The sequence below is a fragment of the Nicotiana tabacum genome, chromosome 1 (assembly GCF_000715075.1).
Source record: "Nicotiana tabacum cultivar K326 chromosome 1, ASM71507v2, whole genome shotgun sequence".
Classification (NCBI taxonomy): Eukaryota; Viridiplantae; Streptophyta; class Magnoliopsida; order Solanales; family Solanaceae; genus Nicotiana; species Nicotiana tabacum.
Genome location: NC_134080.1, coordinates 65,930,005 through 66,002,093, shown reverse-complemented (window position 1 = coordinate 66,002,093; position 72,089 = coordinate 65,930,005). Strand labels below are relative to the sequence as shown.

Genomic DNA, 72,089 nt, shown 5'->3' with positions numbered 1-72,089 from the left:
AAAGATTCGCATGAAGCTTTTTATGAGAAGTTTGAAAGGAGATGCTCTATCTTGGTACATTAGAAAAGACCCAAAGAAGTGGTCGAATTGGTTAAGTATAGCATCTGATTTCATGGACAGGTTCAGGTTCAACACAGAGAATGCGCCAGATATGTTCTACATCTAGAACCTAAAGAAGAAACCCACAGAAACTTTCTGCGAGTATGCCACTCATTGGAGATCAGAGGCTGCTAAGGTCAGACCATCTTTAGAAGAAGAACAAATGAACAGGTTTTTCGTCCGAGCTCAAGACCCACAATACTACGAAAGGTTGATGCTGATTGAAAGCCAGAAATTTTCCGACATCATCAAGCTGGAGGAGAGGATCGAGGAAGGTATCAAAAGTGGCATGGTCACAAACCTTGAAGCTTTGCAAGCTACCAACAAGGCACTACAATCTGGTGGAACATCCAAGAAAAGGGACGTAAGTGTCGTGATGGTTGCACAGAGAACAAAATCCCCAATCAAATACCGAACCTACCCAATACATCCACTCACATATCAACCTACCCCAAATTACCAAGCACCCTCGCTCTCTTACCTAGCTCCACCACCTACTTACCAATCGCCTCCACCACCCACATCAACCTACTTCACCCAGATACTCCCAACCCGCACACGTCTACCAAGCCTATAACACCCAACAGGCCCACTATCAATCACCTCCCCCTAGCCAAAACTTTCCTAGACCCCGACCAAATTTCGACCGTAGACCTCCCAAACAATATACCGCCATTGCCGAACCAATTGACCAGTTGTATGAAAGGCTCAAAATTAGTTATGTCACCCCTATCCCTGCCATAACCCCCGAAAACCCCTCCCAATGGGTCAACCCAAACAAAACTTGTGCATACCATTCCGGCATGAAAGGGCATACCATTGATGAGTGCCGCTCTCTGAAGGATAAGATCCAAGCTTTGATTGACAACAAGATCATCGTGGCAAAAGAGCCTGCCCCAAACATCCACAGCAACCCTCTACCAGACCACAAGGGTGGAGGCGTTCACATGATTGAGACAGAGAATGATTGGGACCCCAAAGGATCGATCGGATTAATCGTAGAGGGTGACAAGCCAAAGAAATCAACAATCACCCTTAACTCGATTGTGGTCCAGATTCAGCCTTCTGGGGATGCCGAGGTGAATATGTCTGTACCACTTGAGTTTGAAGCACCACCCCCTACAAAGACGCCAACACCAATTGAGGTCGAGTTTGGGTCCCCAAAGGCACCTGTACCATTTGAGGTTGTTGTATTACCTTCCAAAGCAAGGGTGCCCATTCCGGTAGTAATGACAGCCATAACACTGTTCCACACAAAAGCCATACCATGGGATTACACAGCTGAGGCAAGAAGGAAAGGGAAAACCAAGTTTGGAGAAGCAGTTGCGACACAGGGTATGACAAGGACTGACAGGGTTTATACTACAGAACACTTGGCTGAGTCGAGTAAGCAGGCATCTAGACGGCCAACCATCACTGAAGCTGGGACCGACAGCCTCTGGAGAAAGATACAGGCCAAAGAGTATTCAGTCATTGATCAGTTGAACAAAATGCTAGCCTAGATCTCTATCTTAGCTCTGCTACAAAGCTCTGACGCACATAAGAATGCCTTATTGAAGGTGCTGAGTAAGAGCATATGTACCAAGCAACATCACCGGAGGAGAAATGGCAAATATGGTAGGACAGGTATTGGAGAGTCACAAAATCACTTTTCATGAAGATGAGTTGCCACCAGAAGGGCTGAGCCACAACAAGGCGTTACATTCACGTGCAATGCGAGGATTATTTTATCACCATGGTCCTGATCGATGGAGGGTCCAGCCTCAACATTTGTCCGCTAGTAACACTCAGAACATTAGGGAAAGGGCTGCATGAGATCAAAGACAAGGCCATTAATGTCAAAGCCTTCGACGGTTCCCAAACGTCCACTATTGGGGAAATCAGCCTATGTTTACAGATGGGGCCTACTTGGTTTGATGTCGACTTTCAAGTAATAGACGTGCTGGCATCTTACAACTTGCTCTTGGGACGACCATGGATTTATGCCACTGGAGCTGTAGCATCAACCCTACATCAGGCAGTGAAATTTGAGTGGAATCACCAAGAGGTGATCATCCACGGTGACGGTAGCAATCCCATATACAGTCGCCAGACCATCCCAGAGATCGGAGGAAGAAGGAAGATAGGAAGAGAAACCTATCACCACATCGAGCGAGTAAACGCCGTTGACAAGGATAAATGGTAGGACAACAAAATCGAAAGCATATTGAACTAGTGCGGATATGAGCCAGGCAAGGGACTTGGGAAGAACCTACAATGGATCACTAAGCTTGTCAAGCTGAAGAAATATGGTACCACCTTCTGTCTGGGATACGAGTACACCTGGAAAGAGTTCAATGAATGGTCGCCGCCATGGTGCGGGCCTTATTATCCACTAGAGCACCTGATACCTCGCTTGGAGCAGATTTTCCAGCCAACTGATATTATATATGGGTCAAAAGAAGAGGAAGCACTGGCAGCGATGAGGGATTTATTTTTGGAAGAGGATGACATGGATTGCTATGTCATTTTCGAGGAGGAGGAAGGCCCTTCCATACAAGTCGTGAGCCCAGGAGCGCGCCCCAACAATTGGTCCATCAGAACCACCAGAGACCGAAAAGCCTCGGGGTAGCAAGGCTGAACAAGCATCATGCACTATTTTTTCATTTTGATTTTCCTTTTGACTTTTAATTTCGCAATAAGATGTTCAATATTCAAAATAGTTATGGAATTTTTAAAAGCATTTCAATTTTTCTTATGAATCTTACTCTTATTACTTTCTCTTATTTACTTTATTTACAGTATTACTATTACTTATCTTGATGAACCAACGGCTGTAACATGTAACGAGACAACGCGACAAATAGACTCAGAGGAAAATGATATGCCAGAAGAGGTTATTAAAGAGGTTGAGGATTTTGAGAACAGACCTAAGTCCAACCTGGACGAGACCAAGATTGTTAACCTGGGAGATGTAGAAAATGTCAAAGAAACTCGGATCAGCGTTCATTTGTCACCGACAGAAAAGGAAGAATACACAGAATTTTTGAAGGAATATGATGACATATTCGCCTGGTTGTATGACGACATGACTGGTTTGAGTACATCTATTGTGGCGCACAAGCTTCCAACTGATCCGACATGCCTACAAGTAAAGCAGAAGCTCAGGAAGTTCAAGCCTGACATGAGTTTGAAAATCAAGGAAGAAGTCACCAAGCAAGTCAAAGCTAAGGTTCTCAGAGTAGTAGAGTATCCAACATGGTTAGCCAACATCGTGCCAGTACCAAAGAAGGATGGGAAGGTCAGAGTCTGTGTCGACTACTGGGACCTCAACCGGGCCAATCCCAAAGACGACTTCCCCTTGCCAAACTTACACATTCTAATTGACAATTGTGCCAAGCACGAGCTGCAGTCGTTTGTTGATTGTTTTGCTAGGTATCATCAGATCTGGATGGATGAAGAATATGCTGAGAAAACGGCCTTCATTACGCCGTGGGGAATGTATTGTTACAAGATGATGTCGTTTGGATTAAAGAATGCTGGGGCCACCTACATGAGGGCCATGACTACTATTTTCCATGATATGATACACAAGGAGATCGAGGTATATGTAGATGATGTCATCATCAAGTCCAAGAAAGCCACTGATCACATGGAAGATTTCAGGAAGTTCTTCAATAGACTAAGAAGGTACAATTTGAAGCTGAATCCCGCAAAATGTGCATTCAGGGTTCCTGCCGGAAAACTACTTGGGTTTATTGTGAGTCGCCGAGGAATAGAACTGGATCCTTCAAAGGTCAAAGCCATTCAAGAGTTGCCATCACCAAAGAACAAGAAGGACATAATGAGTTTCTTGGGAAGATTCAACTTCATCAGCCGGTTCATAGCTCAATCTATTGTCATCTGTAAGCCAATCTTTAAGATGTTGAAGAAGGATGCCGCCGCCAAATGGACTGATGACTGTCAAAAAGCCTTCGACAGAATCAAAGAGTACCTATCCACACCGCCAGTCTTGGTCCTGCCCGAGCCAGGCAGATCTCTATTGCTCTACCTTGCAGTATTGGATGGAGCATTCGGTTGTGTTCTGGGACAACATGATGAAACGGGAAGGAAGGAGCAGGCCATCTATTATCTCAGTAAGAAGTTCACCCCATACGAGGCCTGGTATTCTCTGTTGGAACGCACCTGTTGTTCTCTGACTTGGGTAGCTTAGAAGTTAAGGCACTATTTTTGTGCCTATACTATGTATCTCATATCAAGGATGGATCCGTTGAAGTACATCTTTCAGAAGCCCATGCCCACTGGTAAGCAGCCAAGTGGCAAATCCTACTGAGTGAATTCAACATTGTCTACGTGACTTAGAAAGCGATCAAGGGATAGGCTTTTGTAGATCATCTTGCCGAGAATCCCTTGGACGGAGAATACGAATCCTTAAAGACGTATTTTCCTGACGAGGAGGTATTCTTCATAGGAGAAAAAATTGCAAAATCCAATGATGGTTGGAGAATGTTTTTCGACGGAGCAGCAAATTTCAAAGGAGTTGGCATATGAGCAGTTCTAGTATTAGAAACCGGTCAGCATTATTCGGCGTCCGCCAAACTTAGGTTCCCGTGCACCAACAACATGGCCAAGTACAAAGCCTGCATCTTGGGACTCAAGATGGCCATTGACATGAACATCCAAGAGTTGCTAGTAATCGGGGATTCAGACTTGCTTATACATCAGGTCCAAGAAGAATAGGCAACCAAGAACTCCAAGATACTTCCTTATCTATATCATGTACAAGAGTTGAGAAAGAGATTCACAAAGACAGAATTCCAGCATGTTCCCAGAGTCCAGAATGAGTTTGCTGATGCATTGGCTACCCTGTCCTCTATGATACAACATCCAGATAAGAACTTCATTGATCTTATTCCGGTGAAGATTCATGATCAGCCAGCCTACTGTGCTCATGTCGAGGAAGAAGCGGACGGAAAACCTTGGTTTCATGATATCAAGGAATACCTGGCAAAAGGAGAATACCCAAAGCTTGCCAACACCACTCAGAAGCGCACACTTTGGAGGTTATCTAACAATTTCTTCCACAGCGGAGGAATCTTATATAGGAGGACTCCTGATTTGGGTTTATTAAGGTGTGTCGACGCAAGGAAGCATCTAGGCTACTAGAGGAAATCCATGTTGGGACCTGCGGTCCACATATGAACGGTTTTGTCTTAACCAAGAAGATACTCTGGGCTGGTTATTTTAGGATGACTATGGAAATGGATTGCGTCTAGTATGTCCGAAAGTGCCATCGTTGTCAGATACATGCAGACATGATAAAGGTGCCCCCAAATGAGCTTAATGCAACAAGCTCGTTGTGGTCGTTCGCCGCTTGGGGAATGGATGTCATCGGACCTATCGAGCCCACCACATCAAACGGGCACAGGTTCATTCTAGTGGCAATTGATTATTTCACCAAATGGGTTGAAGCAGCATCATACAAAGTAGTGACAAAGAAAGTTGTGGCAAACTTTGTCTATGACCGCATCATTTGTCGATTCGGGATCCCAGAATCAATCATTACTGATAATGGTTCCAATCTCAATAGTGACTTGATGAAGGCCATGTGTGAAACCTTCAAGATCAAACACAAGAATTATACAACTTACAAACCTCAGATGAACGGAGCCGTAGAAGCTGCCAACAAGAATATCAAGAAGATACTAAGGAAAATGATAGAGAAGCATAAGTACTGGCACAAGAAGCTCTCATTTTCTTTATTGGGATACCGCACCACAGTCCGCACATCAACTGGAGCAACTCCCTACATGTTGGTATATGGTACAGAAGCAGTCATACCCGCTGAGGTAGAAATTCCTTCCTTTAGGATCATACAGGAAGCAGAGCTCGACGACGCAGAATGGGCGAAGAGTCGTTACGAGCAACTAGCTCTTATAGACGAAAAGAAAATGAATGTAGTTTTCCACGGTCAGCTCTATTAGAAGAGAATGTCCAGAGCCTTCAAAAAAAGAGTCAAGCCGAGACAATTCGCACCGGGGCAGCTGGTGTTAAAGAAAATTTTTCTGCATCAAGAGGAAGCTAAAGGGAAATTCTCTCCCAACTGCCAGGGTCCGTACATGGTTCGTCGGGTTCTGATAGGAGGAGCCCTCATACTTGCAGAAATGGACGTAGAAGTTTGGCCAAAGCTGATCAATTCAAACGTAGTCAAGCAATACTATGTGTAACCTTTATGCTTTCTTTTATGATGTAATTTGAACTACGCCTAACCTGATTCTCATCTAAGAGGGGATACGTAGGCAGCCCTATGGGTTCGGTCACAATTCAATAAAATTTCCATTTTCTCCGCTATTGGAAACTGGGGCCGAATTTTGAGGAGGACCCTCAAAATTCCGAAGTCGATTCCAGCCATTTGTCATTAACAGCCGTCAGGAGCAGCAACCCGGTAAATTGGGGCAGAATTTTGAGGAGGACCCTCAAAATTCCGGAGCAAGCAAAGTTGCAATGTTTTGAACCACGTCGCAGTTATCGGTTCATCTAAAGAAAATTATTCTTAATTATGCACTTATAATTGAACAACTGTAGCATGCATATCTGTTACCAAAATTGCTTTGTTTAGCAGTGCTACCCCAATGATACGCATAGTATCACCGAAACAGAGCCGAGCAGGTCAAGCAAAGTCAGCGGGGATACGAACTAACCTTTCCCCTTTACAAAACTCACAATTTTTCTTTGGATGCAGGCACCTGAGTTGGAAAATCATCGAATATACTATACACTCATACTGATCAGGAATACAACTCTCAGAATCGTCACCTACTCACAATTGCTATACACACACAATATCCCCAGCAGCCACAATATCAAAATCAGATATCAGCTAAGAAAACTCTACTACCATCTGCATTCTTTGCATTGCATAAGGCTACCATTCTACCTTCCGAGACAAAGCACTGTCTCCATCTGCATTATTTGCATTGCATAAGGCTACCATTCTACCTTCCGAGACTAAGCTCTGTCTCCATCTGCATTCTTTGCATTGCATAAGGCTACCATTCTGCCTTCCGAGACTAAGCACTGTCTCCATCTGCATTCTTTGCATTTCACAAGGCTACCATTCTGCCTTCCGAGACTAAGCTCTGTCTCTATTTGCATTATTTGCATTGCATAAGGCTATCATTCTACCTTCCGAGGTTAATCTCTACCTCCATCTACATTTCGTCTGCATTACATGAGGCTACCATTCTGCCTTCTGAAGTTAAGCTCTACCTCCATCTGCATTTCACCGCATTGCATAAGGCTACCATTCTGCCTTCCGATACTAAGCTCTGTCTCCATCTGCATTCTCCGCATTGCATAGGGCTACCATTCTGCCTTCCGAGGTTAAGATCTACCTCCATCTACATTTCGCTGCATCGCATAAGGCTACCATTCTGCCTTTCAAGACTAAGCCCTGTCTCCAACTGCATGGCTGAAATATCGCCACTTTATTTATGTCTCGCATGGCTAAATGATCGCCACTTTCATATACATCTTGCACGGCTGAAATATCGCCACTTTTATTTTTCTTGCATGGCTGAAATATCGCCACTTTCTATCTTGCATCGGCTGAAATACTGCCACTTCGTTTACATTTTTTGCATGGTTGAAATATCGCCACTTTCTATTTACATCTTGCATCGACTAAAATACCGCCACCGCATTTATATTTTTTGCATTGGCTGAAATATCGCCTCCTTCTGCATCTCATGGGCTGAAAGATCGCCAAATTGTTCGAAGGCATCAGTGTTCGGAGGAACCATTTTCATAGCCCGAGAACGCCCCGCCATGGCCTGAGGACCCCATTTTATCTTTTGCATATCATTATTCAAAGGCATCATAGCTCGGAGGCATCATATTCATAGCCCGAGAGCATCATTTCATGGCCTGCGAATCCTTTATTATACGCTTCATGGCCCAGGACGTCATGGTCTAAGGACATCATCTTAACCATCCAAAGACAACATTCATGGTCCAACGGAACTTGCATCACGTTTAAAATTATGCACAATATATGTTCGTATTGCTCATTTGCAGGTAAACCAGCTAGCAACGGCCGTCTCAGCAGGAGCGATCCCGCTCTAGTTCCCGCAGCCCGGATTAGACCTTAACTATCATTCCTGACCTGAATACCGCGTCCGTTTATAACCTCCGTCAGCATATTCCGCTGATGGATCTTGAGCTACATATGGCCTAATTCATATAAGAACAGGGATATGTAGGTAGCTCAGGAACCAGAGCACGTCTCGTTCAGTCAAAATTGGCCATCATATCTTTACCCGATAGCTCTTTCATACTTCCCGGGTAGAGAGGGGCAGTTGTTGATACCCAATTATTTCTTGTATATTTTTTATATATACAAAATACTTTCAAAATAACATATGTATACATATATAAGCATGCCCAAGTGTTTTAGTAGTTTTTCCCAATTTTAAAGATTTTTAAAATCAATTTATTGCTCATTTCAGCAGTATAAAAAACAATAATTATTCCCAAAATTATTATTTTGGTGGATAATTTATTTTATTTCCCATATTTATACCAAAATGTAGTTAAGGTAATTTTTATATATTTTTAAAAATTTATTTGGTATATTTAAAGCTAAATTGCATATAATTGCAATTCTAGCCTACTTTAAGATTTAATAGAATTTTTATAATTATAAAATTGGTTCCAACATTTTTAAATCAATATTTATATATTATTAACTGATCTATTACTCTTAATTTACTTTTAAAATCATTTTACTATTTTTTATAAAATAAAAAGGGAAAAACTGGCTATTCAAAATCTGGCCCATTTTTATTTCAATCATAGCCAAATTGACCCTCCTAATTGAGCCAATTTTGAAACCCAATAGGACCGGCACAATTCTAATCTAACCCGACCCCGGACCCAACCAATTAACCTGCCTGGCCCTTTCTTTCAATCTAGGTCGTTGATCATTTAGATCAACGGCCACAATTACCCCTTACCTTTTTTAATTCACTAACCCTACCCTAATCCCCTCATTTCCATCTCTCAGCCACCTTTGAATACTCTCCCTCTCTCAAACTCTCTCAAAGGTTCCTGAAACCCTAGCATCTCTCTCACCCCCCTTCAACCGCAATCTCATCTGAACTCATGGCTTCTCAGGCCATGGATGGCCTGTACTTACCTCCTCCACCATTAAACCCTGGATGTTCGAAGTTTTGAGGTCCGACATCGATGGTGTCCTTTCAGATCTCTATAGATCCAAGGTTCTATGGCCTTTCTGGCCTGGCTCCGGCTTATTCAAGCATCAGAAGCCTATTTCTGACCTCTCCGACTCAAGATCGGACCTTCTTCCAAGCCTTTCTCATTTCTAGGATTTCTCTGAAACCCTAAGCTATTCGAGGTTTTTCTCTGGTTGTTTTCTTATATCTATGCTATGTCTTTGCTCTACTTGAGTTCTTAAACGTTTTCCCTAATTTTCTTTCAAAAATTACTTCTCTTCGATTTAGGGTCTCTGAAAAGGTTTTAAAATGTTTTTTGACTCCTCTTCTTCTTCTCTTTGTATGAATCTGTCTATGCTATGTTTTTGTGTTCTCTTTCTACCTCGCATGTCCTTCTCATGTGTTCTTATTTTTTCCTTATTTTGCATGTCCTTCTATTGTGCTCCGTTCTTTCTTCTACCGGTTTCTATATCATGTTTTCACATGTTTATCTTATTTGTTCATTTACCCCTATGTTCCTTTACTGTATTTTCTACAAAGCTTTTAGGTTTTTAGTTGCCTTCTTCTGGATTTTCTTTGAGTTCTTTGTTAAACATGTTTCCTCTACTGTTCTCTTAAGTGCTATACTATCTCGTTTATCTTCTGAAACTTGTTTGAGTTCCAAGCTTTCTTAAAACGTGCTCTTTATGCTTCAAATCAGTTCTTCATTCTATTTGCCTTGAACCTTCTATTTTATCTGTTTGTTTTCATATGAATCCCTGAAAGAGACCTCTGAGCCTGTTTCAGTTATTTGTCTTCTTTTCTCTGTATCTGACTCGAGTTGAAAACCCTGGGATTTGGGTGTTTTTTGGCGAGTTTGATCTTGTGTTTTGGACTAGGGTTCTATTTGGGACCCTGGACACTCTCAAACTCATTCTGAGTCTATGTACTGGATTTGAGCCTCTTTGTTATGACCCGGAACTCTTCTATACTAGGATTTTTCGCATGATAGTTCTTTCTTGTTCGATATGTCTGTATGCTTTATATATGAGGAATTTTGCCTTTAAAAGGTTTTGAGAACTTGTGATTGATTCGGAATTCCTCTTAATAAGGTTTGATTGATTGTTACTGATTTTCCTTAAGTAAGACCCTTTCCTCATTTTTCCTGACTTGGTTCATTCGAACAAAGCCTGCAATTTTGATTTCACTGGTTGTTGAGTGATTGCCTTTCCTTATTTGCACAAACCATGTACCACTGTACTTTTGCCTTAAATAACTTCTGTGTATTTACCCTTCTTGTGCTACTTTGGAAAAGATTTTGATCAAACTCTTTCCTTAATTATCTTGCCCGTTTGAAATCAGAATCCCTTAATTGAAGGGAGACCTTATGTGATTGATTTCGAAACTATTTTCTTACCTTTTCTTACTTGCTTTCTGCATTATAAAGGGCACGACCCTTCTGCACTTTTACACACTTCCAATTTAATACTCTTTAAGACCTTGAGTTCAATACTCTGACAACACCTATTGAACACTTTCAATTTCAATACTCCTACATTCTCAATTCAACACTCTACTCTCTTCTGAAATCTTCTGGCTGTGTCTTTGCAATTTGGCTTTACTACTGCTCTTCTCTTCTTATTTCCCTGAAATCGGTATGTTCTAATTTAACTTTCAGCTTCATCCCTATGTGTTTGCTTTATAGTTTCAACAATCTTGTCTACTTTGCTGTTTATGTTCTGTATTGAATATGTTATCTTTTTGCATCTGTTGCTATGTGAATTCCCCATACCATTATTTCTTTCTATGTGTTTGAGTTAAAGTTCAAAGCATGGCAACATCCAAATTGTTGCTCATGTCTGGACTTGAGCATTTAATGGATCCTAACTCCCAAACAATGTGGCTAACAGGCTGGTTGGGGTGTCCAGCACTTCTAATTGCTGGGTATAACCACCAGCCTATCTTGGCTTTCCCCAAAATCCCCTCTATGCACTTGCACTCTCTCTTAGATTCTAAGTTCTGCCCCTCTCCTATGAGCCTTGCTTTGGGACCTTGAGCTCCCTCTAAACTTGGACATTTGAGGGTTGGCCCTTCCACACTGCACTATAATCCAATTCTGCAATATATTTGGGTGTAAGCACTGCCCGTAGTCCACTTTAGACTCTTAGGGAACTCTAACACATCCCGAATAGGAGAAAGGCTTTGGAATTTGATCTTTGGAGTTGGTTTACTTCATGCTTCAGACAAAAGTCTGAATCAGGCTCTCCTTGGTTGGGATTTTTAGCTTTCTGATGTAATTTTATTTTACTTTTCTTTATTCATTCTGGGCTGTAATAATTTGTAATAACTTATGGGGTTTTAGTGAAAAGGGGAGGGTCACTCATGTATGCATAAGGGTAAATATCATGTTCATAGGTATTTACTACTGCAATCATGTCCTGTTTTCACTTCTGCATTTTTCATATAGAAATCATGTTTACAAGTCCTGCACTTCTGCGTTTTTCATATAGAAGCCATGCCTACAGGTTCTGCATTTCATATAGAAATTCTGTCTATAGGTTCTGCATTTCATACGTAGATACCATGTCTATAGCCTCTGCATTTCATCCATAGATATCATGTCTATAGCTTTTGCATTTCATACATAGAGACCATGTCTATAGGTTTTTGTGTTTCTACCTATCACATAGAGAACATGTCTATAGAGTTTCCTAAATTCGGCATATGCATCTATCACTAGGCAAACGCATTTATAGGCTTAAATAATAAAAATCAGCGTTTTAAACACCATGTCTATAGGATTTCTGCATTTTTGTAAAGGTTAAACTCAATAACGCATAGAAAGCATGTCTATAGGAGTAACCAACTAATCTAAATCGTTTACAAGTCTAAAATCAGTAGTAACATTACTCAATGTCTGCAGAACTTATGTTTTCTATAATCAACAGGCCTTCTTCTTGTAAAAATCAGTACACTTCTGCATTATTAGATGCCATGCCTGTAGGTTTCACTTAGGCAAGCTATAAGGTAAAATTAGCTAATTGAATCAGAATCTGTTAATTCCAACTAGCAGGCAGGTCTGATTCCGATTTCTTATCTGAAATGTGTAATAGACCAGTCTGCCTCCTTAACATTTAAGTTTAATTCAGACCATAACCAGTATCTGCAAGACATGCTAAACAATCTGTCTTTAAGTGAGGAGGCCCATCTGAGCCTCTTAAATTGTTATGTGTTTCCCATATCTGCCTTATGTGTTTTTGTTTGTCGCTTTAGAATTTCATCCTTTTAAACCATACAAAGCCCAAATCTCCATTCCTTTTAGGACTAGTAGTCCCAAATTCATCCGGGACTGATAGGATTGGGGCGGGTACTAGCATGCAATAAGCAACGAAACCATTCCGCGTTTAAATACCTCAACGGGGTGGGAAAGGGTATATATGGATATGATGACCGGTTCGCTAATACCACGTGTAACCCCTCTTCTGAGGAGTGATTACCAGGTATTGCATTGATGTGATCCATATTATTTATAAACCTAGGACCCCTTCCCTTTACTTGTTTATTTTATTACTTTCAAAATTTCAAACTCCTTTTTCTCAAATTTCAACTTCCTTGTTTCTTCAAACTTTAACTTATTTGCAATCCCAATGTGACAACCCCTCATATTTGAAACCCTTAATTGCTTATTTATTGTTTGTACTTAAGTCACAATTGTAGCATGGTCGGGAACCACACTAGTGGATCTTGAGGGGTGCCTAACACCTTCCCCTCGAGATAATTTCTAGCCCTTACCCAAACTCTGGTTTTTTTAAACAAATTCTTCCTAGTGTCCTAATGCACTTAATCATTAGGTGGCGACTCTTCAAATCAAAAAAAACAATTTCCAAAAGGGAACAAGTTGTCCTCCTAAATGTCATAAACTCGATTTCGTGAGAAAAAGGGGGCGCGACAGCAAGTAAGAAAGTTGAGAACAAAAGATTTAGCATCGGTAAAAGTTTTGTGGAGTAATCATGATTCAAAAGAGGCTACGTGGGAGGTCGAGGAAGATATGAGAAATAATATCCATATTTATTTGAGGAAAAAGATATGTGAACCTAAGTTTGGTTTGACATTTATATTTCATTTATTAATACAAGTTAGCAAGTGTTTCCGTCCTTCCTAGATTATACTTAGTTGTTGTAGAAATTTAGTTTATGCTGTAGTATATTTAATTCATTAAAGTGATTTACTTGTGCTAAAGTTGTTGTGCTTTAGATTCTTGTTAGTTATTGTGGTACCTCCTTGCCGGAGTGTGAGTAATTAATTTATGAGTTGTGTATGGTGCCTATGAATGGCCTATTATGGTATATTTGGTTGTTGTTGATATAGTTGTGGTATTTGTGACAGGGATATTTTTTGGATAGTCTAATTTACAAAGGAAACTCTGCCGAAATTTTTGAAAATTTAGGGAGTTAGCCAAAATTTTGAGTCCCTTGGAAGAATGAGTAGTGCTAAGAAAATTTAAGAGGTTCAAGGACCTAAGGAATGATTGTTAGCTTAAGAATAAGGCCCTAGAAACATTCGAGGATGAATGTTTTTAAGGAGGGAAGATTGTAACACTCCTCAAATTTATAAAAGTTTCGAGACACGCTAATTATAGAACTAAATTATTATTATTATTATTACTATTATTATTATTATTATTATTATTATTATTATTATTATTATTATTATTATTTGTCTTGCCTATAGTGAAATATTTATATATATATATACACACACATACACACACACATAAATAATTGGATATACAATTAGGGAATATTAATATTGTTAATATTACTAATTACTAAGAATGAGTATCATTAATTACTAATTAAGTTAAAAAAACAGAACGGAAAAGGCTAAAGCCCATAAAGTGGGAAGGCAAAAGGCAAAGCCTTAAACAAAACCAAACAAAGAAAAAGCCTTAACAGAACAAAAAAGCTAAAATGTGCATTCAGCAGTAGGCTAAGAAGTCTTGCACGATAAACTGAAACAGAGTGCTACAAAACAGAGGCAGCGACTCAGTCAACGAAAAAAATCTAGGGTTCTTTACAAATCACTTATTCGTGAATTCAGATATATAAAATTCCCTATTGTCAATTACCCTAAGTAGTAATAGGTAAGAATTGAATAGTTAATTCCCTTCTTTCTCTATATCAACAGTAAAGTTTCGTGTTTAGGTGCGAAACTTTAAAATTAATTAAAATACACTGGTTGTTATAGAATCGATTGTTTGACTGGTGTCAATTGGACTGGGGCCTACGTATTGGCTCGAGAAGTTTTGAGGTGAGTTGATACAACCCTTTACTAAAGCGGTTTAACTCACAAAAGCACGCATACAAGGTGTTTGATGAATTGCTTAAAAGAGTTTGTATTTACTTAATTGGAACGAGTGAGTACCTATTAACTATAATTGTTCTAGCAAAAGTTTAGATGATTTATTATGATATATGTGCATAAATTCTCAGATTTTTTGTGTTATTCTTATATGCTATTTTCATGTTGAAAATTTATGAAGAAGCAAGAATCTTTAGAAATACTTTTAGATATTTATTTCATTATTATGTCATGCTTTATATTTAAGGATACCAGCATGAGCATGTATATGATTTTCTAAAAAGAAAAGATTTAGACTTGAAAAGTCACAAGAAGAAGTTTTAGAAAGAAAAGATTTTTGGAAGTATCCTTTATTATGAGAAGGGGTCACCGTCCAGGTCGAGGGTCCTGAGCAAGGCGTTGACTTCCTAAAACTACTTGTGCCAAAGTAGGGAGCACACGAGTTGAGGGTCTCATTGCTGAGAATTTACTTAGCCGTGCTAAGGTATGATACATGAGCGCTGAGAACCATGAAGTGAGTGGCACCTCGTGGATTGGTCCTATTCGATCAGGTTGGGATCAAACCCGTGCCGATCACACGGTGATTGAGACAGAATTAAGTTAGGATAGTTGGAACTCCCAATGTATAAAGAGAAGTAATTTTTTTAAGAATAAAGAAAAGAATTTCTTTTAGAATATTCATAAACTGCTATTATGCAATTATTTTAGAATTGTTCTTAGAGGCTTTATGTTTTCTATGCATTTAGATTCCTTGCTCGTAATGTGTATTGTATTAAAGTTTTGTCCTCTGTGTTGAGATTCACTGAGTGCAATGGATGGTACTGACATTTTCTTTTGGGAACCTATGTTGATCTGCAGTACAACGTAGGAACCGATTTTGCAGACGAGCAGGCTACGGGTTAGGGCTTCCTTCTCTTCCAGTGCTATTGGTGAGCTCCGCTTTTATTCGTGGACTATTCCTTAGAGTCATTTTTATTTAGCTATTTCTTTGTTTACTTAGAGAACTGGCCAAGAAATCTCATGTCCTGAGCAGTGCGTCAGTTTATTAGTAGAGACTTCATAGACATAGTTGTTGGGTTAAGATTCAGATGTTTTTTGATAATAACTTAGCAGTAATTCAGTAGTTTCTATGAATAAAGTTTTAGAGTATATTTATTTAAATATTTAAATTAATTAAAAGTATTTGGTTAGAGTATTGCCTTGTTGCATATAAAGTTTGGAGTTATAATGGATTTGATAAGCAGAGATGGTTCGCTCGGTCATGTTTAGTGATGGAGTGTCGGTCCCAGCTTGTTCAGAAAATAGATCATGATAGAAGTCCCTTTATACTTAATATTTATTTATTGGCTTGAGAAATTACATGTTTAGATAAGGAAAATGATTTGGTTCTTATTAGCGGTGAAAGGATTGTTTGATTATTTCTTACTCTGAGTTCTATTGTCATTTATATCTATCTTGTTTAAATAGAATTTTGCATTATTATATTGTTGGCCCATAGTAAGTGTCGAAGTCGATCCCTCGTCACTACTTCTTCAAGGTTAGACTAGATACTTACTGGGTACATGTTGTTTATGTACTCACGCTAGACTTCTGCACTTAAATATGTAAGATCTGAGGCATGTGCATATGGATATCAGTCTAGCGTGCACATTTGATTTCCACTTCGAGATTTCACGGTGAGCTACCTTTCGAGCCGTTCTGCAGCGGCTAGAGTCTTTCTTTTGTTATATTTTTTTTGTCTATTTCACTTTAGGCAGTAGAGTAGTGTTCTTTTGTATATTCTACTAGAATTCTCATATGCTTGAGACATCGGGTCTTGGCACACACTAGTAGACTTATGATTTTGGGTTTTATTTCTATGTTTATGATTGCACTCAGTTATTTTCGTCTTATTATTTAAAATATGTCATTTCTTAAAACTTTTAAATTAAGGGAAGTTTAATTTTTGAAAACCTATAAAAAAGAGAAATCACGTGGTTAATTCACTAGCGGCGGCTTTGGGCGCCATCATGACCTATATTAGAACTGGGTTGTGACAGGCATAAAACATATGATATTTGTTCTTTGGATTCTTTCTACAAAACATTTTTTTGTCCTTCTTTTCTTTTAGTTAACAATACCCCTTCTATTTCCTTTTACTAGTCCAGTCTATTGAAAGTAGTATTCCTTTTTACTTGTCCATTTTAGCAAATCAAAAGAGATTTATTATTTTCCTCCAATGTTATCTGTAACGATCTGGCCAGTTGTCTCATGAGTTATCGCTCTGTTTTCCATATTTCTGCTTCTTATTACTTTGTCTATCGGTTGTATATATGATCGGGTTAGTTGGCTCAGGTTCGGAAAGGATTTGATAAGATTTGAGATACTTAGTCACTTTTGAGGAAGCTTAAGTTGGAAAAGTTAACCGAATGTTGACTTATATGTTAGAGAGATCGGATGTGAGTTCTGATGGTTCGGATAGCTTCGGGAGATAATTTGGGACTTAGGAGCGTGATCAGAATAAATTTTGGACGTTCGGAGTAGATTTAGGCTTGAATTGGTGAAATTGGATTTTTGGCATTTTTCGGTTGATAGGTAAGATTTTGATATAGGGGTCAGAATGAAATTCCGAGAGTTGCAGTAGTTCCTTTGTGTCATTTGGGATGTGTTTGCAAAAATTCAAGTCATTCGGACGTGGTTTGGTTGGGTTTTTTATCAAAAGCGGAATTCGGAAAATTTTGGAAACTTAGGCTTGAATCCGATGTGTTTTGGTTGATTCGATGTTGTTTTAGGCGTTTTGAAGATTGGTGTAAGTTTGAATAAGGTTATGGGGTATGTTTATATTTTTTATTGAGGTCTCGGGGGCCTCGGGGTGATTTCGGATGGTTGATGAAGAGTTTGGAATTTTTGGTGAAGCTACAGATTTTCTGCTTCTGTTGTTTCCGCACCTGCGGATTTGGGACCGTAGGAGCGATGTCACAGATGCGAGGAAGAGGTCCGCAGAAGTGGAAGATGGTAAGGGAGGCAGAAACCGCACCTGCGATGGCGTAGGTGCGGATAGTGAATTACATATGCGAAAATGGGGACTTAAGTGAGGACCGAAGATGCGGTGGTCTTGACCGCAGAAGAGGGAATTGGGCCACAGATGCGAAATCTCTGGGCCAGAACTTATAAATTGTTTCCTTAGCATTTTCTGGACTATTCCACCATTTCTAAGTCGGCTTTGGAGCTTTTTAGGCGATTTTGAATAAGGATTTCAAGGGGACTTCATTGAGATAAGGATTTTGGACCTAAAACTCGTTCCTAAAGGAATTTAAGAGTTAAAATTGGGGAAACTAGGGCTTGGTATTAGAGACCTAGACTTGAGGATTTGAGGGACCATTTGTGGTCGGATTTTGGTACTTTTGATATGTATGAACTCGTGGGGAGATGAGGAATCTATTGATGTAAATTTTATCGAATTCTGAGATGTAGGCCCGAGGTCGGGTTTTGGTATTCGGGATTTATGCTATAAATTGATTATTTTCGGTTGGGCTTCGTTCCCTTAGCATATTTTGACGTCGTGATTCTGATTTTGGATAGATTCGACGCGAGTGGAGGCCGATTCGAGGGGCAAAGGCATTGCGGGCTAAAGTTTGGACCGGATTGAGGTGAGTAATAAGTGTAATAATGTCCTGAGGGTATGAAACCCCGGATTTGCACATCGTTGTGCTATATTGAGGTGACGCACATGCTAGATGACGAGCGTGGGATCGTGCACTGTTGGGGATTGTGACTTAGTCCGTCCTGAGTGACTATTTTACCGCGTATTTGACTAAAAACTATTTGCTATCATCATGTTTTGGGCTGAATGCCATATTTGGGCCTTGTGCCGACTATTTAAACTCTTAGGGGATTTTTATTGATATTTCCTCACTGTTTGACTTTATACTTGAACTCAGTCATGCTATATTCTACTGCTTTTCATAATTCAGCCATGTTTACTCTGCTTTAACACTTAAATGACATTTTAAATGATATTTTGGGTTGATCACTATGTTTTACTGTTGCCCGAGTGGTTGTGAGATTCTAATTGAGTAAGATCGAGGGCCTATGTTGTGAGGAAACACCTGATTATGATGATGAGGCCGAGGGCCTGAGATATCTACGCCACGAGATGGCTTGTTGATATGAGGCCGAGAGCCTAGTGATGATACTACGAGATGGCTTGATATTGCGCTTGGGCCGTAAGGGACCCCTCCAGGAGTTTGCACAACCTCAGTGAGCGCGGGTACCCATTGTGATGTGAGATATATCCCGAGGGGCTAGTGTTGTTTCTGAGATATTGCTCGAGGGGCGATCCTTTATGTATTTATCGTTTCCTATTTGCTTGCTTAATTGTTAAAAAGGTATTTTATGAAGTTTAAATTGAACTAAAGGGAATTTTGCATATTTTCACTGTTTCCTTACTTTTACTAGCTTTTACTGCTTCATTATAGCCTGTTGTATACCTTACGTGATTTCGTACTTCTCAATCTTTATTTATGATTATTACTCATTGAGTTGGAGTACTCACTTTACTCTCTGCACCCCGTGTGCAGATTCAGGCGTTGCTGATCCTGCTAGCGAGAGTTGAGAGCTCCCGACAGATTTCGAAGTTCACGAGGTAGCTGCTTGGCGTCCGAAGTCCCGTGTTCCCCCCCCCCCCTTTATCTTATTTTTTTCCTTTATTAGTGACTTTGTAATAGTTTTGTAGACTTTTCAGACTTGTATTAAAATTGATAGATGCTCATGACTGGTGACACCCCGGTATCGGGCTGTGTTGGATTTTATTTCCGCAAACTGTAATGTTCATTGTTTACTTTTGGGTTATTTATTACGTTTTAGACTTAATTCTTATTGCTTAATTGCTTAAAACTGAAATGGGAAAGTGTCGGTTGACATTATCTTCATGAGAGGCGTCATCACAACCGGGTCCGGGTTTAGGGTCGTAACATTATCCTTATCATTAAATGCCAGATTTTCAATCATTATTTTGTTGATAAAATTTTAATTATTATCAATAAAATAATTTACTAAAACAAACTTTAAGTAAATAATTTCTTATGGGAATTGTAAAAAAAATGGAAGTACTAGTAAAATATTTCCTCCGACACACTACCGCTGTAATTGTTCATAGCGTGGGGACATGCTAGGTAACTGCGGAAGTAGTTATCATCAGAAGTGTGGTAGTCTTTTATCTAGTACTGGATTCTATATGGAAAAAAAACCCAACAGGTGGTGGTAATCAATGGACAGTGATGCTGTTTTTTTTTTCTCGCTTTATGATTGGGGGACCTTCTCTATATATAGAGAGAAGAAGAAGAGTTACAACAAAGATAAGGGGGCTTTGCTCCCTTCAAGAATAGACATAAAAAAAAGAAATTCCAAAACACGAACTTGTACCATTTTTACACCTTAACCCCACCATTTACAATATAATGAAGAACAAACCTTTCAAAAGAGAACTTCCTAGCACCTATCATGTGTCTAATCCTCACCTTGTTTGTGGCCATGAGAATATGTTCTTCATATGGCCATGAATGTACATAACTATGCGATAGTAATTGATGTGGTAGTTGGTAATAATAGTTGTGTAGTAATAAAAGGTCACTTAATATTTAAATGAACAGTAGTGGTTGATGTAGTAGTTGGTGATAATAGTTGTGCAGTAATAACTAATACTTATAAGGTTACTTAATATTTAAATGAGCAATCCTTAACGCTATTACCATTCTATATAAGATTTGAATAATCAGTCAAACCTATTCTAAAAGATAAATGACTGTAAAACAGTAAAAGAAAAAAATGCATTTTATGAATTGATCAAATGTAAACAAATGAGACCTTAATTACTCAACTACAGTGGAGCTACTCTTTGATTTCGTAAAGCTTTTGTAAGCACTGGTAATTATGAAAAAACAGCGGAGATATTTTTTAATATCTCGACCTCATGTTGCACGTGTTAGACTTAAAATGTTTTATGTAATCTGTCCTTATAATATCAACAGAATCGAATTTTTTAGGGCGGAATAAATGTCTTCATTAACAAAAAAAAAAAAATCAAATTTATATTTTCATCTGTCTATGTCTCAAAGCAGGGATTCATCATGCGTCTAATCCTCATCTTGTTTGTGCCCATGAGAATATGTTCCTCAGTTATCATGTGTCAAATTAGGCATTTGAATTTTATCAAGTATGTATGGGCCACAGCATCTCTTTGCACTTCGGGCCGAGGCGTACGCAGAAATATTTATAAGCGTTGTCAAAATTTATAGAAGAACTGAAATATAACTTTTATTATTATACTTTTAGACAAAAAAATAGCTTTAGTCTATTGATTCTGTTGAGTCTTTAAGTTAGAAAAGATTCTCAGTTCAATTCTATTTCATTATAATTTTTAACCATAAAGGCTCTATCAAATATTTGCAAAAGAAAAATGTACTAGTTGAGGTTTGAACTTTTGATCTCTTAGAGCAAAATCAAACACATAACCAACACAGAAAAACACAATTTATGTCAACTGATGTCATTTTTCCCTAGTTATTCGTTTTCGTACAATATCAATACATATATTTAGTAAATTTTCTGATAAAGTGTGTCGCATGACACCGCTTCGGTAAGTGTGCACCCACCTCTGTCTATGAGGTGTTGATCGATAGTGGTGGCGTACGCATAATTTTTCATAAGCGGTGTCATTATTTCTAGCAATAGGCTTGTAACATCAAAAAAAAAAATTATGGAGTCAAGAAAGTTTGAACCCAAGACCTCACACATCAAACTTGAAGTTATCAACCACTAGACTATTGAACTGGTTTGATGCATGTGGTATCACTTTTAATGATTTTATCTTATATTTTTGTTTTACTTATTATTTTTATATACATATGTAGTAAAATATTTCGACGAAGTGGTGTCACGGTCCATATAAATCCGCCCCTGGTGGTGGCTGATAATGACGGCTACGTGATTGAGCTGCCTTGGGGTATCGGTGGTTGTATAGTGGTGGCTAGAGGTGGTTGTGCAGCGTGACTGGTGATAATCAGGGGCAGAGCCAGCCCTTTGAATACAGGTTCAGCTGAAATCAGTAACTTTTATTCAAACGTTGTATTTGTCTTAAAAAATCATTGAATTATGTATAGATTGTTAATTTAGAACTCAATCACTTAAAATAATTAGATACTGAACCCATAAGTTTTAAATCCTAGCTCCGTCTTTGGCGATAATGATTGTATAGTAGTACTTGGTAGTGATTGGTGATAATAGTTGTACTGTAAAGATTGATGGGCGATCAATGGTTGGTGGTGCATTAGTAACATAGACATAATGGTGATAAAAAGTCACTTAGCTTTTTGATATCAACAATAAACGAAATCTTTTTTAGGGTTGAAATCACTGAATTGAATTTGTTCATCACTTTTCTTTTAAAGTGAACTTAAGAAAATAAAAGGTGGGGTACCTAAATTTCTCTAACAGTTCATAGTATCATATTCGTAGTTTCAGCTTACACAATAATCAAACAACCAAAATCTGACTGTGACCAGTGCATAACTCAGGGCCATCCTAGCTAGTCTCTCTATAGTTGATAATGAACAGAAGTGGATCCAGAATATATTTAAGTTTTATGCGTTTAATCTTTAAGATTCTTAGTCTTGAACCAGCTATGTATTCTTAAAGTTGTATATAGAATTATATCTACGATTTATTTTTATTTTAATGAATTTTACACATAAATTTGTTCTGTGTCGAAAGTAATGAGTTTAAACCATCACAGGCGTCGAGCTACCCGGTTAGTTGGTTCCCTTATGGAAGTGTACAAGTATGTTACCTATACACAAGGCTAGTTCTACCTCCTCAATAGCGAAGGTTCAATACAAGGTGTATACCAGGTTTAACAATTACTACTGCCATTAGCTAGCTACAATGATCGATCAAGGTTTCATCTCCAAATCTTTTCCAGATAGGTATCTATATATACCTTTGTATTATACATATAACATATCCATATCATCACCATAGGAAATCTTTTCCAGATAAGTATCCATATATACCTTGTATTATAGTGCAAGTATGTTTTGTGATAATAGGCTAGATTTATGTAATTTGGCAACTGTTTATGTCTCAGCTTGACTATGTTTCCTTGTTCTAGGATAGTTAAATGACGATTAATTGGCTCTAATTGTAAATTTCATGTTTTGCAGGAGCGAGTTGCGCTTATGAGGACTCAGGACTGTTTTTGGAGCTAAATTGAAGCAAGGGAAGCCCCTCGGAGCTGAGTAAGTTGAAAGAAGAGCTGAAATGATGATCCAGTTTAGCGCGCCCACTAGCGCGACCGCGCTAGCCCAGGAATTTGAGGCAGAATACTATGCCATATGCGCGGTCATTAGCGCGACCGCGCTAGTCCAGTTTAGAAAATATAATTCAGGGGTAAACTTGGAAGTTCGGGGGTAATTTCACTTAACCTATAAGAGCTCCAGCTCGCCCAAAGGGATATTATCAAGGTTTTTACAGCTTAGTTGAAGGCAAGGAGAGACAAGAGGCAAGGAGGATAATTGAACATCGAGTTTTTCCTTTCTTCCTTTTGTATTTTACCATTTATGATGAATTTTGCTATTGTTATGATGAACAAGATTATGAGTACCTACATATTTAGTCTAGGGTTTTGATGGAACCTATTGAAGGATGAACTTCGTGTTATGTTAATATAGTTTGCCCGGTTTAATCTCTATTTGTTCAACTACGTTCTTGTTGTAGTTAATTAATAGGATATATCCTCAATTAGCTGTGCCTATTTAGTGTGTATTACTCGGAAGAGAGTGAATATTTAGGTAATTATTGAACAGCACCACTCCCAAAGTATATGAGGGATCAATAACTGAGGGTTTAAAGGCGAGATTAGGGATAACGAAGCCTTGGGTGTGATCTAAAGTGAGCTGTAATAAAAGCTAGCTAGCGTAATTCGGGAGAGTGCGTCTAGTAAATTATCGTGATTACTCGGGAGAGATTTACGGTAATAAGAGTGCTCATGATCGATAGAGACGATTAGGCAAATCTATGCAAAACATAACAGGAATGGATTTCATCAATAGGGAAAATCATAACCTTAGATCCTTCTCTTATTTGCTCACAACTCAATCATAGTTAGTTGTTAATTTACTTGCTTTTATTCAGTTATAGTTAGTTAAACCATCACCAATTGTTATTCAAATATCTGGGAAGTTGATTACAAAGAATTTAGTGAGTCTAATAAACGTAATTGGTAGGTTAATTCTCTTAGGATTCGACTCTAGGCTAAATATTCGGATTATATTTGTCGAGACCGCTTTATCCTTTTTATAAGGCATAGTTGGGCGTGATCAAATTTTGGTATCGTTGCCGTGGAATTAACGGTGTTATCAAGAAGCAGACATTTTGACAAAGGGACTTGACAGTGTAGTCAGTTTTCTTTATTTTCAATCTATATATTGAAATTTTAACGTTTGTTGACTTGGTTGTACAGGTGCATTCCTAGAAACTCATCGAAAACTGGTGAAGTATTTGAAGCATTATGATCCTGAGAAAGTTTTCAAGGCCTTGAATCGGGCCAACCGAAAAAACAAACAATAACAATCAACTGAACAACTCGAACCAGACATGGGGGATAATGTGTTAGACCTAGCTGCGCCATTGGCGCCAGTGGCACCTCTTGTGCCAGAGGTTGCTCTATATGACTAGACACAATCCACAGCAGAGAATTTAGCCACAGCCGATATTAGTCCCGCAGATACAGGCCGAGTCATTTCAAATCACGAACAACATGCTGCACTTGTTGCAAAATAAGGGACTATTTTGGGGTCATACATTGAGGATCCGCAATAGCACTTGAAGATGTTCCTGTCAATTTGCAAAACTCAAAGGTAACCAAACGTAACTCAAGAAGCAATAAAGTTGTTGTTGTTTCCATTCTCAGTGATAGGAGCTGCCCAGACCTGGCTAAACTCACTCCCCATTAATTCTATCACTACTTGGGAGGAGTTAGTCAAGCAATTTGTGAATAAGTTTCATCCACCCAACAAGACTGCTCATCAAATTGATGAAATTTTGAGCTTCAAACAGAAATCAATGGAGACACTACAAGAAACGTGGGAACGATTCAAAGGGATGTTGGTTATATGTTCGCACCACGGTATTCCAGATCAGATGTTGGGGCAGCAGTTTTACATGGGTTTGACAGATAGCGTGAAGGCTAATGTTGATGATTCAGCTGGTGGAGCATTCTTGATCAAAACATGAAGAGAAAGCCAGAGCCTGCTTGACAAGATAGCACATAATTCGGGGTGGACAACCAGGAATGCACCTATCACTCCAGTAGTTCACTCAGTGCCCTTAGATCCATCCAACACTCTTGCTGAAAATATGGCCACATTAATGATACAGATAAGTATACTCACCAAAAAGGTGGAAGAGTCAGGGCAGAAGCAGCAGGTACACATTATTGATACTACCAATGGGGGTTTATGCACATCTTGCATTAGTCAGCCAATTGGTAACCAGTGGAACGCAGAAAGTGAGCATCATCATTACCTTGAGGACATGAATTATGTGTCTAACTATGGGGCCAGAGACAGGGTGGTTAGAATTAGGGCCAACAAAATCAGCCATACAGGCCAGTCCAGCCACAGCTCAATAATGGAAATATGGGAGGTATGCGACCTCACAATAATATGGCGCCTTACCAAAGGCCACAGGGATATAACAAACAAAACCAGCAGTAGGGTTATCATCCTCCTTAGAAGTAGCATGGTGGAAGATAGAAAGATGGGTTTTCTCGACTTGAGGCAATAATGCAGCAGGTTATTGGGTCAAATGCAAAAATGAGTGAAAGGGTAGATGCACATGAGTCAGCTATAAAGAATATTGAAGTGCAGATGGGCCAGATTTTGATGTCTTTGAATAATCATCCTTACGGGACATTACCTGCAGACACTCAAATAAATTCAAAAGATCAAGGCCCGAAGCAGCTGATGGCAGTGAGTCTACGTAATAGTAGAGACTTAGACTTGGAGCAATACAGGGCTCGAGAAAGCAGACAAGTTGAGAAACTTGTACTAGTGCCCATTGAGCTAGATGATGTAATGAAACTGACAGAGGTGACAGTACAGCCTGCCCAAGAAGAAACCAACACACAGATTGAGGCTGAGAAAGAAGCTGAGACAGCCAAGGAACCGGTAATTGAGATGGTGTCTGACAAAGAAAATAACCAAATCATTGGGAAGAATAGACCTCAAGCACCATTTCCATAGAGGTTGGCCAAGTACCAGAAAGAGGAACAATACAAGAAATTCTTGGAGATGCTGAAACAAATCTAGGTAAATATTCCATTGATTGATGCGTTGAAGGAGATACCTGGTTATGCAAAAATGATGAAGGACTTGATGTCCCAAAAATTCAATTTCCAAGACTTGGCCACAGTGACTCTTACTCAGACCTGCAATGTTGTGGTGACTAGACCAGTTGCTGAAAAGATGTCTGACCCAGGGAGTTTCACAATTCCCTGCACCATTGGTAACTTTGTTTTTGCCAAGGCACTTTGTGATTTGGGGGCTAGCATAAATCTTATGCCCCTGGAGATCTATAAGAGGTTGGGGATTAGAAGATCTAGACCCACTTCTATGTTATTACAACTGGCTGATAGAACCGTGAAAAGACCCTCTGGTATCTTGGACGATGTTTGATTCAGGTAGGGAAATTTGTGTTCCCTGTATATTTTGTAATTCTAGATTGCAAGGTGGACGAAGAAATTTCCATAATTTTGGGAAGGACGTTCTTGGACACAGGGAGAGCTCTCATTGATTGTGAAACTGGGGAGCTCAAGATGAGGTTGAACAATGAGGAGATAACATTCAATGTGTAGAAATCTATGAGGCGACCGAGTGAATTCGCCAATTGCTCTTTTATTGATGTCGTAGATGTAATCGTAGAAGCAGATGATGAGACATTGACTATTGAGGACCCTCTTGGTGCATGTTTAGTAAATTTAGATGAGGTGAATGGGGAAGAATTAGCAGAATGGGTGATGGCTTTAGAGGGCAAAGGGTTCTGGGATAGAACACTTGAATTCGAGCCCCTGCACCGAGAAAATAGAGAAAATCCTCCAGCCAAACCATCCATAGAAGAACCACCAAAGCTGGAGTTGAAGCCACTACCTTCCCATCTCAGGTATGAGTTCCTTGGACCTAACTCCATATTACCCAATTGTTTGAATGGCCTATCTGTTTGAACCCTTTTACCTCCCATGAGCACCTAAATGGTTATGAAATATGCAAAAGCTAAAGTGTGGGGTGGTGGTTTGGTTTTTGAGTGGAACTGATGAAATAGAGAAAAGGTGCAGTTTTTGAAAAAGTAAAAGAATAAGCACCACTTAAAAAGAAATAAAAAATAAGAAAGAATGAGTAAATGTAATATTTGATAAGTGGTGATCTGATACAATTGCACCTAATGGAGCGGGATGTTAATGTGGTGGAATGTCTGCTTGACATAAGTATGGTTTTGAATGTTAATGTGATTGTATTAAAAGTGCTTAGGGAGGTTAGTCACTATATTCAAATATATCCTAGTCACTATATCCAAATATATCCTACATGTCCCTTAGCCTACATTACAACCAACTGAAGTCCTAATTGATCTTACACTAAATGGGTTCGATTAGTAGAGTAGTACACTACGGGCAAACCTATGGTGCATCTGTGTGGCATATGAATTTTCTTTTGGAGAGTGAGTGGATTTTGTCTATATAAGTTCTTAATTGTTCTTAATATTATTATTTGTGGAACTACTCTCTTGTGTGATATGAGGGAATGTGATTCACGAAGGAAAGGTAAGTCTTAACTTCTGTATAGAGTAATTTGAGTAAGTACGAATATCGCACGGTACGTGAGAGTCGACTTTTGAGGCAAAGATTGTTCACTCCTAGATGTAACTTTGGTGATTTGTTCTTGGTGTGATATGTTAAGGGAAAAGCTTAGTGAAGGAACCTTTATAGAGTGGTGGGTTGCTCGAGAACTAGCAATGATTTAAGTGTGGGGTATTGATAATAGGCTAGATTTATGTAATTTGGCGACTGTTTATGCCCCAGCTTGACTATGTTTCACTGTTCTAGGATAGTTAAATGATGATAAATTGGCTTTAATTGTGAATTTCATGTTTTGCAGGAGCGAGTTGCACTTATGAGGACTTAGGACTGTGTTTGGAGCTAAATTGAAGCAAGGGAAGACCCTCGGAGCTGAGTGTGGTGAAAGAAGAGCTGAAATGATGATCCAGTTTAGCGCGACCGCGCTAGCCCAGGAATTCGAGGCAGAATACTATGCCATATGTGCGGTCATCAGCGCGACCGCGCTAGTCCAGTTCAGAAAATATAATTCAAGGGTAAACTTGGAAGTTCGGGAGTAATTTCACTTAATCTATAATAGGTCCAGCTCGCCCAAAGGGACATTATCAAGGTTTTTACAGCTTAGTTGAAGGCAAGGAGGATAATTCAACATCGAGTTCTTCCTTTTGTATTTTACCATTTATGATGAATTTTGTTGTTGTTATGATGAACAAGATTATGAGTAGCTAAATATTTAGTCTAGGGTTTTGATGGAACCTATTGAAGGATGAACTTCGTGTTATGTTAATATAGTTTGACTGGTTTAATCTCTATTTGTTCAACTACGTTCTTGTTGTAGTTAATTGATAGGATATATCCTCAATTAGCTGTGCCTATTTAGTATGTATTACTCGGGAGAGAGTGAATATTTAGGTAATTGTTGAACAACACCACTCCCAAAGTATATGAGGGATCAATAACCGAGGGTTTAAAGGCGGGATTAGGGATAACGAAGCCTTGGGTGCGATCTAAAGTGAGCTATAATAAAAGCCATCTAGCGTAATTCGGGAGAGTGCATCTAGTAAATTGTCGTGATTACTCGGGAGAGATTTACGATAATAAGACTACTCATGATCGATAGAGACGATTAGGCAAATCTATGTGAAACATAACAGGAAGGGATTCCATCAATATGGGAAATCATAACCTTAGATCCTTCTCTTATTTGTTCACAACTCAATCATAGTTAGATGTTAGTTTACTTGCTTTTATTCAGTTATAGTTAGTTAAACTATCATCAATTGTTATTCAAATATCTGGGAAGTTGATTACAAAGAATTTAGTGAGTCTAACAAAAGTATTGGTAGGTTAATTATCTGAGAATTCGACTCTGGGCTAAATACTCGGATTATATTTGTAGCGACCACTTTATCCTTTTTATAAGACATAGTTGGGCGTGTTCATTTTGCAAATTGCAAAACAGGTGTTCAGTAAATCAAGTGTACACGTGCATAATATCAATATGCTCAATGATCATATGCGATATAAGCTAAGCCATGAATTTTATAAAGAATGTTCAAGATTTAATTAATATATATCCATAAAAAGTAATTTTTGACCTATATAAATAGTATAGTTTTTTATATGCTCAGTGCAATTTCCTGATGAAGGATGTTCAGTTGAACACACTTCACTCTATATGGCTACGCCAGTGGATAGAATTATATATACAGTTCAACTATAGTACCAATATTTAATACTCCTTCTGTCCTAATTTATGTGACGGTGTTTAAATAAGACTTTTGAAGCTTTTGGTTCTAAAACAAGTCATGGCGAGTATGGCTATAAATCATCTCATACTATATAAGGTCAAAATGAGAAACTTAAAGTTACATAGATTTTTTCTAAATACAGCAATGTGACAAAAGGAGTATAAAATAAGAAACTGGGATATTGATAGGATAATACTAGTGTTGCAATACAAAATTCAAAGATAAAAACGTAGAGGAGCTGTCTTGATGCGACATGTAATTATAAATACATAGGGTTGTTTAGCTTCCCTTCTCAACCTTCAATTCTCTTCTAACCCCTTCTCCCAATATGGCAGTTTCCAAACTTTTTCTTGCACTGTTTCTTGTTTTCATGGTACTAACCCTAGAAGAAGCAAATGGTGCAGCAACTGGAAAGACGAAAAAATTAATTGATATGGCTAACAGAAGAGGACCTTACTTGGGATTGATCATTCCTAACCTGTTTGAGATGAATCCTCTTCTTCATCACCCTAGTTACAAACCTACTAACCTTACCATTGACTATGCAGGTAACATAATATAAAACCATATATACTAGTTAATTAATCAATGTTCTACAACGCAAAACCTTAAAAATAAGTTTCTTTTATTCACTTGCTTATTGATTGTTTCCTTCTTTAATCATGGAAGGGAGGAGATTTCGGTTTGGATATATTGATAACCAGCCTGTTGTTCTTGTTATGACTGGACTTGCCATGGTATGTATTTTCTATTTCCTTTTTCATGTGATATTAATTACTCCTTATAAGTAATATATATGGATTTGAAGTTGTACGAAGGACGTACGTTCTAATTTTGAGCTTTTAAATTTTCTTTTTGCATTCAGCTAAATGCAGGCATAACAACACAACTGTTGCTAGCGTTGTTCAAGATTAAAGGTGTGGTGCACTATGGAATTGCAGGAAATGCAAATCCATCTCTCCATATTGGAGATGTTGCTATTCCTCAGTACTGGGCACATACTGCTCTTTGGAATTGGCAGGTTTTTAGCTACTTTTCCATACATTTTAATGGAGTTATTGTCACAATACACACACACACACAAAAACGTCTATTTCCAAAAAAAAAAAGAAAAAAAAAAAGTGCTTCTTTGAACAAATTAAAGTCAAGCAATCTTATCTCCATTACAAGTAACTTTTAACTATATATGTCAAAGATTGGGATAGCAAAAATATACTCATCAAAGTTCCTGTTTTTCGAAGCTTCTAAAATTAGTCTATTGTGAAAAGTATTTTTTGTTTGAATTGCTTTTTGAAAAATAGTCGTTTGTGTTTTTGGCAAATCAATTTAGAAAAATACTTTTACTTATATTAGAGCAACAATTTTGTGTTTGACCAAGTCTTTCAAAAGTGCTTTCGGAGAGAAATCTTCTAAAAAATAACTTATGCAACTCTAAAAATGTATTTTTGTACTTTTTTTTTACCTAAAAGCTTGACTAAACACTTAAAATCTCTAAAATAAACACTTTTTTAACCCAAAAAAAAAACCTTTGACTTTCCACAAACTTGGTCAAATAACTTATAAGTTGTAGAAAAAAAGTTAACGTTCTTGAACCAAATTATTGACCAAGCTCCAGCAGTTTTCGTAGAAGTTACGTTCTTGCATGAATTTTCTGAACAAACGGACCAGTGTTTGTTGTGTTAATATATTTGATACAAAATTAGTTTTGATTCACGGGTACCTCCCAACACCATCTCCTCAAATAAAACTGATAAATTAAGCTACGTCATTTTCATGTTAAAATTGAAGATAAAAAAAAAGGTTTAATTTTAAGTTACTCTTATCGGAATTATGCAAAATAAAAATAACAACAATGATAGAAGAACATTTTTTAAAAAAAATAGAAGAACATTTAAGTTAAAATAGAAAAAAATAATCTTTTGTTCTTAAATCCATTTTATTACTGCTGAATTTGACAAAAGGCAAACTTATATAAAAAAAAAAAAACTGCAGAGATATGGAGATGGCCCTCAGAATGAACTACCCCTTGAAGTAAATGGAGACTACACGAGAGATATTGGATACTTGAAAATTTCCGAATACTCAGTGAATGTGACAAATTGCAACTCACATAACAATCTTCTTAACAACGTTTGGTACCAACCTGAAGAAGTATTCCCTGTATTTGGCACTCCTGAGGAAAGACAACATATCTTTTGGGTCCCTGTTGACCCTCGTTACTTTGCAATCGCCGAAAAGCTCAAGGTAAACTATACTTCCTAACCACTTACTATTTGGAGGGTTAAATAATTTTTTTTAAGTGTAACCTTTTAACTATTTTAAAATATTAATTATTGTGATTTATAGTAATATTTAATTTTAAATATATAAATTTTATTTTAAAAATTTAAGGATTGTATGCCCGTCACACCGAAAGTTAAAATGTTTGATCCTCGTAACCTGAATTGTGTCATGTAAAGTGGACGGATGGATCGCATATTTTTTAAAAATCTAAAGTATTTACAATATCAAGTTGTAGTGGAGTATGTCGTACGATAATATAATTGAAATATTTTGATGGCCGTAATAATTAGTTGTGAGGGTCATAATACACGTTTTAAATTGCGTGGTTCAAGATTATTTTTCAGATTGAAAACTAGCCGTTATATAGAACGCGCCCCACGCGCAATTCACATCTCCAACTTCTGAACATATCACATGGCAGTTCACGCGCCGACGGGATCCATTCGGCGAGTGCTATCCATCCCACCCACCACCGACTTGATACCAACACTTTATCGGAACAACAGTTGTACCTAGTTGTTTTGGATTAGTTCTTAGCTTTCATGCTTATCCTTAGATTAGATATAGATTTAGAGTTATCCTTTTAGTTCATACTTATCATTCAGTTAGTTAGCTTTAGATAGTGTTTTGATTTGAATAAGTCTCCTAATTCAAGGAGTACTTTTAGGAAGACTTGTATTTAAACTTAGCTTGGCATTTAATATACATACAGTTTTCCATCATATTCTTAAGTGTTCATATGGTATCTGAGCCTATACAACTCTAACGAGCACGATCCAATTTTTTTTCTTCTTTCCAATGACGAAAGATGGAAACACTACTAGAATTGTCAATGTCGACAACACTACCAGCACCACAACTATCATCCAATTCAACCATGCTTCCCAACTACTTATCAAATTTAGTGGCAGTCACAATTTTGCCACTTGGAAAGCTCAGTTCTCCATGCTTATGCACGACCATGATCTCTATGGTCACCTTGATGGGTCTACCCTGATTCCCACACCGACCACTACTTTTGGCACCAATACAACTCATAATCCTGCTTATACGCTTTGGTTTGGTTCCGTCAGGATCAACTCATCCAGAACGCTCTTATGGCGTCTGTTGACCCTACCATTGCTTCCACAGTTGTTGCTGCCAACACATCCAAACATGCTTGGGACTCCTTGCACACTGCTTATGCAAACAAGTCCCAGACTCGGATTTTCAGCCTTCATGACCAACTTGCACGAATCACAAAAGACAACATTCCTATTACCAAGTACCTCCAGCGTATTCGGTCCCTCTCTGATGAACTTGCCACTGCAGGTGCTCCGGTCACTAACTCTGAACTTATCGTCAAGATTCTTAGTGGACTTGGCCCTGAGTTTCGTGAGATATCTGCTGCCATACGAGCATGTGACACCACCGTCACCTATGAGGAATTGTATGAAAAATTGCTCGATCACGAGCTCTTTATCCGACATGAGGATGCTAAGAAAACTCTCAGTCCTATCACAGCGACAGTTGCTACCCACAACAAACAGACCAACACTGCCCACAATCGCAACAATCGCCGCCAATCCTATAACAACACCTCCCAACCATGGCGACAAAATACTCGCTCCAATTCATCCACCCAGTGGCAACCTCAAAACAATAACCCCGTGGGTGTTATTCGTTGCCAATTATGCAACAAGATTGGTCATATTGCAAATGTATGCCGATCCAAGTCACATAATCATTTTGAGGCCAAAGACAATTATATCACAGGCTTCAACACTACTGTCGACCCATGGATAGTGGACTCGGGTGCCACCCACCATGTCACAACCGAACCTCATAACCTACAACCATATCACGGCAACGAGGATGTCTCCATGGGTGATGGTAACAAAATTCTCATCTCACATATTGGCTCTACTCGGTTAAATACATCAAATAATGTTTTAAGCTAACTCACACTCTATGTGCTCCAGCTATCAAACGAAAGTTTCTGTTTCTAAATTTTGTCGGGACAATCTAACATCTGTTGAATTCTTTCCTTTTTCTTTTCTTGTGAAGGATCTGAAAACGCGAACCCCGCTGGCACGAGGCCGGACCAAAAATGGACTGTATGAGTGGCCCAAAATACATCCACAAGCTCACACAATCCCTGACCACTTGGCACCAAAGATTGGGTCACCCGCATTCTAGAGTTCTTGCATATGTCATGAATAAATTCTCGCTCCCATTTGTTGAGCAAGACAAGTTTCTTTATTGTAATTCTTGTCTGTCTAATAAAGCCCATCGGCATCTGTTTCACACATTAACTCTGGAAAGCTCTAAACCTCTTCAAATTATTTTCAGTGATTTATGGGGACCCTCTCCTAATGCTGTATTCTAGCCCGGGCCCGGGCCTAAATGGGCCAAACGGGCCGGGCCTAACGAGCCTGGGCTTAGCGGGCCTGGGCTCTGGCGGTCCCGGGCTTCGTGGGCTCAAGTGGTGGAACCGGCCCGTGACGGGCCTAAGCCCATATGGTCCTGGGCTAAACGGGCTGGGCTCGTGGGCTTAGCGGGCCTAACGGGTTTTTTTATTTCCGTACTTTTTTTTAATTTAAGGAAATTTCTTGTAAACCATATCATGGCTATATAAAAAAATATATATGTAGAAATCTAATTATTAAAGTGGTTGACGAAAAAGTAAAATAACAAAACAATAGTATATATATTCCAAACCAATGTTCGTTTTTTAGGTCATAATATTTGCCAGGGAAAAATTACCCCAATACAAAGATCAATTGATTTTGCCTCAAAATTTCCTGATGTTATTACTGACAGGACTCAATTGCAAAGATTTTTAGGAAGTTTGAATTATATATCCCCTTTCTACAAAAGTTTATCACGAGATCTAGCTCCTCTATACGATAGGCTGAAAAAGGATCATAGGCAGCCTTGGACTGACCAGCATACTGCGTTAGTCAAAAGTATTAAACAGCGTGTTAAATTTTTACCTTGTTTAACCCTTGCTAATCCTACTTGGCAAAAGGTTATCGAGACAGATGCGTCTAGCGTTGGCTATGGAGGGATTTTAAAACAAGTAAATCCCAACAATAAGAGTGAATACCTGATAAGATTTCACTCTGGTAAATGGACCGAAGCCCAGAAGAAATATGCTACTGTGGCTCATGAAATGTTAACAATTGTTAAATGTGTTCTAAAATTTCAAGACGACTTGTATAACCAAAAGTTTTTGATAAAAACTGATGCTCAATCTGTTAAATATATGTTTGACAAAGATTTTAAGCACGATGCTTCTAAACTAATATTTGCTAGATGGCAGGCTCTGCTGGCGCCTTTCGATTTTGAAATACAATACAAAAGAGGAATTGATAAATTTTCTTGTAGTATATATTGTATGTTATGTGTATGTTATGTATATATATTACCTTATATATTTTCTTGTAGTATATATTGTATGTTATGTATATATATTATAGCTTATAAATAATTGCAAGTTAAAGACAAAAAAATATTGCAAAAAGATATTCAAGGGCATGTCTTATAATTTTTATTACCAAAAATGACATATCTTTCTTAGTCTTCCTCCCCCCAATGGAATGAGCACAACAAGGTACTAATACCACCATTAAAAGGGAAAAAACTAAAAGAAGATGTGCATATATTACCTTATATATTTTCTTGTAGTATATATTGTATGTTATGTATATATATTATAGCTTATAAATAATTGCAAGTTAAAGACAAAAAAATATTGCAAAAAGATATTCAAGGGCATGTCTTATAATTTTTATTACCAAAAATGGTATATCTTTCTTAGTCTTCCTCCCCCCAATGGAATGAGCACAACAAGGTACTAATACCACCATTAAAAGGGAAAAAAACTAAAAGAAGATATGCCAAAAAGTACAAGGTACACCATAATCTACATTGTATCTCTAACAAATTTTATAAATCCTTCAAGGTTCGGAGGAGGTTGCGTTGGTGGTGGTGGAAAAGAAGCTTGTTCATCACCACTTCCGGGCGAAGCAGCATCCTCCGCTAGTTCTGCCATCATTTCATCATAAGCTTCATCTACCGCCGGTTGTGATTCCGCAATTCCAAAGTTTCTTCTTTCCGAGCGGATCCAATCTCTGAAAAGTACAGATTTTTCCAAGCTCTCCCTCATTGACGCTCTATGATAACCTATTTGAAGTCTTGCTTGACTGAAAGCGCTCTCTGATGCAACAGTTGAAGCTTGAATAGATAAAATATCCCGAGCCATCCTTGCAAGAACCGGAAAATATTTTTCCCTTGCCTTCCACCATTCCAAAAGATCAAAAGTGTCGTATGGATTCTCCTTTTCAAGTCCCTGCGACAAATAAACTTGAAGTTCATTTAGATGTGAAGTTTCATCATAATTATCACCTTGAGAACCCCTGAACTCCATCCAAGATTTAAGTGCTTTTAAGCCCGCAGCTCTTTTAGACGATTGTGAACTAGACGAAGTAAGGGTTGGAACATTTGGCCTAGCATGCTCTAACGCAAGTTGATAATCATTATAAATTGTTTGAGCATTAATTTTAATTGAGGCTTTTGCATCTGCAAGTGTAGCAAATTCCTCATTTGAAAGATCTAAAGCTTTATAAATATTTGAGTACAAAAAATGAGGACCTCCTAATTTCATTGTAGGATTTAACATTGCAGCAACACCATAAATAGGAGGATAGGGAAAAAATATTTTTTAAACTTTTCTTTCATTGCATTTATAGCAAGTTGATAAATTTCCCCACCCTCCGAAAATTCAACAAACAAATCACATAGTGCTGCAATATAAACTAAACAGTTTGAAATAGTAGGATAATATTGCCCAGAAAATGCATTTGTAGCAATTTGAAAATGTTCTAAAAAATCTATAAGAATTTTAACATTCGTCCAATCTTGAGTAGTAAGCATTTCATCATCATCCTCACCACTCACCCGAGCATTAAACGTTGCATTAATTGGGTTTCTATATTCATATGCAACTACTAAACTTTCGTGCATATAATTTCATTTAGTCGGGCAAGGTTTAGGAACCTTTCTTTCTCTAAGGCCATATTCATCACATTTTTTAAAATATTCTCTTAGTCTACTTCTACGGTTTGAATAAAAAATCCAATTAAGAGCCATTTAACCTTTTCAATTTATAAATTTAAAATTCGCATACCATCACGGACAATTAAATGATAAATATGACAAATACATCTAACATGAAATATATTCCTAAATGCGGGATTTAGTGTTGTTGTAAGTATGCTTATAGCACTAATATTACTAGAAGCATTATCCATAGAAATTGCCATTATTTTATCTCTAAAGCAAAAATATCTACAAATATCTGCAACAGTGTTAGCTATAAACTTACCTGTGTGACATGAATTAATTATTCTATACGCAATAATGCGTTTTTGCATTGTCCACTCCTCATCTATCCAATGACTTGTAACAGTTAGATAATCACAATCATTACCACTTCTACCAATATCAGTAGTAATAGAAATTCGATTACTTATATGAGTAAATAAATACCGCAAATATTGTTCATATTCATGTTTATATTTATAAATATCGCTCTTAACTGTTGCGCGAGGCCAACCTTTATAAGTAGGATTAAAAACTCTTCTAATATAATGCACCCAATTAGGATTAGAGGGAAAAGAATAGGGTAAGCACATAACGGTAACCATCTTTGCTAATTCTTCACGATCTCTATTTGGATCGTAATATAAAATACCTCCGGTCACAGTGTTAATTCCTGGTTGAACTAGATTTGAACCTGTACTAGGGTTAACATCAGAATCTACATGTGTTCCCTCTAGCTGCGCGTTCATTTGTAAATATCTAGTTTTACCTCTAGGGTGTGTTTTTATGTGCCTAGTCAAACTACCCGTGCCGCTACGGTCTCCAGTATATTTATGCGCCAGTAATTTCCCACATGTTATACACTTAACCTTATTTTGTTCTCTTACTTGAGTAAAAAAATTCCAAACTAATGATGTTTCTAGGCGTTTAGGAGGTTGTCTATTAAAACTAGGGGTTTCTACAGGTGGGTCGGGCGTTACATCAGTTGGGTTATTAAAAGAATGAGGGGGTATTTATAGTTGAGAATTGGGAAAAAGTGTAATTATATAAAGTTTGGGGTTAAAATAAAGTTTGGGGGTCAAATGGCTATTTTCTAAACATCCAAACGGTCAAAATTGCAACCCAAACGACTACTTTTTAAATTTTGACCGTTGGAATTTTTTTAAAATTTTTTTTTTAAAAAAAAAAAATTAGCCGCTAGGCCGGCCCAAGCCCGCCAGCCGGTCCCGGGCTCGTGGACTTTCTAGGAAAAACCGGCCCGCCACGGGCTTTAAAGACCCGTTAAGACCGGCCCACCAGGACCGGCCCACCAGGCCCGTAAGGCCCGTTAGGACCGCGGGCCCGGTCCGGTCTGGTTCAGGCCCGGCCCACCATATAGTCTTACCCTCTCCTATGTTATTTGTTGATAAAAAACTATATTACTGTATTTTTGTTGATCAATACACAAAATACACTTGGCTCTACACACTTAAAAATAAATCTGAAGTCGGAGACATTTTTCAAAAATTTCATCCTTTGATAGAAAAACATTTCGATATCAAAATTCTATCGCTTTATACTGATGTTGTAGGAGAGTATAAAAGTCTTGACCCTTATCTCTCGCTTCACGGTATCGAACACCTTTCCACTCCACCGTATACACCTCAAAGAGTTGCTCTTGCTGAGCACAAGCATCGTCACATTATTGAGACTGCACGAACACTCTTACATGAGGCGTCTCTCCCATCACTTTTTTTGTCCTTTGCCTGTCACCATGCGGTCTATCTCATTAACCGATCCCTACCACACTTAAATAATATTTCTCCTTCTGAAAAATTATTTGGCAGAACACCTGACTATGCTTCTCTAAGAATTTTTGGGTGTTTATGTTATTCATGGCTTAAACCATACTCTAAAAATAAACTTGAACAAAAATCCACCCCATGTGTTTATCTCGGTTTTTCATTGTCCCATCACTGCCACCAATACTTTGATCCAATCTCATCAAAAATCTATTTATCCCGTGATGTGCATTTTGTTGAAAATAACTTTCCTTTCAAAACTTTGTTCTCTAATATTACAATTCAAAAAAGCACCTGGAATGGACAACTAGTGCATTTTCTAATACACTCAATCTCACCTCTAATGTTTCTAATATTTTAGACTTGCCCCCCCCCCCCCACTTTGAAATACCATCTCATGTGGCAGAACCCCAAACCTAAACGACATCTTCTTCCCCAAACCAAATTGACCCATCCTCATCCTCCATTTCCGGCGTGCCAGTGGCAGAAGCAAATTCGGACTCTTCCAAGACTTCAACTCCAGGTAATCCTCTAACTCCTTCTTCTTCTATAATTCCCATTAACCAGGAGTCTCTTTGCCCATGCCCATCTTCTACGACCACTACACCGCCAAACCCCAACCCACCTATAAATTCATCATCTTCTACATCTAAACCTTCACAAATCTCTCCCCACTTTGAGTGTATCACTGCAGACATCCCCAATCCAAACCTATGGCACCTCCTCCTACTGTTTCTATTCGAACCAGCGGGAACTAAGCGGCACCACCAGTCGAACCCATACTTTCCCGTTGCCCTTCCCCTCCCACTCGTATTATCACCCGTTCACAGAATAACATTCAAAAACCAAAGCAAATTTTTGACTATCTTGCTCATTTAGAAACCTCACTTGTACCACATACCTTCAAACAAGACGAGAAACACCCTGAGTGGGGAATAGCTATGAAATCAGAATTTGATGCTTTGCTAAATAACCGTACTTGGGAACTAGTTCTAAATGATCCTTCTAAAAATGTTGTTTCATGTAAGTGGCTTTTCAGGATTAAGAGGAAAGCAGATGGTTCGGTTGATCGCTACAAAGCGAAACTAATTGCAAAAGGATTTACTCAGAGGCCAGGTGTTGATTTTCACTCGACTTTCAGTTTGGTAGTCAAACCCACCACTGTCCGAATCATTCTTGTTGATGCTCTCCGATTTCACTGGCCTCTTCGTCAACTTGACGTCAACAATGCATTTCTTCAAGGTGATCTTGAAGAGGAGGTTTACATGATGCAACCTCCGGGGTTTACTTGTGCCAACAACCTGAATCACATCTGTAAGTTGCGCAAGGCAATTTATGGCCTGAAGCAAGCACCTCGGGCTTGGTACAATGCACTCAAAGGACATCTTTTGTACATGGGATTTGTCAAGACTGAATCGGACAAATTCATTAGGATCAGCAACGTTGGTGTCATGTTCATTCTGGTATATGTTGATGACATCATCGTCACTGGCAGCAATCTTATCACTGTGAATGAGGTTATAGCTTCCCTTGCTTCTCACTTCACAATTAAAGATTTTGGAAACCTTCATTACTTTCTTGGTGTTGAGGTGATTCGCAGTTCTGATGACATTATTCTATCTCAAGCAAATTATATCAATGAAATTCTAAGTGCAGAATTGATGTCTGATTGTAAAAGTGCCAGAACACTAATGAGTAACTTCGACTTACTCAAACTCAATGATGGGGCTGACCTTACAGATGCAACTCGCTATCGCCGAGTCCTAGGCAAACTTCAATATATGTCCTTTACAAGGCCAAACATTTCTTATGCGGTCAATAAACTGTCCCAATTTATGCAATCACCATCAGACCTACATTGGAAAGCTGTGAAACGTGTTCTAAGGTATCTTCGTGGTACAATCCAATTTGGCCTCCGTGTATCCCCAAATTGTGATTTTAATCTGCACATGTATTCTGATACCGACTGGGCTGGAGATCTTACTGACAGATCCTCCACAACTGGCTATATTCTGTTTCTTGATCGTAACCCCATCAGTTGGTCTTCAAAAAAGCAAAAAATTGTTGCTCGCTCATCAACTGAAGCTGAATATATAGTTGTTGTCAACGCTCTTGTTGAATTGTTATGGGTGAAAAACCTATTGTTTGAGATGAAGCTTCCCATCAAAGATACACCCACAATCTACTGTGACAACATTTGTGTCACTTGCCTAAGCGAGAATTCGGGCCTTCACAGTCGCATGAAGCATGTTGAGGTGGACTTTCACTTTGTGCGCAACCATGTTCAACAAAAGGGGGTTCAAGTTGTTCATGTTCATTCTGCTGACCAACTAGCTGATATGCTCACCAAGCCTCTTGCCAAACCAGCCTTTGACCGAAATTTGTTCAAGTTAGTGTTAGTTACACATCGCATAACTTGAGGGGGGCGTGTCGGAACAACAGTTGTACCTAGTTGTTTTGGATTAGTTCTTAGCTTTCATGCTTATCCTTAGATTAGATATAGATTTAGAGTTATCCTTTTAGTTCATACTTATCATTCAGTTAGTTGGCTAAACTGAGCTTGGCATTCAATACACATACAGTTTTCCATCATATTGTTGAGTGTTCATACACTTTCGTTCAGTAACTACAAGATATCAATCCTCAAGCAGCTCAATCGGAAGGAAGACGCATCAATAACACTGCTCCCTACCTGACTTTTAATACCCCCATCGATAATTCCGCCCCTTCTACTTCGACTATGGCTGCTAGAGCACCTCATACGCAAACAAGACCAAAATTACAGCCCCTCCTCCACAGCAAACAAGACCTAGAATTTCACCAGCCAAACAGACAACAAAGATGGGGAAACCAGCTATAATTTTCTCTCGCAAAGATTATTTCGAAATCCTAGCATCCGACTGTAGATTCACAATTTTGGGTAAATTTACTTCCACTATGCCTAAGATTGAAGTTATTAGAAACTTTTTCATTACCCAAATCCCCTTCAAAGCTACCGTTAAGATTACCCATGTGGATTCCAAGCATATATACATTGATGTGGATAATCTATATGATTATAATTTGGTATACTTTAGAAGATCCATTGATATAGGGGAATATCACTTGAAACTTTTGAAATGGACACCTGATTTTGTTCCTGGTGAAGAAACCCCAATATCCCCTATTTGGGTAGTTATGCCTATGCTACCTTGGCATTGTTCTCACTGGAAGGCAGCGAATCAGATTGTCGAACAAATAGGTGTGTTGTTATCATTAGACAAAGCTACTATGATCAAAACAAGAGGTTGTGAAACCAAAGCTAGAGTAGAAGTTAACTTGACCAAAGCTTTACTGGATAGTGTTTGGGTTGGTTACGATGATGGAGATGAGGACGGTTACTGGCAACCTCTGAAATATGAGGGAGTACTAGACTATTGTCAATATTGCAAACATCAAGGCCACAAGGAAGTCCAGTGCAGAATTAAATCAAGAGATATTTCCATCAATACCAAAACAGATGAGGAGAGATATGGACAAGGAAATTCCACGGAGCAATGAGAAATTGGCAAATATAAAGCAGAATGCAGTCAACACCATGACAAAAATGCATCAGGTAAGGAACAAGGTGCAACTAGCCAGCAAGCTCAAGTTAACGAAGAGGAACAATGGCAGACTCAACCTATGAGGAACAATGGAAAAGGTAAGATGGTTATGCAGGGAGGATCCAAAACAAATCCGAACAAGCAACAACCAAATTTCAAGAACCAAAATAGAAACAAACTTATCATACAAAGATATGTACCAAAGACTTTGGAGCTAGAGGAACACAATCAGATCATAACTCTACCTAAAGCAAATGAAAAAAATATTCCTGCTTGTGAGGAAACTAACTCTAATCCTGTCCATGGAGAAGATGTCACACCAAACTCAGAAGCGGAGGAACAGAGCAGATCTACAATTACTCCTGAGAAAGTTGATGAAACTGGAGGTTCTATGGAGATACAAATTATAAAAACTATTGAGAAATTTGAAAATCAGTATATGGACACTATTCCATCTACAACCATAGAGAACAGTATGAAGGATATAATTGTGTCTAGTCGCCCTATCTCTACTCAAGATACCAGTAGGGACATAGTTGAGCAAGTACCTGAATCACCTAGTAATTTTCAAATGCAGAACAGAGGTGATGATATAAAGGATATCCCTGGATAAATTCCTATGGAGATTGATTTCTAGAACAAGGAGATTCGAACTACCATGATCCAAGAGAAACCTACTGATATAATACCAAATCTTGATAATGTCCAAAATAAGGCTCACATGAATCGTAGCAGTACTGCCTCTGATGCTATACAATGCAATAACAACTCTATCCAATGTAATAGGCTAGACCAAAACTAAACCAGCCAAGATACTTTACCAGCTCACAGTGAAGACAACCCACTAAGCTCCAGAGCTAGAAAAAGAGCTAAGAAAAAGAAAAAAATGTAGGAGTTAGCTTTAAATATGCAAGGAAACTATCCAGATTCTAGTCAGGGATTACAACTATATGTGGAACTACATGGAGGACAAGTAACCAATGAAATTTTTCCTGATAAGAACCTGGCAGAAGATACAGGACAGAACGGTTGAAGAGGATGAGATTGGGTACGACAGTGAACAACAAGTTTCAATTGCAAGCTCGGAGGAAACTACTGAAGTTCTTAACCAGACTCCTGGCCCTCAAAGGGAAGATCAGGAAATTCAAAAAGAAATCAACAAAGTTGTTCAACAAGGGAATTTATCACCAAGAAGTTTCAAAAATAAGAATACAACCAAAATCAAAGATCTTCCAAAAAGATCCCAAAGAATCTCAAAAAAGAAGTATCAATGATCAGTGTCCTAAATTGGAATATTAGAGGGATGAAATCCCAAGCTGCTACTGAGAGGGTCACTTCACTTATTAAAAGACACAAAATCTCCTTATTGGCTATTCAAGAACCATTTGTGGGAGAATCCAACATCAACCGCTATATCAGGGGTTTTGGCATGGCAGATTGCTTTTCCAATACAAATAACAAGATATGGCTCTTCTGGAATAGTGATATCAATTGTGAAATTTTGAAGAATGAAGAACAAATTATCAATTGCAAGATTATGCATAATACTATTGATTCACCCATGTACATTTCTATTGTGTATGCTAAATCTACTATCAATGAGAGGGAAGAGTTATGGGATGAAATGGGAAATTTTGCTGTTTCAGGTGTAGTTCCATGGGCAGTTTGTGGAGACTTTAATACCATCACAACTCAAGAGGAGAAGAAAGGAGGCAATCCTTTTAACATAAGAGAAAGTATGCCTTTCATTACATGTTTGGATGATTGTATGCTTGTGGATGCATGATACACCGGAAACAACTTCACTTGGTGTCATAACCATAAAAAGAAGTATAATAAGATTTGGAAGAGGTTGGATAGACTCTTGATAAACAATGAATGGGAGGAGTTGTTCCATATATAAAATGTACAACATCTTGCTAGAATTGGATCTGATCATTGTCCACTTCTCCTTCAATTCAAGCTAAGAGATGAGGATCACCCCAAGTACTTCAGATATTTAGAATTTTGGATTGAACAAGAGAGATTCAAAGATATAGTCAAACAAACTTGGAATACACATATAGAAGAAAGTGCTTGCTGGAAAGTTCAACAAAAGCTTAAAGCAGTTAGCAAAGCTTTAAGCCAATGGTCTAAGGCTGTTATTGGAAATATTTTTAATGTGGCAAAGAACATGGAAAGCAAGATTGATGAGAAAGAACAGAAATCCAGATAGATGACAATGATACAGATAGGATTGAGATTAACAAGCTCAAGGCGGAATATATTATACACATGAAGAAGGTGAATTCTTTATGGAGACAAAAAGCTCACTTAAAATGGAATCTTGAAGGGGATAGCAACTCTAGCTATTTCCAAAAAATGATAAAAGGTAGAAGGAAAAGACTTTACTTACATAGAATTAAAGGGGAGGGCAACCAATGGATTGAGGGGGAAGATGATATATCGGAAGCTGCTATTGATTATTATGAAAAATATCTTCTCTCAAGAATATCAGAGAACTGATTTACGATTCATTGATAGAATTCCAAAGCTTATTTCTGATGAGGACAACAATTTCTTAATGAATACTCCAACTATGGATGAAGCTAAACAGACAGTATTTGACATTAATCCGAGTAGTGCAGGGGGTTCAGATGGCTTCAATGGAAGATTTTTCCAACATAATTGGAATATTATTGGGGAAGACATTTATCATATGATTCTAGAAGTGATAAATGGAAGAGAGATAAGCAAATTTATAGCACATACTTGTCTTATTTTGATACCTAAAGTTGATAATCCTCAATCTTTCTCTGATCTCAGACCTATAAGTCTCAGCAACGTAACCCAAAAAATTATTAGTAAACTCCTGAACAATAGACTCTCTAGACTGTTGCCTAATATTATATCTCATAATCAGAGTGGATTCATCAGAGGGAGAGCCGTTGTGGAGAATATTCTCTTGGCACAAGAAATTGTCAGTGGGATCAACCAGAAGCAAACAGGAAATAATGTAGTCATCAAACTGGATATGAATAAAGCTTATGACAGGTTATCATGGACTTTCTTATGTGGAGTTATGAGGAAAATGGGTTTCTCCGAACAATGGATCCATACAGTTTGGAATCTTATAGCTAATATTTGGTATTCCATTATCATAAATGGAAAGAGGCATGGTTTCTTTAAATCAGAAAGAGAGCTGAAGCAAGGGGATTCTTTGTCCCCATCCTTATTTATTATTGCAGCTGAGGCTATTTCTAGAGCTCTGAATACATTGCATGACAATGAAGATTTCATAGGATTCTCTATGCACAAGAAAGGCTCCCAGATTAATCATTTGGCCTATGCAGATGATCTTATCATTTTCACCTCTGGTAATATTAGGTCCCTGAAAATGATTAAGAACATTTTAACAGATTATGAAAAATCATCGGGATAGAAGGTGAATTCAAAGAAAAGTTGTTATCTTGTGGGATAGACTTGTACTGAGGAAAGGATTAGAATTATTAAACGACACCTAAGATTTAAAAGGGAATATTTTCCTTTTGAATATTTAGGTTGCCCAATTTATTATGGAAGGAAAAAGATCTAATATTTTTCTGGGATGATTTCCAAAATTATTCAAAGAATCACAAATTGGCAAGGACAATTCCTCTCTGTCGGAGGCAAAGCCATATTGATCAAACATGTTCTCTCGGCTATTCCTATGCATCTTCTTTCTATTTTCCACCCCCCAAAGGCTGTATTTAAAACTCTTGAGAAATATTTTGCAAATTACTTTTAGGGACAATAGGAAGGTAATACAAAATACCATTGGGTAACATGGAATAAGCTATGCTACCCACTGAGGAGGGAGGATTCGGCTTCAGGAAGTTATACGACATCTCCAGATCTTTTATAGCTAAATTGTGGTGCCTATTCAGGACACAACATTCTCTGTGGTCTTCTTTTCTTAAGGTTAAATATTGTAGTAGATTACATCCAGTTGCTAGAAAAGGAAAAGCCAAGCAATCTGGACCTTGGAGAAGTTTGATGGATATCAAAAAAGACAAAGAGCATAATATTTTATGGAGGATCCAAAGGGGCAATTCTTCTTTCCTTTGGGATAACTGGACGGGTTTGGGAGCCATTGCTAATATTTGTAATTGTGATGTACCCCATAAAGTCATAGTAGCGGAGTTCATATCTGGCAATAAATGGGACATTGCTAAGCTATCCCGGTGCTTGCCACATCATCTAACCAAACATATCAAAGGGATCAAATTTGACATATCACATGGATCTGATCAGGCAATATGGACTGAGTCCACTGATGGAGAATTTACGTGCTCATCTGCTTGGAATATTTTGAGACAGAAACAAGGCATTACTTTTGTTAACAAAAACCTCTGGCACAATGTTATTCCTTTTAAAATTTCTTTCTTCAATTGGAAGTTATTAAATAATAGACTCCCTACTGATGATAATATCAAGAAGCTTGGTTACTTTTATCCCTCTAGATGTGACTGTTGTGATAATCCTACGAGTGAGGATGTGGAACATATTTTCAGAAAAAGCAATCTCAGCAAGAATATTTGGAATGCCTTTAGAAATCAATTTGGAATTAATGACTCTGGAGGAGAAATTAGACATTCCATACTAGGATGGTGGTTTGCTAACTTTCAGAATCATATCCCAAAACTTATGCTATAGGTTATTCCCCTTCTAATTAATTGGCATATCTGGAAGGCAAGGTGCAGGAAAAAGTATGATCAAGAAATAATCTACATCCCTAAGGTAGCACATTCCATTTGCCATGATGCCACTATAATCATTCACAAACAGTTTAGCCAGATTGATGTAGCCTCCAATTGGAAGAAACTCTTGTCCATTTGTGAAACGGCTAAGCCAAAGCTGAATATCATTCGTGCCACATGGAAACTCTCTCAGCCTGGTATGTTTAAACTTAATATTGATGGATGCTCTAAAGGTAATTCAGGTAAAAGTGGTGGTGGAGGCGTTATTAGGGGACACCAAGGGGAGGTGATAGCTGCATTTGCAACTCCTTTTGGTATCCAGACTAATAATGCTGCAGAATCACTAGCTTTATTTGTTGGCCTTAAATGGTGCAAGGATCAAAGAATTGACAAGATCTGTGTCGAATTAGATTCCTTGTTGGTGGTCAACTGGATTAATGGGAAGATAAAACCTCCTTGGAATTTAAGACACAACGTAGAGGAAATTCAAAAAATATGATAAACTTTGAGGCATTCCACGTCACATATTGCTATAGAGAGGCTAATAGGGTCGCAGATGCACTGGCTAAAGAAGGATCAGAAAGAACCAGTACTAAATGGTATTTCTGTGCTTATGAACTTCTAAGTCAAGCTAGAGGTCTATGCTTTATGGATAAGGATCAATTAGCAAGCTTCAGAATAAGAGCCTCCAAAACTATAATGACTAAGTTAACTATTTTGTTGATTTTTGTCCTAGGCGTAGCATTAACATGCACTATGGGGAGGACTTTTTTGTTGTCTAATGTATACTCTCCACCTTGTTTTACATTTCATAGCATCAGATTTTTGCAAGCTTATTTTAAAGAGTTGGGTATGTCCAATTCTTTTTTATATTCTGAGGAGGTTAGGTTTTATGTCCCCCTCCTTCATATCTTTAGCTTTTGGTTATTAATCTACATGGTAGGGGTCGATGCCAAACCCCCCATCATTACAAGACGGCTTATATATAGAAAAAAAGGCAAAAACAAGACATTTAGCGTTTGTTATTTCGTTGTAGCGTAGAAAAAATCTGAAAGGATTTTGTATTCGTTAATATTAGAGAGTAATGAAAAAGAGAAAGCCCTTATGGGGCTTGATTAGTCTTTAATGCATGATAAATACTTTAGTTGACTAACTAACCCCACCCCCACCCCTACCCTCAAACACCTGTAAGATAGTTTGTTATTGGCAAGTTGGAAGTGGGATTCTTCCCACATCGGAAGAAAGAAGTTCCGTGCCTGTTATGTGAAACATCCCAGGACCGACTTTACTCGTACCGTGCCTGTTAGCCTCGGAACTGATCATTATGAAATAGCACATAACAGGCACGAGATTGACTCAACAGGCACGAGATTGACTCAATAGGCACGAGACTGACTCAACAGGCACGAAATTGACTCAACAGGCACGAGATCCTAAAGTTAATTATTTTTAAGAGAAAAATCAAATTTATTTGAATTTTAAATTCAAAATTCGAATAAATAGTCGTGTCTGTTTGTGAAACAAGACATCTTTTCTGAAAGGGCCTGTTGGTTGCCTATAAATACACAAGAATTCCAACGAAATGGAATAGAAAATCACAAGTGTTATTGCAGGCTTTGTTGTATCCTGAAGAGAATTGTTTTGTATTTTCCCTAAAGTAGTATACAGGCGATAACTCTTTAAGGACATTCGATTTTCATGCCTCAAAGCCAATTTTGATTATTATTTTCTAACAATCTTAAAGAGTTATACTGCTATGGACAAATTGATGTCTGTTGTTGAGAATCCGAAGGAGTTCATCAAACTTGATCGCTTTGATGGAATGAACTTTACCCGTTGGAGAGACAAGATGATATTCTTGTTGTCCGCTCTCAATATCTACTATGTTCTTGATTCTGCCTTGCCTTCGATGCAAAAGCCCACATCAGAAGATTCTGACGTAGTCAAGGAAGAAAGGAAGAAACGAGAACATGATGAACTGTTGTGTCGCGGCCATATTATGAATACTTTGACAGATCGACTCTATGATCTTTACTGCAATCTGAAGTCGCCAAGAGAGATTCGGACTGCTCTACAAACTGCATACCAGAATGAAAAATGAGGTATTGACAAATTCCTGGCTCTACAGTACTTTGAATTTAAAATATTTGATACTAGGCCTATAATGGATCAGATTCATGAACTGCAAATCTTAGTATCAAAACTAAGTGATCTTGAAGTTAAAATTCCTGATGCACTTCAAATAGGTGCTATTCTTTCGAAATTACCTTCCTCTTGGAATGACTATAGAAAGAAAATCCTACATTCTATGGATAAAATGACTGTGGAACAATTTCGTACTCACATTCAAATTGAAAGTGAGACTCGTGCTCGTGATGCTATTAGTCAGTCTTCGAGTTCCGCAGTAAATTTTGTCAGTCAAAATGATTCAGGAAGTGGGAACAAACATCTGAAAGTTTCCAAAAAGTCTTCTTTTAAAAAGAGAAAGAACTTTAGTTGTCATCATTGTGGAAAGAAAGGCCATATGATTCGGGACTGCAGATATAGAAAGGCAGGAATAAATTTCAATGCAGGCAATACCGAAAAGTCTGGAAAGATTAAAAAATCTGGAAATTCTGAAAAGGCAAACGTAGTGGAAAATTCTGCCCAAGGACAGGTTGCCATGGTTTCCGCAATGCAAATTGGTATGGTCACAGAGTTGAATGTGGCTACCGCTGCTACAAATACTCAAGACTGGTGGCTAGATTCGGGTGCTACTATTCATGTCTGTTATAACAAGAAGATGTTCAAGACATATGCAGAAGTGCAGGATTCTGAACAAGTCTTGATGGGAAACCATGTTGCGGCAGATGTTGCTGGAAAAGGAAGTATTGAGATTAACTTCACATCTGGCCAGAAGTTAACGTTACTGAATGTGTATCATGTTCCTGATATGAAGAAAAACTTAATGTCCACTGCTTTGCTGTCAAAGAAAGGCGTCAAGATAGTTATTGAGTCTGATCATGTAATAGTGTCTAAGAATGGAGTTTTTGTTGGAAAAGGCTATAACTGTAACGGCATGTTCAAATTGAGTATTAATGAAATAAATTATGTTTCTGCTTACATCGTTGAGTCTGATTCTTGTTTATGGCATGCTAGACTAGGACATTTAAATTTTGGCTCCTTGAATTATATGTCCAAAAATGGTTATATCTCATGTAAAACTCAACATATAAAATGTGAAATTTGCATACAAGCAAAGATGACTAAGAAACTATTTCGTAAAGTTGAAAGATCCACAGAACTATTAGATTTAATACATTCAGACTTGTGTGAATTAAATGGAGAATTAACTAGAGGAGGCAAAAGATATTTTATTACTTTTATAGACGACTTCTCTAGATTTACATATGTTTACCTACTTAGAACTAAGGACGAAGCTTTTCAAAAGTTTAAAGAATACAAGTCTGTTGTGGAAAATCAAAGGAGTAGGAAAATTAAAACTATTCGAAGTGATAGAGGCGGAGAATATTTTCCTAACGAATTTAATAAGTTCTGTGAAGAGCATGGCCTAATACATCAAATGAGTGCCCCTTATACTCCTCAACAAAATGGGTTAGCGGAAAGAAAAAATAGAACTTTGGTGGATATGGTTAATGCTATATTACTTAATGCACATCTGCCACATAATTTATGGGGTGAAGCACTACTAACTGCATGTTATATTTTAAATAGATTACCTTCAAAAAGTATGCATATTTCGCCTTATGAGCTTTGGAATGGTAGAAAACCAAATTTAAATTATTTTAAAGTGTGGGGGTGTATATCCTATTATAGAGTACCTGACCATCAAAGAACAAAATTGGGTCCTAGAGGAATTAAAAGTGTTTTTGTAGGATATGCACAACACTCCAAAGCTTATAGACTGCTAGATCTAGAATCTAATGTCATTATAGAATCTATACATGTTGAATTTATTGAAAATAGATTTATAAATGACAATGTTGATGAAATGACTGAAATAAATGGAAAACGTATTGATGCTAATAAATTGTCACTTTCTGAAATAATTAAAACTAAGGAAAGAAGTGATGATATGCAGATAGAACCAAGGAAAAGCCAAAGAATAAGAAAAGAAAAATATCTTGGTTCTGATTTTATTTCTTCACAATCTATAGTATTTCTTGTTGAAGGAGATAGGACAAACGTTTGTAATCAAATTTCAATTGTATTAAATGTTGAAGAAGACCCAAAGACGTTTCAAGAAGCAATGTCTTCTAGAGACGCTGCTTTTTGGAAAGAGGCCATTAATGATGAAATGGACTCAATTATATCCAACAACACTTGGGTTTTGGTTGATCTTCCTCTTGGATCAAAACCTATAGGTTGTAAGCGGGTCTTTAGGAGAAAGTACAATACAGATGGTTCTGTCCAAACCTTCAAAGCAAGATTAGTTGAAAAAGGTTTCACTCAAAAGGAAGGCATAGACTATTTTGATACATATGCTCCTGTTGCAAGAATAACATCCATTAGAGTCCTTTTATTATTGGCCTCTATCTATGATCTTTACGTACATCAAATGAATGTTAAAACAGTCTTTTTAAATGGGAACCTTAGTGAAGAAATATATATGCAACAACCTGAAGGTTTTGTTCTTCCGGGAAACGAGAAGAAAGTTTGTAAATTGATAAAGTCTCTTTATGGTCTTAAACAAGCGCCTAAACAGTGGCATGAAAGATTTGATAGTGTAATACTATCAACCGGATTCGTACATAATAATGCAGACAAGTGCATTTACTCTAAATTTACAAAAGAATATGGAGTAATAATTTATTTATATGTCGATGACATGCTGATTTTGGTACGAATCTACAAGGAATTACCGAGACCAAGAAGTATCTAACCTCGGTTTTTAAAATTAAGGATTTAAATGAAGTTGATACTATTTTGGGAATCAAGGTCAAAAGAGATAACAAGCAAGTGACTTTGTCACAAGCACATTATATAGATAAAATTCTTACTAAATTCAGTCATTTAGGAATAAAGGGGTATAATACTCCTTATGATTCTAGTGTTAAGCTAACTGCAAATATTGGAAGAGCAGTAGCACAGTTGGAGTATGCAAGTACGATAGGTAGTATGATGTATGCAATGCATTGCACTAGACCCGACATTACATTTGATGTTTGTAAACTTTCAAGGTTTACCAGTAATCCAGGTAATGATCATTGGAAAGCAATAAGTAGAGTACTTGGATATTTAAAATATACAAAGCACTTAGGCATTTACAATAATGGTTTTCCTAATGTATTAGAGGGATATTCTGATGCAAGTTGGATTACAAGTGTTAATGATAATAAATCCACATCAGGATGGATATTTACTCTAGGCGGTGGAGCCATTAGTTGGGCATCCAAGAAACAAACATGTATTTCCCATTCTACTATGGAATCTGAATTTATTGCATTAGCAGCTGCTGGAAAAGAAGCAGAATGGCTGAGGAATATGTTACTTGATATAAAGTTGTGGCCACAACCTATGCCAGCCATTTCCATATTCTGTGATAGTGAGACTACAATGTGTGTTGCTCACAATAAAATATATAATGGGAAATCGAGACATATAAGCTTGAGACATGCTTATATAAGAGAATTAATTACAAATGGAGCTATAGCTATAATATATGTGAGATCAAATAAGAATTTGGCTGATCCACTTACGAAGCCATTAGGTAGAGATGTAGTACAACAAACTTGTGGAGGGATGGGGCTGAGACCCTTAAATTAAATACAAGGAATAGGAACCCCACTTTGAGTTAGTATACACTCTAACAATATAAGTTCAATGGGTAATAACAAGTTACTTGTATTGTTTAAGCACTGATCTCCTCTTTAGGAGCCCTAATTCTATTGTACTACTTACTGTTATATGAGGAGTTGAGGAGTTGTTAAATGCTTGTTATAACAGGGGCATAAAGACAAACTCCAAAGTGCATATTGTTACATGAAGAGGTTGATTAATCTTAATGGAATTATTAATGTCTGGAGTAACAGGGACATAGAAACTAATTCCACCTATATGAATATTGAAGTGGTGCCGCTTCTAGCAGAATTTAAAGGGTTGATCTTGTAAATATTCATGAATTCAGGATGAGCACATTGTCGTAAACGTGCTAAAGCGAATACTGGATTTTCTAAGCTACTAGATAACGCTGTGTGTGTGGTACTTTCAGTTTTGGCACAAGGATTTATGGTTCAAATCTTAAGATACCATTAACTTCGTCAAAACTTTAATATACTTACACTAAAGGAAAGTTCAAATCTGTAAAGATACTTTCAATTATTCACAAGTGTTATGAAGTGAAATAATAAACTAGTGGGGGATTGTAAGATAGTTTGTTATTGGCAAGTTGGAAGTGGGATTCTTCCCACATCGGAAGAAAGAAGTTCCGTGCCTGTTATGTGAAACACCCCGGGACCGACCTTACTCGTACCGTGCCTGTCAGCCTCGGAACTGACCATTATGAAATAGCACATAACAGGCACGAGATTGACTCAACAGGCACGAGATTGACTCAATAGACACGAGACTGACTCAACAGGCACGAAATTGACTCAACAGGCACGAGATCCTAAAGTTAATTATTTTTAACAGAAAAATCAAATTTATTTGAATTTTAAATTCAAAATTCGAATAAATAGTCGTGTCTGTTTGTGAAACAAGACATCTTTTCTGAAAGGGTCTGTTGGTTGCATATAAATACACAAGAATTCCAACGAAATGGAATAGAAAATCACAAATGTTATTGCAGGCTTTGTTGTATCTTGAAGAGAATTGTTTTGTATTTTTCCTAAATTAGTATACAGACGATAACTCTTTAAGGACAGTCGATTTTCACGCCTCAAAGCCAATTTTGATTATTATTTTCTAACAACACCGACGTCCCTCCTCTCAATATATTGGAAATAATTATTATTGATGTCATTTTTTTCTAGGTATATTAGATACATTTGAAGTGGACGTAAAGATATATAACCCTATTTCATCTTATATACTAACTCGTGTCTGCAATAATTAAGATACTCCATCCGTCTCAAATTATGTTACTTTACATGAACTTTGACAAATATTTAAAAAAATATTTTTTAACTATATTGACATGACAATTGCAATTTACAGTATTTCTCCTACAGTTTTTAAGTGTTTATATTTTATTTTAAAAATATTGTGTTGATCTAATCCACTAATTAGTGAAATTAACACTCTAAGACATATTGCAATGTAATGTTTATGTAAACTATATAGGGATTGAAACTACAAGAGTGTATAGACGCAAAAACATGCTTGAGTCATACACCAAAGGTAGCAAGAGTACACAGAGGAACAAGTGCAAGCATATACTTAGACAATGCAGCATACAGGAGCTTCATCTACAACAAATTTGATGTGAGCCCTGTGGAAATGGAAAGTGCAGCAGTGGCTCTCATTTGCTACCAGCAGAAGACACCTTACATCGTTATCCGTGCCCTCTCCGACTTGGCCGGCGGCGGCGACTCCGAGAACGAGGCCGCCACCTTCATCACCCTTGCTGCTAACAACTCTGTTGAAGTTGTCGTGCAATTCATCAAGCAGTTGTCTTTGACCAAATATCAAGATGCCTGAGTTTGGAATTAATTATTCCGCATGCAGTTAATAATGCTCATTATTCATCCTCAGATGAGCAGTAGTTTGATGAAAGTTAAGTTTAACTTTTTTAAAACGTGTACTAGTACGTTACATTCCCAAATAATGGAAACCTTATGCACTGTGCTTAAACCCAAAAATGTCGCCGTTCGGTTGGTAGAATATGCAGATTATTTTATTCCACGTTTGGTTATAGCTATTAGTGAGTTTCGAGAATTATTTCATACTAAAATGTTGATTAGTTATCATGTATAGAAGGTGAATAGCTTATCAAATGAGATATTCAGCTTTTGTTCGACAAAAAACCACTTCTAACGACAAAGTCCACCCTTCCCAACTCCGGCGACTTGTCCACTGGATAAATGGCATCTCCGACAAGATTTGAGCAAAACCAACCGATATATATATCATCTTCTCAAATCTTTCAAAAACCTCAACCACAAAAAATTTCCTAAGCACTTGCACGCCTTGAGAATCTTCGAGAAATTTATCAAATGTTCAACCATTGTCTGGATAAATATTTAGCGCAATCATATTCGCAAAAACATATTCGATAAGCCTCGTTCAATCATACAGCTGTTAGACACTTTTGTGGTAAACATCCTGTGTGTGTATATATATGACGAAATTTCTTCAAGGGTGTTCAAATTTAAAAAAAGTGAAAAAAAAATTCGACAAAGGGTGTTCAATATGTGTTATATACCTCTAAAAAGTAATATTTTATCTATATATACAGTATAATTTTTCTACCAAGGATGATCAGTTGACAACCTTATAACCATGTGGCTTCGCCACTGTATATGACTTTACTGTCTACCGATAATTAAGAACAGACACAGCTCGCAATAATTGACGGGTCTGTATGTATTATCCCTCCAAATTAAAATATGATTACATTAATAATTCAAGTCATTACCAAATTATACCCTGTGTAAAAAAAAAGAGACGGGGTAATAAAACTATCCCTAGACCTAACTTTTCGGAAAAGTCACTTGCGTGAAAGAAACTGCCTACGTTAACAAAGCAGCCCATGTGGAGGGTCCATATACTATTTTCTCGGTTGTTTAATCCATTCAAGCGTCGGAATATATTTACAAAAACGAGCCATCTACCGTAAGAAAGAAAATTTACGAAATCACGTGGTGATTTATAAGAAACTAGAGAGAGATGTGTGCGTTAATCAAGTGAGAGTCAAATTAGCATGAATATATATAGTTGGTACATGAATCAAGAGGAGTCCCTAATTGGCATGGGATTAAATTCTTAAGAAGAAAAGTCGTATATTGCAGTAACTCTACAATATAAAAGTACATATAATAATTTTTCTGTACCGAGAATTTTTTTTCAAGATGAATAGGATAAAGGACTTCCCCGCTTTTCGTTATTAGTTATAAAATTCCAACCTGAGGTCACCAAGTATGATGACCTGATAGGGCATCTTGTGTTTTAGAACTTAATTCTATGCTTTGAAGCCTTAAATACCTTATCTTAGCCCTTCTCGATTTGCGTACACAGTCCGGGAGTCTTTTTCGGAAAACTTTTATGTTAAAACTGAGAAAATACGAAATTTTTGCCTTAAAATCTATTTGAGTTGACTCCGGTCAATATTTGGAGAAAACGGACCCGAATTCGTATTTTAACGGTTCGTGTGGGTCCGTATCATGATTTGGGACTTGGGCGTATGCCCGGAATCAAATTCGGAGGTCTCTAGCTTGAGTTATCGCATTTTATTGAAATTTGAAAGTTTAAAAACTTAATGACTTTGAAAGTTTGACCAATGTTTGAATTTATTTATATCGGGCCCGTATTTTAGTTTCGGGACCCGATATAGGTCCATTACAATATTTATGACTTGTCTCTCAAATTTGGTGAGAAACGGAGTTGGTTTGACGTGATGCGGACGTGCGGTTGTGAAAATAGAAGCTCATAAGTTTTCTGGAAAATTTTCTTTCATTTGATGCTCAATTCATAGTTCTAGGTGTTATTTTGACGATTTGATCGCGCGAGCAAGTTCGTATGATGTTTTAGACTTGCGTGCATATTTGGTTTAAAGCCCCGAGGGCTCGGGTGAGTTTCAGATAGGCTACGGAGTGAATTTTGGACTTAAGAGAAGTGCTGGTGTGTTTCAGTTCTGGTTCAGGCCTCAGACCTCGCAATTTCGAGGTCAAGCTTCGCATTTGCGACCTCTATTAGGTTCGCATTTGCGAGAAACTCCTAGCATTTGCGAGGAGTAGCTGTAGCACCCCAAGTTCGCATTTGCGAACAATACTTCACATTTGCGAAGTGGGGCTGGGGTAGGCTTGGTCGCATTTGCGATCAATCTGGTCGCAAATGCGAAAGATCAATGTTCGCATTTGCAAACAAATCATCGCAAATGCGATGAAAGCAGAAATGGGAGGACTTTGTTTTTGCGACTGTTTGTTCGCGTTTGCAGGGTTCACATTTGTGGGGTTCGCATTTGCGAACCCCAGGTCGCAAATGCGACATCTGCGACTGATCAAATAGCTGATGATGTGTGGCTATAATTCCATAGTTTCGTGCATTATTTGCCTTGCATTTTACATGCTTTAATGATAAATTACACTTTATTTGCGCGTAATGGACTCTATTTTATATGTAGGTGAATTGGTGAGGAAAGTAGAGTAAAAGGGATACTTAAACATTGCAAGTGTGCGCGAGAACAATGCAAAGGAGAGGCCAGGCAAAAGCCAGCTCAACTAGGCTTTAGCCTGGTGAGGCCTTTAGCCTAGCGAGGCCAACCTAAGGCCAGGTCCAGTCCAAGTTCTGAAGACCTTATTCGTCGCCTGGTTTGACTAGGACTTGGCTTACACCTTTAGGTCTTTTCCTACACATATAAATAGACCTGAAAATGCCACTTTTGAGGGAGAAGATCGAGTTTGGACACACTTTAGACCTAGGAAGAGCACGGAGCCATCTTGGAGACAGGAGATTTGACCTAAGGAGGCAAGAACACACTAGGAGCAAGGCGGAGAATTCTTCTACGAGTTTTTCACTTCCTTCTTCCTATTTTCATTATTGGTTATGAATTCTAGTATTGTAGTTTTGCATACTATTATGAATAGCTAATTTGTTATGTAGGGTTTTGATGAAACCTTTTGGAGGATGATTTTCCTGTTACATTAATATAGATTTGTTGTAGTATTTTCTCTATTTGTTCAACTACGTTATTATTGTGGTTGGTTGAAGAATCAACTATGCCTATTTAGTGTGTGTTACTCGGGAGAGAGTGCATATTTAGGTAGTTGTTGAAAAACATCACTCCTAACATATATGAGGGATCAATACGGAGGGTTTAAAGGAGGGATTTGGGATAACGAAATCTTGGTGCAGTCCGAGTGAGCCGTACTTAATGACAGCTAGCGTAATTCGGAATAATATGTCTAGTAAATTATGATAATTACTCGGGAGAGAGTTACGATAGTCCGAATGCTCATGATCGGTAGAGAAGACTTAGGCAAATTTATAGAAAACGCAGCGAAAAGCATTCCGACAATAGGGGAAATCATAACTCTAGACCTCCATAATCTTGTCTCCAACCCTTAGTATCCCTAGTTGTTAATCTACTAATTTAATTTGTTAGTTAATTAGATACAAGAATCTTAATATTTATAACATAAGAATTATTCGAGCTTGTCTTCTTAGCAATATTGAACAGTTGGCTAAGCCTTAGTTCTCTGTGGGATTCGACTTCGGACTCGTAAATCGGATTATATTTGCAACGACCGCTTAGTCCTTGTTATAAGGCATAATTGGGCGTGATCAAATTTTGGCGCCGTTGCCGGGGAACTAACGGTATAGTTGTAGGTGTACATATTTCTAGGTTGCAAGTTTGAACTTTTATTTTTGTTTTCTTGTATTTGATTATTTTTTGTTTATTTTTATTTTTGACTTGAGAGACATAACATCTTGGAATTATGAGAGTTTGATGTTGGTAATTCTACTTTTGATCCTCCTTATGCATATTATGGAGGAAACCACCCAGGGCAAAATTATCAAATATTCCAGAGAGCGAGTTATGTGCACTAACTCAATCTTATGTGTGGAATGTGTATGATATGTGTGGTGGTCTAGATGGTCACTTTCATGGTTGTGCTTATATTTCTTATCTTCCCCCAACCCCTTACTTTGATGGTTCTTCTTTTTCTTGTGAAACTAATAGGAACAAAGAACCCAGGGATGATGACCTGAAAAAGATCGAGGATACGCTAAACTACCTTGTGGAACAATATGATGAGATAAAACTGCGTGTACAAAGGCAAGATGCAACTATTGGCAACTTGGAGGCTCAAGTGAGTCAACTAGTTGAAGTTTTTGATGCTCAATATGCCAATATTATGGATAGTAGCCAGGAGCAGTGTTTATTAGAGATGAAAATTGAGGTGTCAATGGAAGGATCCAAAGTAGAACCCCAACACTCTAACCAACTAGAATTTGAGGATGCCGATGTTGAAGAAGTAATACTAGAGTCAACCAGGGACGTTGAAGATATAAATTTAGTTGGCTCTAGTGTGATTGGTGTTGAGGAGGTTAAAAATCTTGAAGTTCATGTATTTGAGTGGGTTAGACCTCATTTCAAACACTTCTCTACATTATGTTCGGATGGTGAAATGAAAATTGATCTGTATGAGCTAATGCAAGAGTCAAAGAAAGAGGTAGACGAGACCTATATTCTAAAATTTTTAGCTCGCAACATTTGTATCTCCCCAAGAGCATAATCATAGAGAGGAATCAAAACTTAGGGTCCAATTCATAAGTTTGAAGTGGGGGAAGAAAGTGATTTACGTCGTGCCGCAACGTTAAATCAAGCGCTTGTTGGGAGGCAACCCAGCTTTACTGCTTTCTTTTATTTTTATTTTACTATTTTTTCTAATTATATTATTTTTGTAGTGTCGATTTTTTATTTTCTAGGAGCATGGAAAGCAAAGTTATTGAAAGGATGCAACAGCAAACCAGATGGTTGGAACTAAGTGTGAGGTACTCGCACGAAGGACCAAGCCTGGGAGAAGTCTGAGTACCCCATGAGCTGCTAGTGCTTCGGCCTTTGGCCTACCAGGGAGTTTCTTTTACCCTCTTTTTAGTATGGTGTACATTGTGGACAATGTACAATTTTAAGTGTGGGGTGAGGATATTGTCTGGGTGATTTTCTATGCTATTTTAATTGTGTTTGTTTAATTAATTTTATTATTATATTTTAGAAAAACGAAAAAAAATTGACTTTTCTAGACGATGGATATCCTAGATAATTTTCTTGAGGGATTTAAGTCTAAAGAAAAAAAGATAAAAAGATTTTCTTTGTAGGTAATGTAGTAATTCTCCGTTGGTTTTTCTTTGTGTCGTGGTTCTTTTCCAAAGGTTTTGTTTGAATCGGGTGTAGTTAGTTTTTTTTAGGGAATAGGAGCTAGTGTGATATGAATTGAATCGCAGCGATATCTCTTGACTTTGTGATTCCTTGAGAATAGTGAGTACTATGGTTGTGACGCTTAGGCTCAATTGTTGACTCTTGTAGAAGTACATTAAATTGTATGACCTTAATTTGCTTAACTGCTTTGACTAGAGTGTCTTGATGATCCAATATTGAGTGAGTCATGTGCCATGTGCGTGTGAGGTTTGTTGTATTCTGTGCATTGCATTTAATGTCTAGAACTTGCCCCGTGTGTTTGCAAAGCGAAATAGTAGTTTGTTCAGTCTTGGGAGTGATATAGGAGTTTCTTTGTTGAGCTAGATAAGTATATTTTACCCACCTAATTGTTATGTAACTTAGTTAACCCCTTTGAGCATGTAATCTTGTTTCTTTGGCAACCACATTACAAGCCTTACATCTTTCTTTGAATTAACCATCTATTTTAACCTTTTCACCTCTCATAAGCACTTGAATTGTAATGAACTTTATAAAAGTTAAAGTGTGCGGTGGTTGGTTTGGTTTTTGAGTGGAACTAATGAAATAAGGAGAAAGGTGCACTGTGTTAACAAAAAAATAAGAGCCACTTGAATTGGAAAAAAAAATAGTTGTATTGTTGCGGAAAAAAATTCCTTGTTAAGTAGTGATGCTTGATGTAAGTATGCTTAAAGAAGTATGGAGTTAATATATATTGATGTGAAGGTGGAGTTATGGTTTTACATAAGTATGGGCTTGAATGTTAAAGTATATGTATTAAAGTACTTAGGGAGGTGTAGTCACTCTTATATCCAAATGTATCCTACTTGACCAACAACCTACATTACAACTAATTAAAGTCCTACTTGATCCTAGAATGAATGAGCTCGATTAGTAGAGTAGTACACTACGAGCAAGCCTATGGTGCATCTTTTGTAGCATATGAATATTATTTCTGAGAGTGAGTGAATCCTTTATACCTTGAGTTCCGAATTGTTCTTAAATGTTATTGTGTGTGTGGAACTACTCTCCTTTGTATTATGAGGGCACTTGATTCATGAAGGAAAGGTAATGTCATTGACCTCTATGATTAGAGTAAGTGAGTGGGTGGTGAATAATGCATGGTACTTGCGAGTCAACTCTTGAGATGGAGATGTTACACCCTTGTTCTTAGTCTATTTTAAAGATTCTTGATGTGATGAGTTAGGAGAATTGTTTAAAAAGGTCGTGTCTATAAGTGTTATTTGATTGCTCGAGGATGAGCAATGTTTAAATGTGGGGTATTGATGTGTGGTTATAATTCCTTAGTTTAGTGCATTATGTACCTTGAATTTTACATGCTTTAATGATAAATTACACTTTATTTGTGCGTAATAGAGTCTATTTTATGTGTAGGTGAATTGGAGATGAAAGTAGAGCAAAAGGGATACTGAAACATTGAAAGTGTGCGCGAGAACAGTGAAAAGGAGAGGCCAGGCAAAAGCCAGCTCAACCAGGCTTTAGCCTGGTGAGGCCAGCCTAAGGCCAGGCTGAACTAGGCTGGTGATGGGCCATCCATGTCTTTTGAGGGCTTATTGACATTGGACAAGTTTACCAAACTCTTCCAGTTCACTTCAGTGGTGCAGCTTCTGAGGACCCACGAGATTATCTTGACTGCTGCCATGAGGTCCTGCAAAACATGGGGATAGTTGAGACCAATGGGGTCGATTTTGCTATGTTTCAGATAATGGGTTCCGTCAAGAGATGGTGGAAGGATTTTGTATCGACCAGACCAACTGGGTCACCTGCTCTTACTTGGGACCAGTTCTCTCAGATATTTCTTGAGAAGTTCCTTTCTGTCATACTAAGAGAGGATTATCGCAAGCAGTTCGAGCGTCTCCAACAGGGCAGTATGTTAGTCACTCAATATGAGACCCGTTTTGTGGATCTGGCCCATCATGATATTCTTCTGCTTCCTACCAAGAGAGAGGGGGTGGGGAGGTTTATTTATGGACTCGTTTAACCTAATCAATTTACAGATGGCCAAGGAGACCGGGAGTGAGATTTCTTTTCAGTCAACTGCTAATGTCACCAGACGAGTTGAGATGGTTCTTGCATAGGGGGGAGGTTAGGGGTCCGACAAGAGGCCTCATCATTATGGCAGAGACCATCCTCCCATGCTATTTCATTCAGCACTCCAGATATCCCATAGTGCTTCAGGTGGTTGTGGCCCTCATATGTCTTATTCCGAACAGCTAGCCTACAGTGCGCCACCAGCTCCTATTAGTGAACCTCCGCTCCAGAGCTTTCAGGTGATTACTCAGGTCGACAGGGTCAGTTTCAAGGTCTGCAGTCACAACAGCCGAGGTCCTGTTATACTTGTGGTGATCCAAGGCACATTGCTAGATTTTGCCCTCGGGCATCGAATAGCTCACAACATTAGGGTTCTCATGCCATGGTCCCGGCATCGGGTGCTTCACTGCCCACTCAGCAAGCTAGAGGTAGGGGTCAGGAAGCTAGAGGTGGAGGTCAGGCCATTAGAGATGGAGGTCAGACTGCTAGAGGTGGAGGCCAGCTAGCTAGGGCCCGTTCTAGAGATCTAGCTCAGAATGGTAGGGCCCAGCCCCGATGTTATGCTTTTCCAGCCAGGCCTGAGGCTGAGTCATCTGACGTTGTTATCACAGGTACTGTTTTAGTTTGTAGTAGAGATGCTTCAGTTCTATTTGATCCAGGTTCTACTTATTCCTATGTGTCATCCTATTTTGCTTCATATTTGGTTGTACCTTGTGATTCTTTGAGTGCTCCTATGTATGTGTCTACACCTGTGGGAGATGTCATCGTTGTAGATCGTGTTTATCGTTCATGTGTGTTTAACATTGGGAGTCTTGAGACTAGTGTAGATCTTCTACTTCTTGATATGGTAGATTTTGATGTTATCTTGGGTATGGACTGGTTGTCACCTTATCATGCTATATTGGATTGTCATGCCAAGATGGTGACCTTAGCCTTGCCAGGGTAGCCTCGATTAGAGTGGAGAGGGACTCTTGGTCATTGTACTTGTAGGGTTATCTCTTATGTGAAGGCTCGGTATATAGTCAAGAAGGAGTGTCTATCTTATTTGGCTTATGTTCGCGATTCTAGTGCAGAGGTTCCTTCCATAGATTCAGTACTAGTTGTTCTAGAGTTTCCAGAGGTGTTTCGTGCAAACCTATTGAGGATGCCACCCTACATGGATACTGACTTCTGTATTGATTTGGCTTCAGGCACTCAGCCCATTTCCATTCCGCCATACTGTATAGCCCCACCAGAGTTGAAAGAATTGAAGGAGCAGTTTCAAGATTTTTTTGATAAGGGCATCATTAGACCTAGTGTCTCGCCTTGGAGTGTGCCCGTGTTGTTTGTGAAGAAGAAAGATGGATCGATGAGGATCTGCATCGATTATCGGTAGTTGACAGAGTCACCATCAAGAACAAGTATCCATTACCGATGATTGATTACTTATTTGATTAGCTTTAGTGTGCCAAGGTATTTTCAAAGATTGATTTGAGGTCCGGCTACCATCAGTTGAAGATTAGGGCATCCGATGTCTCTAAGACAGCTTTTCAGACTCGGTATGGGCATTATGATTTTCTAGTAATATTATTTGGGCTGACAAATGCCCCGGCAGCATTTATGGAATTGATGAACCTGGTGTTCAAGACCTATTTGAATTCCTTTGTGATTGTGTTTATTGATGATATCCTGATCTACTCCTGCAGTAGAGAGGAGCATGCGCAACATCTTCGGATTGTACTTCAGACTCTGAGAGATAACCAATTATATGGTAATTTTTCAAAATGCGAGTTTTGGTTGGACTCAGTCACTTTCTTGGGGCACGTCGTATCAGTAGAGGGCATTCAGGTGGATTCTAAGAAAATTGAGGCAGTTCAGAAGTGGCCTATACCCACTTCAGCTATGGAGATCCGGAGTTTCTTGGGTTTGGTGGGTTATTACCGTTGGTTTGTGGAGGGGTTCTCATCTATAGCAGCTCTGTTGACCAGGTTGACCCAGAAGGGTACCCCATTCAGATGGCCAGACGAGTGTGAGGCGAGCTTTCAGAAGCTTAAGACTACTTTGACCACGACACCAGTGTTGGTGTTGCCCACATGTTCAGGATCTTATACAACATATTTTGATGCATTGCTTATTGGACTTGGTGTGGTATTGATGCAAGATGGCAGGGTGATTGCATATGCATCGCGGCAGTTGAAGGTTCATGGGAAGAATTACCATGTTCATGACTTAGAGTTGGCATTGTGAGCACGTGATTTTTGTTTACACGACAATTACTCCAAAAGAAATCGAAAAAAAATAATAAATTGTCTTTGTGTATAATTTTGTGAATTTGCGTGGCATTTTGATAGTTATTTGTAGTTTTTATCTGTGATTGTTTAGTTTTATCAATTAAAAATACAAAAATATATGTCGCGTGTAAATTTAGGATTTTGTTCTACTATTAGGAATTAATTAAATCGTATTTGGTTTTGAATGAATAAAAAAATCACAAAAATATTATCTTTGGTAATTTTGTCATTCTACCATTTAAAGGTTGATTTTTGTTTAATTAATATATGATATTGTGTGTTAATTATTACTAAAGAATCAATTAATGTCTTGTGATATAATTGTAATTTTATATTTTTATATTTTTATTTTTAGGATTTTTTGTAAATTCGGATTTTAATTAGAAATAGAAAAAGAAAAGAAATAAGTTTGAAATTGGAATTGGGCCGTTCAAATTGGACTCAAATCAGGCCCAAAGCATTGTCTTGCCCGGTCCAGATCAGCTGACCTCAGGGATGTCCAGACGACGTCGTTTTGATCATGCTTGATCTGGGCCGTTGATCTCAGAATGATCAACGGCCAAGATCACATCTCCATACCCACGTTTTAACCTGACCCGTCTCACCCAGAGACCCACCGGTTTCACTTAACCCATATAGTGTCGTTTCCATTTAAGCTGATCAATCCAGGCCATTGATTTTTGATGATCTAACGGCCTAGATTAAGTTTCCCCCTAACTTTATAAACTTTCCCCCCCTCACCCCCACGCCCTAAGCCAGGCCCCCTCCCCCATCATCGTCCCCTTCCCAAACACCCTCAAGAACCTTAGCGCCGCCCATCCTTTCCCTCACCATAAGCCCGGCGGAAACAATGCCGGTGACCACCAGATTAACACCCCTAGTGCACCTCGACCCCCTGGACACGGATCTGCAAACCGTTGGTCTCAAATCTTCCCCCATCGTCTCGAATCTTCATTTGAAGATTCAAGCCGGACCTCAGCCTACGCCAAACCACCCCAAATACATACCAGTTAACCCTCCTGACCTCCCTCGTGACCAAACCAAGCTTGGTTTGGTCCGAATCTAACAAGAAACTCCAAGTCCCAAATCAACCCCAAGAACCCTAGAAATCCAGAATCTGAGCGTTTTGTCCAATTAAACGAATTGTTGGGTTTTTAATAGACCTTAATCGAGGTGTTCTCAGTTGAGAACACTTCGATTAAAGTCCGTTCAATCCCAAAAGAGGTCCGATTCAGAGTCCAAGATGGGGTCGTCTAACCTTCAATTTCTTAAGGTAATTTCTTCTCCTTGTGAGGTCCATGTTGTTGTCTGTTGATGTTTGTTTATGTGTTTAAATGTCAATTTGAGTTGTTTTCATTCTTGTGTCGACTATTCTGTCCACCTCGCCCGGACCTTTTATTTGGTCGAAATTTCTCTATTCACTGATGAGTGTATGTGTTTAAACTATATAATCGATTGGAATGGGTTTGATCGATTAATTAGTTTCCAGGGCAATTCTTTGTTTTTGACAGTACAATTTGAATCACCTGTTAAAACTGTTCGATTCCGATCATTAGCTATTGATTGTATGTGTTGTAATTCACGTAGTCGATTCGATATATGTCGTCAATTAATTTCAGTTTGGAATGGTAGTAATCTGACTCATGCTGTTTAATTTCATTTACTGAGGCATTGTTTGAATCAACTGAGAATTGATTATAACTATTTGTAGTTTGTTAGATGAATCAAAATCATCTAAGGATTGGTTATAGCTGCAGTTTTAATATAGATTCCAGAGTTTAGTTTGAAATGATTGCTAGCATGTTTGCTCATTTTAGATCTTGGACAGCATGTGCATTGTAGTTTTTAATGAATTAAAGTAGAATGGACAACATGTGCTGTCAGGACATACTCATGCTGCCCATACTTGCTTAAATTAATAAAGTATAAACCTTTATAATAAGGAAAAGAGGGTTGTTAGGGGGAATCTCATAGGGAATACTTTTCTTTTAAATTGTCAGTGGAAAAACTGAAAAGAGAACATGGGGGGTCAGTTTAATGGGTTTTAACAGGCTGTAGAATGAAGTCATTTTGGGCTATAAAAGGGAAGGATTCCAGGGGATTTGAGGTCATACACCAAGAGTTTAAAAATCAGAAAAGAGGTCAGAACCCAAAAAAAGATAGAAGAAAGAAAGAGCATAGTTAGAACTAAAAGGATTTGGAGAACAAAAGAGTCCGGAATTTGAAAAAGGTCCCAAGAGCCTTAAAAGCAAAACATAGGCTATGTAGTTGAGAGAAATTTTCCAGAATGTTGCTACTCTAAGGCTAGGTTTCACAACAAAGAGCTTTAGTTGGTTTTCTGCTCAGATGTTCAAAAATCAGAAATTACTATTTTATTGCCTCTGCCTGTGATCTTTTTGCACTGCTGGGCTTCATTTAGCAGTCTGTTTTGTCTGCTGATTTTGCAAGCACTGTTCTTCAAGCTACTGCTTTTTCCTCTTGGTTTTAATCTGCTCCTGAAATTCCTGCTACTGTCGTTCTTGGTTGTGCTGGTTTTGCTGTGTTGCCAAACCTATTGTTGTTGTTGTGTATGCTACTACTGTTCATGTTGACCCCCTTTCCTTCTTGTGTCCAACATCCAGGTACACACTAGAATTTCACACTGATGTAACAGTAGAGTTGAGCATGAAATAAAAGGCGCGAAGGAGTTTAATCACTTGGTTTTGTACTTGTAGTTTTATAAAATGTTAGTGGATTTGTGTAGTTTTTTTTGGTTTATGACTCAATGAAAATGCATTAGGTAGTTTGTACTTAATTGAAAATTAGTTTGTTTAATACTGTGATCTATAGTTGTTTAGTTGTATACATGATATAGTTATGTAATTTGTGGAATGCACAAGTAGTTAGTATATCGATAATTAGACTTCATCTCTAGTCATATTTTGTACATATAGGGCAGACTGCTTCTAACCTTGCCAAATGCAACATAGCTTTAATCATTTGAGTTTTAACTCTATCGGATTCCATTAGGCAGTTTATAGGACAATGTTTGAACCCCATTAATAACATCCTCTAGTAGTTAATTCCATTAATCTCATTAAAAACGAGTTAGTTTAAGTTCAACTTGGAGAACGTTTAGCGTGAGTTTAGCATTTTATCAATCTTGTATGCAAATTTTTAAAAGGCACGTTCGCTCATGGAATAAGGTACGAAATAATTCCCCGCCTTACAAATTCGAGTGCAATTTTCCATTAACATCTTTTGTAGTCTAATAATTAATAAGAGGCCGGAGCTGGCCAAGCATATAATTTAATTAGCGTATATTTTCTTCTTTCATTTTTAGAGACAAACATAATAGAAAAAATGTAGTCACTATAGGTTTATCCTTTCAAAAAAATGAGACGAGCCTCGCCAAATACAAATGCATATTGCGGGGCCCTCAATAATTGGTCGTAATAAATATTTAGATTTCTCGGGACGGACTGTTTAGTGAATTTCACTACCTTCCCCAAAGATAATAACGCGTTAGACTCTTTAGTCGTGATTTAATTAAATTACATTCTTAAATTCGGGTGCGCATTTATGTGACCCAAATCCAAATCTTAACGGAGTTGGAATGTATTAACAACCACGGGCGCATTGATTGTGACGTGGTTCGAAATGCATTTTCACGACGTTTCAATTCCATAAAAAATAATAATAATAAAAGCGGTTCAAACTTAATAAAAGCACACAAGTCATAACATGTATTAAAATCAGATATTTAGCCATTATAACAATTTAAGCGGCCGTGCTAGAACCACGGGATCCGTGGGTGCCTAACACCTTCCCTCGAGTCAATAGAATTCCTTACTTAGAATTTCTGGTTCGCAGACTTCATTTGGAAAGTCGAAAATTTCCTCGATTTGGGATTCAAGATAAACCGGTGACTTGGGACACCAAAAGCCAAACCTTTCCCAAGTGGCGACTCTGAATTAAATAAATAATCCCATTTCGAATATTGTCACTTAAAATGGAAAAACTCCCTCACGCATTTATCCTTCGGGGCGGGCGCGCAAAAAGGAGGTGTGACAGCTCTGGCGACTCTGCTGGGGAAGTTTAACCCAGAACGTTTGTTTAGGGTTCAGAATTCGAGCTTAGGATTATTGTTATATTTGGCTTTATTATTTGATCTTTATTACATATTTGGGCATAACGTGCTAAATGTTGTCTTTTACCGCTTTGATATTATCTGAACTGTATATAAACTGTGCCGAAACCCTTCTCTTCTTACCTCCGGGGAGGAGCTTGCTGGTCAAGACTCCCTATTCTGTTAGTGTCATACCCTGAAATAAGAAAGAGGCCGGACAATTTACAAAGCCGGACGATCTCGCGGGTCCCCGGTACGTAGCCCCCTCCTCGACTCGAGTTGTCCGCTCGGGTACACAGTCTAGAACATATACCCAGGATGAGCCTAGTATAACAAAACCTCATGCCGGATCCCTAGTAGGAACGCTTATTTGCATCACGTTGCATTTGACATAGGGGACTCAACACAGGGGTTGGGTCCGTCTAGGACAAGCAACCCGAAATAAAAAGACCATCCTGCTGCATCCCGTTTGTTTTGCGCATTTATTTGCTTCAGATCTGCATGCTGACCTATTTCTGAAATCAAAAAGAAAAAATTAAAGAAGAAAAGAAAAATAGCAGCGTAGGGAGATAACTACTTGTTTTTAGAAAAATATAACCAATGTCAAAATAGTATCAAAACCTTGCCGAAATTTTCTTTAAAAAAAATGAAAACAAAATTTGTCTTTTAGTTTGATTTATTAAAAAAACATTATATAATACAAAAAAAATATTTCCTTTAAATCACTCTCAAAATCCAAAAATATTTGTTTAAAAATAAAAAAAAAGGAAAATTCAAAAAATTTTTTCTTTTGTAGTATCTCTTTCATAAATTTAGACTAATAGTCCAAATACTTCCTTAGAAGATTTTTCGAAATTTCAAAAAAAAAAAGAGTGAAAAGAAGTTAAAATTCAAAGAAAAAATATTTCTTTAGTCGTCGTCTCTTTTCAAAAATAATAATAAAAAAAACAAATAAATCAAAATCCAAAAATATTTTCTCCTTTTCTTTGTAAATATTTTATTCAAAAAGGGGGGGGGGGTTAGTTTATTTCCCCTATTTCTAATCGCCCCGAACTACGCCGGTTTGATTTTCACAGGGTGTGAGATACGTAGGCAACCCTCATTGGGTCCAACCTCCTTTTTTTTAGAAGTAGCCAAAATGTTAGAATTTTAATTTCGTCATAAATGAGTCAGGTGATGCCGTTTTGTCAAGAATAGCCGAATGTTCCTGAAAGGGACGCCGGAAGGCTGACTTTGCATAAACAGCCATTGTTGGTCATTTTTTATTTGGCCAAATTGCCCCATGGCCTTAGGATCCTCGTCCCCGAGGCTCTGTGAGGCCGTGTTCCCCATGTCGGGTCATTACTCTGAAAAAGAGAGTCATAAATAAATCAAGTGACTGTTTTTGTCAAAGATAGTCAAATGTTCCCGAAAGGGACGGCGGAAGGCTTACTTTGCATAAACGGCCACTTTCGATCATTCTTTAGAGTCTGGATCGATTAACCCGCACAGCCTTAAAATCTTCATCCCCGAAATGCTGAAAGGCCGTGTTCGAATCTCTCTTTTCAAAAATAATCAAATCATTTTTCTAGACAAATCATTTTTGCTTAAATCACCTAAATAAATGTGCAGGATGAGCACAATGCAAAATGAACGCTTTTCGATAATGACTAAAATCCCTGTCAAGTTGCGGCTATGATGGAATGATCTAGGTGTTAAAGGGCAAGATGAGGTCAAGAAATATCTGAAAGGTCTCATGGGTTTATTGGAAATCCAGCCTCGGGGAGATATCGTAAGAGCTTTGGTCACCTACTGGGACCCAGCGCACAATGTCTTCCACTCCTCCGATTTTGAACTCACCCCGACTCTGGAGGAAATAGCTGGGTACATCGGAAATGCTGAAGTTCCATTAAGGCAAAAATACCTGGTCACCCCAAGAGCTGTCACTGTGCATCGATTTCTAGATTCATTAAAGATACCCAGGACGGTACATAACCCGGATTTGGCCGCAGGTTTTTGTAATCCGCGCTTCATATACGACAGATATGGTCATGTAGGAGGATTCAATAATCCGGTTAACAAGCTATGCAGCAAAGGTAACCGTCAGAAGTGGGATGAGCACAGACGAGTGGCTTTCATGATAACATTTTTGGGCCTTTTGGTATTTCCGAGGAAAGACGGAAACATTGATCTGAAAATATCCGGGGTCGTCAGTATTTTGCTCACTCAGAATGAAAGTTCTCTCGCGCCTATGGTGGTATCTGATATCTTTCGAGCTCTCACAGCCTGCAAAGCCAGGGGGAATTTCTTCGAAGGGTGTAATTTACTGCTACAAATATGGATGACTGAACATCTCTGCCATCCTTCCGAGATTTTGAGTCATGGTTCCTCGAAGAAAACTTGCATAGAAGAGTTTTACACGAGAACCAAGGAGGTCAGTCTGCCCGAAGGAGTTACGGCATGGACGTTATTCTTTCATACTCTCACTGCCAGCCAAATACAGTGGACATTGGGATGGTTGCCTGTTGATGAGGTTATGTATATGCCGGCGACTAGAACCCACTTTCTATTGATGGGACTTAAGAGCATTCAGCCTTACACGAGTTTTGAGACAACTCGGGAGATGCCAGATAGTGCCACACGAGGAAGATCTTAGTGCTCAAGCAATTGAGATTAGCCCTGACGGACAATTTCCTGAAATAAAAGTCCGCCAGATCTGGAATGAATGTCAATATTTGAAAGCAGATACTTGTGTGCAGGATCGGGCCAAAAGTGAAATGGCGCCAGGTTACCTTGCGTGGTACAGAAGAGAACTTGAACACGAAAGGCCGGCTAAAAGATCCCACATCCTGAATTTTGCCGAGTCATCACAAAAGCAATGGGATTGGTTAGCAAAAGAAAGAGGCTATCGTATTGAAATCAGCAAATTAAAGCGGCAAGTCGAAGGTCTAGAATATGAGCTCAACGTGCAAGTTGCTACTGATATGGGAGAAAAGAACAGGTTGACCCAGGAAAACGAGATGCTTAGGGCCCAGATCCAGCCAATAAGGATAGCCGCGGATAACCAACAAAGGAGCCGGTCGGATGAACGATTGATAAAAGGTTTAAAAATGGAAATTGGTGAGTGCCGGAGTGAGTCGGAAAATCTTGAGAATATCATAGCAGGACTCGAAGCACATTGGGCAAACAGAACAGAGAAGCGTAACCAGTACCTGCAGCAGTTGAAAAGGGATCACAAGCAAACCATTGCCAATTTGAAGAGAAAGGTGGCCACTCTTGAGGACAGAGCATCTGAGCAAGCCCGAACCTTCGAAGCTGAAAATAGACGTTGCTACGATCTACTGGCCCGGATGGAAGTAGAAATTCAGCAGTGGCAAAATCAATATCTCCAGGATTCTCGGGTTTTGACAGCCCGTAATGATCAAATAGAGCACCTACTCATAGAAAAGAGGCAAACCAGGGATAATATTAAGACCATTGCCCATGCCATCATCAGAAGGTATCTACGATGCAAAGATATGACCAGCATTACCTTTTTCTCGGCAGTGATGATTTATGTCAAGCAGACCATGTATGAGCTGGAACAACTTGAAAGGGACCTCACACCTAAGACTGCGGCAAGGCCGAATGATGCCCCGCGGGCGCCAATTTTTGAAACTTTAATGTACTTATAGGTCGAGTCTGTATTTTCAGTCTTAGCATCTTCTGTCTGTCTTTTCGTATCAGGGTGTATCAGTAGTTGTTTGAGTTTGTATTTATTTCAAGTCTGTTATTTTCCCTTTTTCAAAAATGTTAGTTTGTAATATATGGTTTCAGTAATAAAAAAAATGCTTTTTTTCGCATTCGTTTGTTTTGAACTACGTAATGATCTGATTCACGTGGCATCGTGATACGTAGGCAATCCT

General features: G+C 38.2%; 1 protein-coding gene across 1 annotated transcript; it reads left to right on the top strand.

Annotated features, from left to right (window-relative positions):
- Positions 1-29,470: 29,470 nt before the first annotated feature.
- On the top strand, positions 29,471-54,520 carry LOC107797246 (bark storage protein A). The gene is made up of 5 exons (XM_075251190.1): positions 29,471-29,815; positions 29,937-30,004; positions 30,133-30,288; positions 31,260-31,511; positions 54,003-54,520. Exons 1-5 carry the CDS (start codon positions 29,596-29,598, stop codon positions 54,357-54,359), a joined length of 1,053 nt encoding a protein of 350 aa, XP_075107291.1. The 5' UTR covers positions 29,471-29,595; the 3' UTR covers positions 54,360-54,520.
- The last annotated feature ends 17,569 nt before the right edge of the window (positions 54,521-72,089 follow it).

Bases quoted from the DNA above. Each gene is read 5' to 3' on its own strand.
- LOC107797246 (XM_075251190.1), top strand. From the start codon at position 29,596: ATGGCAGTTTCCAAACTTTTTCTTGCACTGTTTCTTGTTTTCATGGTA. The intron at 30,005-30,132 runs GTATGTATTTTC...TTTTGCATTCAG, and splicing joins TTATGACTGGACTTGCCATG to CTAAATGCAGGCATAACAAC. The intron at 31,512-54,002 runs GTAAACTATACT...TAAACTATATAG, and splicing joins CAATCGCCGAAAAGCTCAAG to GGATTGAAACTACAAGAGTG.